This window comes from Lissotriton vulgaris, chromosome 6 (genome assembly GCF_964263255.1).
Source record: "Lissotriton vulgaris chromosome 6, aLisVul1.2, whole genome shotgun sequence".
NCBI lineage: Eukaryota > Metazoa > Chordata > Amphibia > Caudata > Salamandridae > Lissotriton > Lissotriton vulgaris.
The window spans coordinates 1,067,501,401-1,067,573,489 of NC_141694.1; positions in this window are offsets into that span (position 1 = coordinate 1,067,501,401).

Sequence of the window (72,089 nt, forward strand, 5' to 3'; positions counted from 1 at the left end):
ACAGCAGAGCCCAGGAAATACAGAGAGGCTGAGAAGAGACACCCTTGCGATCTGGAGAAAGTGGGGGTCATTGTCCACCTTGACCACCGATTGTGCAAAAACCTGATCCGGTCACAGTGATACCCGGTACTCAGAGCCCCAATGGCTGGACCACAGTGTTTTCACGGTGGTGGTAGAGGGCACATACCAAGGTTCTGCCCACAGAAAGAAGAGCCTATGGAGATTGGTGTGGTACGGAACTACTACTGTCCCCCCCTATCACTGTCGGCTTTCTGTAATCGGACAACCGGTCTCAGCCTTGGTGGATACCGGGTGCCTCCAGAGCGTCCTATGACCCCAAGAACTTAAACAGGGTATAAATCACACTACTGGGATGGTGACCATGCAATGTGTACATGGTGACAAAAAGCATTACCCTACCACAGATGTAAGCCTTTAACACAGTGCTTATCCAGCTTCCTCTCTACGTTTAGGGCTCATCCCACGATTGCCGGAACAAGTAATCAACGCAAATGATTATCCGGACCTGACTCAGTTACTCAAAGAAACGCAGGATGAGGAAGAAAAATAGTGGGATACCGCTCCTTTTTCTCAAGACGAAAACCCGGACTGGGCTCCCTCAAAGGCTAGGAAAAGCCAGAAACAAAGACGAGAAGAGGAGAAGAATCTTGTTCAGGTTTTGCCAGTTCTAAGAGAGGAAACCCTCTGGGAAATAGACAGGAATTTCCATGCTGCTCAAAGAGAAGACCCTGTTCTGCAGGAGGCTTGGAATAGTGCAATAGAGCATGAAGACCCCCTGAATGCAGGTCCCTACTTTTTTTAAAAATAAAGAATGGGTTGTTATACAGTAAGGGGGGCTCCACACAACATCCTCAGCTATTGGTACCCAGGCCCTTTCATGAGAAAGTCCTCTACTTAGCACATAGCCATCTCTTGGGGGGACATTTCAGTAATGAAAAAACAGAGAAAGCTATCTTGGGGAGGTTTTATTGGGCAGGGATATATCAGCAGGTAAAATCGCATTGCAGTGAGTGTCCCATCTACCAAAAAAGCAGTCAAAATAGGCCCTTTCTATGAGTAGGCATGGACATCATTGGTCCCTTGTTACCCTCCCGAAGCGGTTGTCGCTACTTATTAATCCTAGTTAATTACAACACCCTTTTCCCTGAGGCAGTTGCCTTACGTCACCCAAATGCTTCCTATATTGCCAAAGCCATGGTTAACATCTTTTCTCGGGTGTAGTTCCCGAAGGAAATCTTGACAGACCAAGGTACCCCATTTGTCTCCAAATTAATGAGACAAGTATGTGTACAGTTAGGCATCAAACAGATCCATACGGCTGCGTACCACCCACAAACTAATGGGTTGGTAGAACGGTACAACGCAACTTTAAAAAAGTGCCAAGCTCTGGAAACCAGGAGATGGGAGGAGATGCTGCCCCTAGCATTATTCACCATCCGGTGTAAGGTACAGAAAAGTACAGGCTACTCTCCTTTTGAGCTGTTGTACGGCCGACAAACCCGTTCTTTATTAGAGAAGGCTTAAGAAGCATTTTAGAGCGAGAAATACAGAACCAAATCCCTAGTAGAGTATGTGTCAAACCTTCAAATCGATATGGGACAACTTCGGACCATAGTCCGAAACAACATGGAATAGGCACAGACTGCCCAAAAGCCCAATATGACAAGAAAGCCAACGAGAGGTCCTTCAACGTAGGGGATCCGGTACTGCTGATGATGGCATCATCCAATCACAAGATGTTATGCGAGTGGCAGGGCCCCTATACATCGTATGATAAGGTGACTCCTGTCACTTATAGGATTGAACTAGACGCCACTCGGGGTACATCCCAAGTATACCAAATAAATATGCTAAAGAAATGGGAGGATCCGGTTCCGGTGTTAGTGGGGATAACATCTGGACAGACACCACAGTTTGACCAATGTATAGATACAGACCTTTCTCCCCCCTTAAAACAGAACCTGATAGACAAACTCCGCCCATTGAGAGAGGTGTTTTCTCTTTCCCCCGGTAAAACGTCCTTACTGAAACACTCTATAAAAACCCTTCCTGGGAAAAAGGTGCGCTTTAGACCCTACAGGATACCGGAGGCACGTAGACCAACTATCAAAGAGGAGGTTCAACAAATGCTGTGCATGGGCATCATAGAACCCACCCTGAGCGTATGGAGTTCACCTATTGTCTTGGTACCGAAACTCGATGGATCAGTACATTTCTGTATAGACTTCAGAGAAGTCAATAAAATCTCAGAATTCAACTCCTATCTCTACCCAGGGTTGACAAGATGATCGAACGAATGGGAAAGGCAAAGTACATCAACACCCTGGATTTGTGCAAAGGGTATTGGTAAATCCTACTTAGAGACCAGGATAAGGAGAAAACTGCCTTTTCCACGCCGGACGGGCTTTACCAATTTACTGTGTTGCCTTTCGGGCTGCACAGAGCCCCAGCAACATTTCACAGAGCTATGAACCTATTTCTCCAACCACATGAAAAATACTCCGCGGCCTACATAGATGACATCATCATTTATAGTGACACGTGGGACCAACACTTAAAACACCCATACGCAGTGATACAAGCCTTGGGGTTTCACGGTCTAAAGATCAACCCCGCAAAAAGCCACCTAGCTGCACAGATGGTCCGGTATCTGGGGTATTTGTGGGGGAAGGAGTTATTAAACCCAAAAGCAACAAGGTAATGGCTATTTCCCAGATACCTTTTCCCAAGACAAAATGTGATCTCCAAGCCTTTTTGGGTATTCTAGGATATTACCTTAGGTTCATCCCTAACTTTTTCCCAAACAGCTGCCCCTCTGACGGAGTTATTAAAGAAACCGTAAAAACGGAGGCCATATTGCGGCATTCCTCGCATCATCTACTCCAACCCTTTGAGTCATTTAAAATATCCCTAACTTCCAAACACATCCTATTCAGCCCTGACTGTTCACGTCCCTTCATCCTGCAAACCTATGCCTCAGTCACGTGTCTTGGGGCAGTGTTATTTCAAAAGACACTCCAAGAAGAAGAAAAACCCATCTTATTTATAAGCTGTAAACTGTTTCCAAGAGAAAAAAACTATGCTGTCATAGAAAAATAAGCACTTGCCATCAAATGGGCATTACTATTTGTATTACTATTTGGAGGGATGAGAATTTGAATTATTCACTGATCATGCCAGCCTGGAATGGTTAGCCCGTAACAAAGGCAATAACAAGTGGGTATTAAGACGGTTCCTGGCCCTGCAACCCTATCGGTTTCACACCCAACTTTGAAAAGAGATAGATCAAGTCAACGTGGATTTTCAATCCAGATATCCACAGGAAAACAATACTGCTAGAAAGACAGCTATGAAAGGGGAATATGAGATACTCCAACCCGGTCCCCAAAACGTACCTATATGCCCGGATACAGGTCCACGATCCGGCTGTCAAAGGCAGGATGTGACCCAGATACAAAACGAAGAACCCATCCAGTGTCGAAAAACAAACCCTCCTCAGTATCATGTGTCGTCAAATGGGGGGAGGCATTGGTTGAATTCTGCACCAAGAGGTGGCGCTGACCCCGTGAGGACCTTTGGGGGAGAGAGCAACGGGCGGGACAGAGACCACGGGGAGAGAGCCGGAAGCAGGTAGAAGAGACGGAGACAACGCGATCGAAGCCGACCTACCGAGAGAGCCCAAAGAAGGTCCGCAAGAGGAAGTTGAAACCGAGGAAGAAGGCGAGCGTTGGAGGCGAGGAGTGGTGGTGTCCTCCGGAGGATGCAGAAGAGCAGCTGCAACTCAGGAGGTTGCAGCGGAGCGGGTAATTTCTGATGGGACGGGATGGTAGTTGCGTGAGAACAAGCGTGTGGGGCGGAGGGGATTACAAACGGAAGGGGCATTGTTTGTTTATGACCCTCACTATGCATGCTCCGAGAGACCCCTTACATCTCTGATTCACGGCACCAAGTAGAAAGACAAGAATGGGGGACACATAGCACCCGCCGTCAATCACTCTAAAACAATTGGTGTTTCTGATATTAAATGAAGCCGGAGTCATAACCAGCTTAGATCACACACCCCGAAAAAACATTCAATGGTTATTATTTTCTTATTTTCTTTAATTGGAAAACTCCACATTCTTTTCCCTGCTACACCGAACAGGTGAGGGGAAGGTGCACAATTCCCTTTACCTGACAAAAACTCAGTTACTGACTGCTCCTTTCTCTTCTCCTTTCCGAGCCTCCGGGGAAAACCCCTACCCAGAAGAAGAAGGCGGGACGGTGGATGCAAGAACGCTGGAAGGAGGACGAGGGACTTAATTATATCACTGTATCCCACACAACTGAGAACTCCAATAAAAAACATCACCATGAAGAAATATATCCAGCCTGTTTATATGGCCTGCCCTCCCACAACAACCAACTACACACAATTAAAACATTTGGTATTACAACCAGATAGTAGAGACGCAGGTATCAGAGAGCTTACACCAATCAAACAATTTGGAAGACGGGTAAGTGGGTCTCGGGGGTTCATTTCCTTTCTTTAATCTTTATTGTTGTCCACTATGAAGTCTCTGCAGCCTGCCAAGCGGCTTTTTGGGAACAAGACCTAGGCGGAGCTCTCCCAGAGGCGAAGTGGAAAAACCTGTGGAGAGATATTCCCAGATTTAATCACTCAGTTGGTATGAGGGAAGCATATTACAAACTGATCTATGATTGGTACCTTTATCCCACTTAGCTAAAAATAATTTTTTCAGATACTTTGAATCTTTGCTGGAGGGGTTGTACCCTTCTGGGTGACTTCCATCACATTTGGTGGGACTGTCCAATAATCCAACCTTTTTGGTCAGAAATTCTAGCGCAGTTTAAAGATATTCTAGGATACTCTATCCCAAACACTCCAGGTTTCATATCATTGGGGGTGCGCAGTGATTCTCTTAAGCACCAAACAAACCGTGATAGAGTGATAATGTGGATGAGTCTGGGTGCTGCCAAACTCACCCTATTAGGTGCATGGAAGAAAAAGACCCACCATCCCAATCCCAATGGCATGTGCCATTCTGGCAAGCGATCACTATGGAGAGGATGGCGACATCCTCCTGGATAAACATAAAAGATATAGTACACCTGGGGCCCCATGGTGGAGTTTTTGCCAGAGGTCCACCTATAAGGGGTGTGCCACCTGTGTACTAGGGTGCTGCATCGATTTCAGATTTAGTAGATCCCTTCTCCAAGAAGTTGATAGTACACACAAATTTTGCACTACTGCATGATCCGGCTCCTGACTGCAACCTGACCCTCCTGATTCAAAACAGGTATCAGAAAGTCCCTCACTCATTCACCACAGTTACCAAGAATTGTTGGGAGAGGGGGGTATTTGTGGGTTTAAAGGTTATGATCTATGTACTGATTAGAGATGACAATGTACTTATATTGTTTTCAAAGGCAACTAATGACATCATTAATGGAAAATAAGAAACTGTACAGCTCATTTAGTTCTTTTGTGCAATGTAATGATACATAATACCATTGTCATTTATAGTTATTGATCACTGTAAAGCCAATAAAAAAGGTTTGATAAAAATATAATTTTAAACTCAAAAAACCACTGACATTTACCAGTTATAGACAACTGTGTAATTACAACTTGTGTACTTGCCATGCACAGCGATGCCATTAGTGATGTCATTTCAGAAGTCATCAGTGATGTTATCAATGTTATCATAGAACATATGAAGAGCGTTATAATGTGTGAGGTCATGAACAGTGCTCGGCCAGGGTGCAAATTATAGTTACTTCAGTTAACTATAACAGGTGAATTTCTGTGGTTTTCTGAGTTTAAAATTGTATTTTTTAACTGACATTTTGACCTAACAAATTGTCACTTTGACCTTTGTTTTTTTAGGGAATTTGTAGGATTTTTTCAACATGAAGAAAGATATTTTTTCATACCTAACTATCCCAACCCTCTGCACGCATGGCTTTAGGCCGTAAGCGGCAGGGTTTTGGCACAAGCCCACAACTCCCAATTGGCTCCCAACCCGAAGCCCGGCATAGCCTTCAGCAAGTCAAGGAGAGCAAGCCCGAGATGGTATCTGCAACATTTCTCTTGATGTTGCAGTCAGCTAATCAAAGCACTCAGTCTTGCAGGACTGGACTCTGTCCCGCAGTTCTGTCAAATCAGAATGTTTTATATGTAATTTTTACTTCGGTACTCCCTCTGGAGTACAGCATTGCTATATTGTTATACATTTTTAACCTTAATTTCTCTCACACGACTGAATGGATTTTCACAAAATGGCAAATGGCGTGATTTCTGGGTAAAAACTCAGGTTTCTGCACATATGGTGTAATTCCATTCAACTGTTTTGGCTACAGAGTTTTCTATAGGTCCTAGAGTGATTGCATGGAAAAAAGTAGTTTAAGACCCGCCCCTTTTTCTCGCCTCCCTGTATTACAGATCCCTGCAAAACTTTCCAGGAAGGGGCTGAGGCTAATGAACTTTTTTTTACAAAGGTTTTTGAAGATTCGTCTAATGGCACCAATAGCTCTGGAGCCGTTTGATGAATCTCCATGAAACTTTAAAAAAACATGTCACTTTTTGACTACTTTGTGCATGTGAAGTTTTGAGGTGATCTGCCAAGCGGGGACCAAGAAAAAGGGGGTCCTAAAACACATTTTCCCCATTTCGTTTTCCATAGGAAATTTAGACTTATCTGCAGCCCAGACTGCTGAATGGATTTACACCAAAGTTGGCAGAAAGTTAGATCTTGGACCAGAAAACATGATTTTGGTGAGTTTGTCTATTCAGTTGTTTTTGAGCAATTAAGGCTAAAATAATGTACTATATCATACCGTAGAACATCCGCAGAACTGACAGATTTCATGCTGAGATCTGACTAGCGGCCACCACTCCAACCAGAAAGTGGCATTGAACATCTTAGGGATCAGGACTCCGACCCAAGTCCTAAAGCAAATGCCCAAAGAAGACTTGATTGGGTTGGTATACCTTGATCCCCTAAGCCTTTTGTTGGGGTCCCACGGGGAAGAGGAGACGGCGCTGTCTGCCGAGTCTGTTTTTAATTGTAGATCACAGGCAAGAGTCAAGCACCTTCCTGGAGGCCGAGCAGCAATTGAAGGAGCCCATGATCTACAATTAAAAACAGACTCGGCAGACAACTCCGTCTACCAACTACTGCAATTAATTATCACCTGGGACCGAAACCACGCCACAGCCATGATTTTAGTGCTAATATAAATAGTGATTGTTCGTGTTGGATGACATGTGAAGCCCATATCGCTGGAACTGTTGCTCTACAGTCCTCTTCCCGCACCCCCATTAAATTACCAATATATATAGCACTCGTCCTCACAGATCAACACGTGAAGCCTACACTGCCGGAACTTTTGGTCCACATTCCTGCTCCCTCACTCTTATCATAGCTACCTCTAAGTAACGGCTACCATTACCTCAAGGTAGACTCATCCATGCAATCACCAGCTCCTGACCCCGGCTGACATCACCCCTGTTAGCACATCATGTTCAGTGCCGCCGCCAGCTAATAGAGATCTCAAACTGCTCACTAATTGTCCTTAAGATGATCTTAAATCTATAAGATCAAAACGCCGTTCATCCTTACAACAGGAACTCCTTACATTGTATATAATTCTGTGGAGTTCCCCTCTTATTCTGTTGTCAATGCGATGTTATGCTTTTAAATTCACTATCAACTTTGTCACGACACGCCCACTTTTCACTTTATGTGAGCACCTGAAAACATTTGAAAATACTTAAAAATCTGTGTAAAGTAAATTGTCAATTTTTCATGACATATGTTACCCTACTCTTATTTCCCAGTATGACTAATCGCTTTGTTTAAACTTAAAATTGAGTATCCCCTTAGGGGATCTCACCTCTTGCTCTGGACCAACTGTAGCCAACATTAAACGCTTTTTTTTCTAAACATTTGCTAACCCCAGGTTCACATATCGGGGGACCCTTGTTCTCCCATACTGACTAGGTACCCAGAAGCAATACTCCTTAGAACTACCACTGCTCCTGTGGTGGCCAGGGCCCTCCTGGGATTTTTTTTCCAGAGTGGGTTTTCCTAAATAGGTCTTACCTGGCAGAGGTGCAAACTTCATGTCTAGTTATATCACTGCTATGTGGAAGGAGCGTGGAGTAAATTACAAATTTATCACACCCTATCACCCACAATGCAATGGGTTAGTTGAAAGGTTCAACAAAACCCCGAAGGGCATGATCATGGGCCTCCCAGAAAAGCTTAGGTCAAATCGGGATGTCCTGTTGCCCTGCCTTCTCTTTGGCTACAGAGGTTCATCGGAAGGGGGTTGGCTACAGCCCTTTTGAACTTCTGTTTGTACATCCAGTTAGGGGTCCCTTGTGTTTAGTGAAGGAGGGATGGGAGTTACCTCTCAAACCACCGAAACAGGTTATAATAGACTATGTACTTTGTCTCCGCTCTAGAATGGCTGAGTATATGAATATGGCAAGTAAAACCTTGAGGCTAGCCAAGAATTACAGAAAGCTTGGCATGACCAAAAGGCTGTGCTGACTGTCTATCAGCCAGGACAGAAGGTATGGGTGTTGGAGCCTGTGGCTCCAGCAGCTCTCCAGGACAAATGGAGTGGGCCATATACCATTCTTGAGCAAAAGAGAGAAGCCACCTACCTGGTGGTCCTTAGAACTCACAGGAGCCCCCACAAAGGTGCTCCATGTGAAGAGGCTCAACCATATTCTCATGGGTACTGATGATGGACAGGAGGAAGAGAGTGACCAACTCCTTGACCTCCTCTCACAGAATCCTGATGATGACTCAGTTGTTGGTGTTGCCTTGGCAAGCAGCCTCCAGAGCAGCAACAGACTGATTGCAGGAAGGTCCTCAATCAGTACAGGCATATCTTTTCCCTGACTCCTAGTCAGACCACTTGGTGTACCCATGAGGTGGACACAGGTGAAAGTCTGCCTGTAAAAAATAAGATTTACAGGAAACCTGACCATGGCAGGGACTGCATCAGGACTGAGGTCCAAAGGATTCTGGAATTGGGAGTGATTGAACCCTCAGATAACCCTTGGGCTAGTACAGTGGTCCTGGTACCTAAACCTCAATCCCAGTGTGGTAAGAGATACATGAGGTTTTGTGTGGACTACAGGGGGTTCAATGCAGTCACTAGGACTGATTTTCACCCTATTCCTAGGGCTGATGAGCTCATTGATACTTTGGCCTTAGCCAAGTTCTTGAGCACACTTGACCTCGCTGCAGGATATTGGAAAATCAGATTAGCTGATAATGCTAAAGCCAAAACAACATTGTCAACCCCTAGTGGGCAGTATCAATTTATTGTGATGTCCTTTGGCTTGAAGAATGCACCTACCACATTTCAAAGGTTGGTGAACAAAGTTCTCACAGGCCCGGAAGACTACAGTGCAGCTTATCTAGATGATATTGCTGTCTTTAGTTCTACCTGGCAGGATCACCTGTTCCACCCAATAAATGTTCTGGAGGCCCTGCAAAAGGCAGCCAAAACCAAAACAGAGAGGAGCCCTTCAGATACAAAGGGAACTGGGTCAAGTAGCACCAATAACCAAAGAGTGTTCCCTATGTGATTCTTCCTCAATTATCAACACAAATAATAGCTCATACTCATTCATACATTTAAAGCATACAACTAATAAGCCTTTTTTTTAGTAAAAATTGTATCTCCTCCTTTATTTTACAAAACATATTATGTACATTTTTCATAAAAACACTTCATGAATACATTTTAATATCCCATTCATTTAAAAACACATTAGTTCTTATTTATAATTAATTTCTCCTCCAAGCGACAATCCTTTGTTTTAATCCAACTGTAGAAAAAAGTTCAACAACTTTGGAGTACACATCTCACACATTAGTGATTTATATTGATCTTTTTGATGTGTAAATTTACATACATTCCCAAAGAAAAATATCATGAGAAAGTATTTTTAAACATACACACAGATTATCGATCCAAGGAAGAAACAATTAGAAAACTAATATCATTTAAACAATTATCATACTGTTTAAAACCAAATATCGACACAGCGTTTCAGTGGACTGGAGTTAGTTGACACCACCTTCTTCATGAGAGGTTTATGTGTAAAATACAATATAGTTGATTTTAGAGATGCTCACTACTGAAGTTCTTCATGTTTCATAGAAATTCATTCATTATTTGGCAGGGATTTTCCTCCTTTTCAGCTGACAGTCTGAAATCCTTTAGATCTGGATATTATTGCTTAATCCTTAGATCTGTAATATCAATTTGGGCCGTGGCTTTTTCAATGCAATACAGCGGATGGACACAGGACTTCTTATTTTCAATAACCAATAGTCCGTTTATGTATATCTTTGTTATCGATTCGCACAGATAAATACATGTGATTCGGTCAGTCGTTCTTCAGGTATTGAAAAGGCAGGCCTCACTCTCAAGGCCACCAAGTGCCAGATAGAGGAATACGTTTGTGTACCTGGGCCACCTTGTGGTTGGAGGCCAGGTTCAACCATTACAGAGCAAAATCCAGACCATCATGGACTGGGTTGCTCCAACTAACAAGACTCAGGTCAGAACTTTCTTTGGCCTGTCTGGGTATTACAGGAGGGTTGTTAAGGGATATGCATCTATAGTGACCCCCTTAAATGATCTGACCTCCAAAAGAATGCCTAAGAATGTTCAGTGGACAGTTAGCTGTCAGAAGGCATTTGATGACCTGAAGCAGGCCATATGCACTTGCATCTGGGTTTGTTGTAGGGGCTGTGTTATCACAACTGAATGAAGAGGGTCAGGATCAGCCAGTAGCTTTTATATGAGGAAGGCTGACCCCCAGAGAAAACGTTGATCAGCTATTGAGAGGGACGCCTTTGCTGTGGTTTGGGCTCTGAAGAAGCTGAGGCCATACTTGTTTGGCACTCACTTCATTGTTCAGACAGACCATACACCCCTCTTATGGATAAAACTGATGAAGGGTGAAAACCACAAACTTTTGAGGTGGTCCATTTCTCTAAAGGGAATGGACTATACCGTGGAACATAGACCTGGGAGTAACCATGCCAATGAAGATGAAGTCTCCAGATACTTCTACTTAGAAAATGAAGACTCAACTGATCAATGTTAGTCTCATGTCCTTTCATTTGGGGGGGGGGGGGTTCTGTAGGAACGTGGGATCTGCTTCATATGGTTACCCCTACTTTTTGCTTGATATTGCACTGTTTTTGACTAGTCTGACTGGGATCCTGCTAATAAGGACACCAGTCTATCTGCTTTCTCTTTTAAATTGTTACACAGGTACTTTGGTACACTCCAGATTGGATACTGGGGTACCCTTATAAGACCCATGTACCCAGGGCATAGGTACCTCAGAGGCCTCCCATGGGCTGAAGCATGTATTATGGCACCAATGAGAGGCCATGCAAAATGAAACTATAGGTAATATAACCTGTGTAAGATGGTGCTAGCACCACTTACTGTATATATATGTTCACTATATCTATTAGTCACTAGACTTAAAACTTATAAGTCACTCCTATAGGAGGCCTTATCAATCCTGTAGGCAGGGTGCTGGGTTTTATGTGAGAGGGTGCCCCTGCATGAGTAGAGCCCCTCTGAAGCCTTCGGAGACCATTCTCCCGGGTTGTCTGTTACTCAGCCAAACATATAGGTAAAGGTGCATTATAACCTCGCGGTAAATGCTATCTCGAAAACGGCTGTATAGAACATATTGTGTTTGGTATCAAACACCTTGGAATCATAGCAAGTATGATTCCACCCTTCTGCAGCGAGATTCCTGGGGTCACTGGTCTATCCGGTGCCAGCCTTCTCAACCCGGACAGCACAAAATGGATGCTGCCGACCAGAGACACATTTCTGCCCTCCAGCTGCTGAGCCAAGCAGATGAAGGCAGCACAATAGGCACCCTGTCACAGGGAGGTGTGACCACCTCCCAGACAGGATTTAGTGTATTGGGGCTGGGTGGGTGCACTCTGAGAGTGCATAGTCTAACTCAAACCAGTTCTGGGAGCTGTTGACTCCTGTTTTGGTGCTAAACTGGACAAAGGACATGGGTGTAACCACCCCTCTGTCCTGACCCTCCCGTAAGGGGATCTCCCGAATCTGTCCAACCCTCTCATGGGTACAAAAGGGCTTACTTAGCTGTAAGACTTTAGATTACGTGGACAAGAATCTATAAGAAGAAACCACTAACCTTTGTCTGTCTGGACACACTGGACTTTGCTAGACTTTGACTGGGCCCAAATTAATCTCCCTCTCCGTCCAAAGCTTTGTCTGTGCCCTTGCTCCAAACAGGCTCCGTGCAGGACCTGTGGTGCACTAAGGACAACTGAAGAATCTCCCTTGGAGTGAAGGAGTCACTTGCCTGCACCAGCATGCACCTCATTGCATCTGAAAGGTCTACTGATCCCAAGATTCTGCAATACAGGAGGTGGGTTTTTGAAGGTCCCTGATGTCGATCTGCCCTCTCAGCAAGTTTGAGGCCAGTATCCCTCGTGGGGACTGCATAACCCGAACCCCTGTGCACAGTGTCCATTTGCAGTTGCATATGCTTGTTGGCGATTCCGGAGCTTGTACATTGGACTCCGCGTAGTACTGACCCTGAGCAGTATTTTCATCAAAGAACTCTGGCCTCCTCGCACTCAGTGCTCCGTGGGCTTGGATTCCATCTGATCCTTTTATCTTCACGGATGCAGTACTTCTTCACAGCCCTCTATTGAGAACGACAGTGGTTTCCGACACCACTCCAGACCTATGCACCCGGCTCCTCAGGGATAGGTAACTCGGGTATCCACGGGTGGGGTGGCTCTCCAACCTCTTAAGTTCCAAAGGGTTAGCTCGAAGTCCTACTAGAAGGGTCCTTAAACTTTAAAATTGCAAACGCGACTTCCCCATAGAATTGTACAGAGCCCACTGCACCCATCCTCCATGGGTTCCCTATCTACTCACCTTGAGTGGTTCCTTGGGGTGCCAGCAATTCTACGTGCTCCAGACCTTGTCTTGATCCGAGTTGTGGTTGTTATACCACTATTTTAGTATATGGTTTGGTCTCCCTGGGAGCCCACTGTGTATTGTGCTACTTACAACTGTTGATCTTGTATTGTGTGCTTTGTGTTCTATCCTCGTGTAGAGGATACTAGAGAGTGTTATATTAATACATACATATTGTTTATATAACTATTGTGTGGTTCTCCTTACATTTAGTGAATATAGGAGGTGATATTCTGGAAAAACAAGCTGCTTTACATTACATCAAGGTTAAGCCTGGAGGCTGCTCTCCGCAGCTACTACTAGGATAGCTTTCTAAAGGTTATCTTTGATCTCATACATCATAAGGGTCATTTGGACTGGTGCAAGGTGCCCACTTTAATTAGTGGACAGCATATACCAGGCCAACTTCTCACAAATGCTAACAAACTGTTGGTTAAAAGTGCCAGGTGCTGATGCTAGCACATTGTAATTGCAGTCAAGTGCAATGTGCCCTGATGTAAAAACTCCTCAACATGCTAAAGCCAGGTTGTCAAGCCCTGTAGGTCATGCACCTACTTGATTCACCAAACTGTTCGCTTAAGTGCCACCTGCTGATAAGAAAGCACTTTGTGAGCATGTATAGCAATAAAGTAAGTGCAAGGTGACCTGATATAAAATCCTTTCCATGTGCTAGGACCAGGATGTCAGACGCTTTGTAAGCATGCATAGCAATAAAGTGCAAAGTGCCCTGATATAAAAGCGCTTTCTGCGTGCTGCAACCAGATTATGAGACCATATTATCTCTAACTTGAACATTATTATGGTGGTGTGGTGAGTAAGGAGAGAGGTGTGGTTGGCGATAGTTGGGGGTGAGGAAGTGGCTTGGGGAGTTGAGGAATGTGGGACATTCTGAACCATTGGAAGGCCTACTTAGGTACACTGGACTAGGCATGGTCCAACACATGATGGGGAGGGGGTAAAATTACCTAAGCCTTAAGATTTGGCCTGGGGCACAAGATCAAAAGGGGAATCATACAGAACTTTCTGCACATACAAGACCCGGACCTGAACTTCTTATAAGAGTCTCATCTAGTGGGTAATTTGTGAGGTCCTGGGGAGAGGTGGGTACGGAGTTCTTGTGCACCTGAATTTTACTTCAGGCTCCAATAGGGTGGGAATCCCATTGGCCATGGCATGGTACTGGATTAATCCAGGAGGATGTTGAGCGCCCATCCAGTGGAGGACTGGATCAGAGATACAAGACAGTGGTGACATGGTACATTTCTATGTGCATGCATTGCAAAAACTGTAGGCCTTTCCTATTAATGGTGATTATAGGGACAAATGATGTAGGCCTCACTGTGTTGATTTTGGAGGTCATGTGTTTGCAAGTAGACCTAGTTAGAGATCTTGTGGTTTTCAATGTTGGGCCTGGAGGTGTGCAGTGCGTTACCAGGTACCTTGTAGAAAATGTAAGCAGGTGTGGTTCCTCTCTGTGGTAAATCTTTAGTTTAGGTGATTAGTACTCTGGTTATCCACAAGGCCCACTTCAGGAGAGACTTGATAATGTTGTTCCCACCAAAAACTTGGGTTCTATTATCTATACTGATTTGTCAGTTGTGTGTCAGTGTGTGTGTGTGTGTGTGTGTATATATATATACATATACACATATATTCAGCTTCACTGTCAAAAATGACCGAACCAGCACTCTTGTTAGGTTAAATCCAACTCAGGATTTATTACGCAAAGATAGTAACAAACAGACACGTTTCAGCCTTCGCATTCGTCAGTGACAGCTGGCGTCTACGAGGCAGAAGTTGATATTGGCAAATTATTTCAACAAAACAAACAAAGGACTAGTAATTCAGTCTTGGTCGCCATATTAGAGTGGCTAAATCATAATAAAGGAGTGCATTTGGCTTGTTTCTTTAGTTCAATACATATGATTCAATATTTACACGAATTGGCATATTTACAAGACGACTAAAAAACGTTAGGCAAAGTAATTCATTCAACATTTGCGTAAAAACCCTGTATGGGTTAAATTAAGTTGCCTCAAAATGTATAATAACGCCTTGTGCATTTAATTGTATATACAATTCTTTCGCCATATCGAGACGTGTAATAACCTAACTGGATTGCCAATTGCTTCAATGGTCCTTTTCTAAATTCTCCATGATCCAATATATACATATTTACATAGGTTTGTTAATCAGGCCCTGGATGGGCTGGTGTTGGATTACACAGTGAGAAACCTTCTGTGTCCAAATAAAGCATCCCCACAAACCTATTCATCATTCATATGTTCTTTAATCTAGGTTCCCTTTCTATTTGTTTTAATGGTAACTATATTAATTCATATGGTTATTGGTCATCATTTCTCCCATGACATATGTGCTGTTCATGAAGGATTTTAATTGGGCTATAAGGGAGTTACGAGCTCTTCCCCTGCATTTAAACCCTTTGGTGACTTTGTCTGCAGTTCAATGATATATCTGGACTCAAGACGTCGTAATCTTTTCTCCTTGTCACCTCCCTTGATGTCAAATGGGATACAGTCTAGACAAAAGAAGGTTAGAAGATTTCTATCGCTATTGTGATGGTTGGCAAAGTGCCGGGCCACCGGGTAATTTTCATCTCTGTTTGCAATGGCCCTTTGATGTTCCAGTATACGTTTCTTAACCGCATTGACTGTACTCCCTATATAGCGATAGCCACAAGGGCATTCCAAACAATACACTACATGGGTTGTAGAGCAAGTCATACATTTTGAGATCTTGGAACGGGACTTTTTATATGGAATCTGAAATGTCAAAACCCTCTTGCTAGAACCGCATGCCTTACACTTCCCGTATGGATACGAGCCCTGTAAAGTCTGCAGTCCTGTAGTGGACCTTTCCTTTGCAAGATGACTTTGCACAAGTTTATCTTTCAATGATCTAGTTTTTCTAAAGGTTATTAGAGGGTAATCTGGAAGTTCTTTTCCTATGATATTATCTGATTTCAAGATTTTCCAGTTCCTACGCATTATCGCTCTTACTTTGCTTGCTGCAGAGGAATAGTTGGTAATCAATCTTAGATCACCTGTCCCTTCTTTAGATGTTCCACCTCGTGTATCTCTCAGCAGTGTTTGTCTGTCTGCTATTTCCACTTTCTTTTTTGCCTGTTGCAATAATTTCTGTGGATAACCTCTTGATCTAAAGCGCTTGATGCTGTTATTCACTGCCTCATCATAGTCCTCCTTTCTAGAACTGTTTCATTTTATTCGTAATAGTTCCCCATAGGGAATACTATTTATGAGGGTTATAGGGTGGCTACTATGTCCGTGAAGGACTGAGTTACCCGCTGTGCTTTTCCTGCACAAAGCAGTTTGAATCTCTCCAGACTCTACAAAGACTCTAAGGTCCAAAAAGTTAACTTCCTTCTTACTCATCTCATGGGTGAATGTTAAATTTAAATCATTAACATTGAGGGCCAACATATACGCTTCTGCTGAGGTCGGAGATCCCTTCCAGATGACAAAGAGATCATTGATGTATCTCCTCCAGCAGGTCACCCTGTCCACCTATTCCCCCTTGTCATGGGCCCAGGCCACCTGCTTCTCCCACCAGCCTACGAACAAGTTTGCGTAACTGGGGGCGAAGCAGATGCCCATCGCCGTACCTCTGATCTGCTGGTACCGTTGGCCTTGGAAAATAAAAATGTTGTTGTTCAGACAAAATGAAATAAATTCCATTATCATTTCACTGTGTTCCAGATATCTGTCCGGACGGTGTCCAGGAAAAGTTCTCACTGCTTTTGTTCCATCAACATGTCTGATGCTTGTATTCAAGTTGGAAATGTCAAGCATTATCATGATGAAGTAATTTTCCCAGCCAACATCCTGTATTTGCTTGAGAAAGTCTTTAGTGTCTCTCGTATAGGAGCTCAATTGTGTTACCCAGGGAGCCAAAAAATGATCAATGAATTTAGACATATTTTCAGTTAGCCCCCCAATTGACGACACAATTGGTCTTCCTGGTGGTCTAGCAGCGTCTTTATAAACCTTCGGCAGATGGTAAAATGTAGGTATTCTTGGTTGTTTGTTTTGTAGAAATAGAAATTTTTCCCTGGACAGAATCCCTCTTCCATACCATTTATGGATTAGATCGTCGTATTCTTGGATGCTGGATTTATACTCTTCCTCCGTTGTTGATACATAATTATCTTTGTCCTGTAATTGGCAAAGTGCCTCCCTGCAGTAGTTGTTCCGGGTTTGTACAACGACATTCCCGCCTTTGTCGGACTGCTTTATTATAATGAAATCATCTTGTTCCAAACTCTGGATTGCTTTTATTTGGTTAGATGATATGTTCCATTTAGTTTTGCCTTTTAAATTATCCTCTTGTTTTGATAAATTCTGGAGTTCTCGGATCACTGTTTCGGAAAAAATGTCAATTGCATCAACTGGGGACTGGGGGCAGAAGCGTGATGGTGGTTTGAATGTGCTTTGTTCCCCTATTTGGGTTATCCCTAGTTCAGCTGCTCTTCTTGTGTTGTCTATTTGTGATGGTTGTTGGGTACTATTCTCATCTCTGAGTTCCTCTAGCATCGCCAGAGTTTCTAGGTACCAGATGTTGATGTCCGTCGGTTCTTGTACCACAGTGTGTCTACTTGCCGCACCCCTTGGTGTTTATCCTCCTTGAATTCTCTCTTTGAAAAATGTCAACAGCTTTACTTTTCGAATAAATTTAAATAAACCAATTCGAGTTTGGGTATACTCGTAGCAGCTAGTAGGGCAAAATGTTAGACCTAGTTTAAGGACATTTTGTTCACCAGTTGTCAAACCCTTGTGGAAAGGTTTATGATTGTTAAATCCTCAATTAATTCTTGTTGGTTCGTACTCTCCGGTTCCTGAGTTGTCTTGTTCCACTTCCTATGCCTTCTCCCCCCCTCCTTGTGATGCGTTTGTGTTTACTGGTTGCTCCGGAGGGCCGCCTTTCCCTCCCCTCAGCCATGATTGACAAATTAGATCGAACTCCTCGCGAAATGAAGGCTGCAGTCCTAGTCCTTATATTTTGCTTATATTTTCCTCCTTCGATTGCTCTGCACTTGTGACCTCAGGCTCCGAGGTGTCTCTGACCTCCACTGCCTTCTGCGTTCTTGTTCTCAAGTTGCTACGTGGAGCGTCGTACTTCCTTGCGAACGTGAGTATTCTCCCCTGTTCGTAGTCGCGAGCGTCATGTTCGAACTTCTGTTGTTTCCATTGTTGGATATTTTTTTCACATATATATACTGAGAACGCTGAGGAGAGACTGAGAACGCTGAGACCGCGGCGTGCCCAACAAAACTTCAGCAAAAACAATACAACATCTCAAAAAGCAGGAAACGAAAAAACAGGAGATGGGGGAAATGCAAGACAGCAAAAAGAAATTACAAAGAAACAAAAATACAGAAGGAATTACAAACGATAATGGCCACACAAACGGAGGAAAAAGATAAAAACACAGTCATAAATCTAACAGATATGGCCTTAACAAGTACAGAAGAAGAGACTTTATCATTAGGATTATCCTTTTGTAAACGCACGAACTTCAACTACACCCAAACAAGGATAGACTTACATCAGTTTATACGAAAACTGAAATTGAAAAAACATTTCTTTAATTACAAAGAGATAAACAACGGAGAAAAAGAACTAAAGGAAGACACGAACTGGCGAATTGACGATATGACATTCATCAGGGAAATGGCGGATCTGGACAATAATGAAAATAGTGGTATGATGGACACACAAGAAGCGGCAGACCATGCAGGAGTTTACATTGCAGGTACATCTAAAACGCAATTCAAACCTAGATCCACATTCTGCCCAATCATGCCTAAAGACTGCATCGATATCTTTTCAGACAAAGTCATACGTGATTTAAAATCTCTGTCGTGGACAAGCAGCAACGACTTTTTCAAAACACATGCAAATGAGAGATCAACATATGACAATGTCATGGCTAAAATCAAAGAAAGAAGTGATGTGGTTGTACGTTGGTCCGACAAAGGAGGGAATGTGGTCCTTTGGCCTCTGGAAATGTATAATTCTGAAGCACTACTTCAGTTATCAGACAGAGAATGTTACCATAGGATCAGTGAGACCAACATCTCCAGCATACAAGAGAGGTACCATAAGAGTTTATACGACTGGAAAAGTGCTGGAACAATTTCAAAGAATGAATTTGATTTTTTTAAAAATAACTATCCAGTAACTCCAAACTTATACCTCATCCCTAAGGTGCACAAAAATCCAGCCTGCCCCCCAGGAAGACCCATAATCTCTGCCATAGGTGGACTGTTCGAAAATACCAGCCGGTTCGTGGACTCTTTCCTACAACCCATTGTAAAAACACTACCCTCCTATACAAAACACAGTGGGGATTTTCTTAGAAAAATCTTTGATATAAGATGGGAAACACATTTTTGTGTTCATGACTTTGGATGTACAAAGCCTCTATACGAGTATAAGGCACAGAGATGGTTTGAATGCAATTAAGCATTTTTTAGGCAGCAGAAGCATTGATTTGTACCAACATACACAGATGCTGCTCCAAATGACCGAGTGGTGTTTGGAGAACAACACCTTTGCCTTTAACAAGCTACTCTATAAACAAACACAGGGGACTGCCATGGGTACTTGCTTCGCCCCCAGCTATGCTAATTTGCATATGGGCTGGTGGGAGGAGCAAGTACTCATGAAGACACACACTGTAGAAATATCAGAAAATGTGGCGCATTATAGTCGCTATATTGACGACATTTTTACAATTTGGAAAGGGAGTGAGGAAAGTGCAAGGGAGTTTGCAGAGCAACTCAACCAAAACAGCCTAAATCTCAAGTTTACCTGCGAAACCAGCAGGAGCAGGATACATTTCTTAGATCTAGAGTTATTTGTGGCAGAAGGTAAAATTCAGACTAACACCTATCGCAAACCCACCTCAGGAAACACCATCCTGCACGCCTCCAGTTTTCATCCCCCAAATTTAATTGACAGTATCCCCTATGCTGAGTGTCTTAGAATGAGACGAAACTGCAGCACAAACACAAGCTACAAACATTCTAAGGCAAATTTGTTTGGGAGATTGCGCCTCAGAGGCTATCCTGAACATACATTAAAGACAGCGGAACAGAAATGTGATGCTAAGGATAGAAAGGATCTACTATCCTCTCCCAAAGCAGGAACACCAAAGTCAAAATAAAACACAGGGACCCCACGCCTAATCACAGGGTACAATGCCTATCAGAAGCAACTTAGAAACATCATTTATAGGCATTGGCCCATAGTCAGAAACGACCCAGTGATAGGGAAGGATTGCAACAAAATCCCCCAGTTTACTTTTCGAAAATCAAAAAGTATCAAGGAAGAATTGGTAGCGAATGTCCCTGTCCTAAAGAAAAAAGAATCACCATGGTTGAAAACAAAGAATGGCTTCTATAAGTGCACTAAGTGCAAAGCATGCCAGTATGGAGTAAATGTCACCAAAGTTGATGTCCCATACAGGAAAAAACCACTGGAAATACGTGCAAACTACACATGCAAGACGGAATTCGCAGTTTACGTCTTGCAATGTAGCTGCAATAAAAGATACGTGGGCAGCACTATTCATCCTGCCCACGTGAGGGTGTTGCAACACTTAAGGGCTATTACAAACAATGATCCCTCATATCCATGGCGAGGCAGATCAATGCTAAACATGGGGGAAAAGCGGAGAACATCAAGTACTTTGTTATCGACCATGTAAAGAAAAACATCAGAGGGGGAATAGACAACTAGCCCGCCGGAGATTAGAGTCACGGTACATCATTCTCCTAGATACCAAGGCCCCACAGGGATTGAATGCAGATGAGGCACTGAGTGTGCACTTATAGCAAGTATAATTCATTTAATCTAAATAGACTTCTGAACAATCCCGAACCCACTCTTCCGTATGAGAAAGTAAAATTTAGTATCACTATTACTTTCGGCATAAGCTGCAAGTAACACACTTAAACAAAAAACATGATCAAAGTGATTTATTAGTGGCTTCATAATGGTAAGGCTGGTGTAATCATTGCTTTCCAGCGACGGCTCGTGGAGGGAGTTACGGTGGGGCAGGAGGGTGGGGAGGGGGAGGGGCAGGGTGGAGGTTGCTAAAAACCGGCATATGGATAATTGCAGGTAAGTAAACAATTTAATTATTGCAAATTATCGCAAAATGCAATGCAGTGCGAGCTACGAAATTCGTTTTATTAAGTAAATTGTTTACTTACCTGCAATTATCCATATGCCGGTTTTTAGCAACCTCCACCCTGCCCCTCCCCCTCCCCACCCTCCTGCCCCACCGTAACTCCCTCCACGAGCCGTCGCTGTTGCTTTCATGCAAAGATACCTAGTAGAATAACTGTAAATTAGGTAAAACCAATCTCATTAGGTCTAAAACTGCAAATTGGATAGTCACTTAATTGCCCACATGGGCTATATCTAAGAACAATCCACAACAAGGAGGACCTTTAAATTATTAGAAAAGGTGGTTAAACGGGCACTAGACCCTCAAGCCAATTCTCAACTCCAGCACAAGACACTGAGAGTATCGCAGTAACAATTGTACAAACCTAATGGTTTAAGATGTATCCATGTACAGAACCAAACTAGACAATAAGTTTTTACATACATGAACAATTTGTTAGCAATGATGATGCGCACATCGCGCTGAGCCATCCCGAACTTAAAGGTGGCAGCTACAAATGTTGACAAACACTGAATTCGGCAAATGAAATCAAAACATTGTGACAATGTAATTAACAATCGTTGCAAATGTGTATTTTATGTCAACTTTGCTTTACAATTATTTAGCATTCATAGAATATAATATGTACAGCGCGTTTACTAAAACTAAGACAATGTTGTAACTTTTCCGTGGCCATGGAGCAATGGTTGCTATGACAACAATGAAGCCACCCCGTACACCAATGAGCACTCAGTATGTTTAAAATGTATTCACTCACTAAAATTCTCTGTTGTGAGCAAGACGGTTTCATCCGTCGAAACGCGTCAAACTTTGCACTTGGTGAAATAAAACTTGTTTCTGAAACAAGACCCCACGGAGTCAGCGCCTGTTTACGATGTGTAGACAACAGGATTGGTGAAAAAAAAAAATAATAATATATATAAAATAAAATAAAATATAGATATATATATATATATATATATATATATATATATATATATATATATATATATATATATATATATATATATATATATATATATATATATCCTACTGGCGGTCGCCAGTAGGTAACATTCTCCAAGAAGATGGCCTGCTCCGCTCCGCTCCTTCCCTGAAAGTTTGGGGGTGATACGTGAAGCGGGGGTTGAGAAAAAAGGGGTTTCCCAAAACGTGTTTTCCCCATGCAGTTTTCCATAGGGACCTTTAAGACGGGCTACAGCCCGAACTGCTGAACGGAATTACACCAAATTTGGCAAAAAGGTAGAGTTTGGTTTGCAGAATACACTTTTCTTTAAATGGTGTAAATCCGCTCAGTAGTTCCTGAGGAAATCAAAAGCATAGATATATCTACAGTACAGTACAGTACGCGTACCTTCCCGAGCACGAGCTTTATGATCATTGGCTGTCAACACTCCAAACCAGGAAGTGTTGGCAGCCATCTTGTGCCTCAGTAGAACAGAGGCACAAGAAAGCAGTGAAAGAAACCCAGCAAAACACGCAAAGGGGGCAGGGTAGAAACACCCTGACCTCCTAGGTCTGCTTAGGGGGTCCCACAAGGACCCCCAAGGCAAAAAAATATATATTTTTTTTAAATCGCGGGATACGCGTACGGTATGCGTTTCCCGGGGAAAAAAAATCGAAGTTTGATTTTTTTAATTAGCCCCTGGGGGGCCAAATCCCGGGAGCAATATTGTTCATTATAATGGGGGGCCCCCCAGCCCCGGGAACCGCCACCCCTGGGGCTTGAATGGTATGTATGCGGGGGGCTCATGGCCCCCCACAGCCCCAGGGACTGCCACCCCTGGGGCTTCTTTTTTTTAATAATAATGGGGGCCCAGAGGGGCCCCCAGCCCCAGTGACCACCACCCCCCGGGCTTTAATATTATGTATGCGGGGGATAAGAGCCGCCCGTCAGCCCTGGCGACTGCCACCCCCGGGGCTTCTTTTAAAAAAAAAAACCTCTGTGGGGGGCTCAAACCACCCCACGCGCCCTGGGGACCGCCACCTCCACAGGGCTCTAATATTTAAAGTGGGGGGGTCCATGACGGACCCCCAGCCTCAGGGACTACCACCCCCTGGGGCTTTATAAATGATGGGAGGGGGCCGCGTGGCCCCCCTCCTCGAGCCTGTGGTGGCCCAGGGGACCGCCAACCCCCAGGGCTGGCTCCTGCAGTGTCCCGGGGTGCCCACCCCTGGGACACTGCTGTTTGCTATAGTAGGGTGGGAGCCTCGCGGCTCCCGCCCTACCATAGCAAACTGCTTTGCTTTTTGAAAGAGAGAACAGGAAACCTGCTCTCTCTTTCAAAAACCAAAGCTGATTGCTTTTCTGCATGGGGAGCAGCATGTTAGCTGCTCCCCATGCAGAAAAGCAATGCTGGCTCCTGCAGGATGTGGGGAGCCGGCAGGGACCGCGGGGGGCTTGGGGACCCCCCACGGTCCCGAATGAAGAGGGCCAGGCCCCAGGGGATGGGGTCCTGGGGCCAGAAGTGGACCGGGAGGGGGGCCACGCGGCCCCCCCTTCCCAAATAATAATAAAAAAAGTTTTTAAAAAAGGGGATGCAGGCCGGCCCCGGGGCCTTCAGTGGCCTGAGGAGGGGGGCTATGCAGAACCCTCCTCAAATTTTTGTTTTAAAATGTGCCATTCCCTGGGGGATGGGGTCCCTGGGGCCAGGATTAGCCATGGGAGGGGGGCCACGTGGCCCCCTTCCAGTAAAAATAAATAAATAAATTGGGGGTAAGGCCCTGGGGGATGGGGTCCCCAGGGCCCAAAAAAAAGAAAAAGAAGGGGGCTACACAGCCACCCTTCTTAAAAACAAAAAAAAACAGGATTGGGAGGAGTCCACGCCCCCTCCCTTCACCACTCTGCAAACGCGCCCCCTGGCATGTTTGCAGAGGGGGAAGTTATTCGCCTTGAATACTGGGGGTCCTTGGGGCCAAGTAGCCCACCAGGAACCTCAAGTATGCACCAGGGGGCTGAGTTGCAGAGAGATGTAAAAAATTGGGCGTGGCCTCATTACACATCTCTGCAACGCAGCCCCCTGGCACATACTGGAGGTTCCTGGTGGGCTAGTTGGCCCCCAGTGACCCCCAGTATTCAAGGGGATTTAGTTCCTCCTCTGGAAACGCACCAGGGGGCTGCCTTGCAGAGAGGTATAATGAGGCCACACCCCATTTTACACCTCTCTGCAACGCAGCCCCCTGGCTCATACTGGAGGTTCCTGGTGGCCTAGTTGTCCCTCAGGGACCCCAGTATTCAAGGGGATACAGTTCCCCCTCTGAAAATGCACCAGGGGGCTGCGATGCAGGGAGGAGTAATGAGGCCATGCCCCTTTTTACACCTCTCTGCAACGCATCCCCCTGGCGCATACTGGAGGTTCCTGGTGGGCTAGTTGGCCCCCAAGGACCCCCAGTATTCAAGGGGATTTAGTTCCCCCTCTGGAAACGTGCCAGGGGGCTGCGTTGCAGAGAGGTGTAATGAGGCCCACCCCTTTTTACAACTCTCTGCAACGCAGCCCCCTGGCGCATACTGGAGGTTCCTGGTGGGCTAGTTGGCCCTCAGGGACCCCCAGTATTCAAGGGGATAAAGTTCCCCCTCTGGAAACGCACCAGGGGGCTGCATTGCAGAGAGGTGTAATGAGGCCATGCCCCTTTTTACACCTCTGTGCAACGCATCCCCCTGGCACATACTGGAGGGTCCTGGTGGGCTAGTTGGCCCCCAGGTACCCCCAGTATGCAAGGGGATTTAGTTCCCCCTCTTGAAACACCCCAGGGGGCTGCGTTGCAGAGAGGTGTTATGAGGCCACGGCCCTTTTTACACCTTTCGGCAACGCATCCCCCTGGCACACACTGGAGGTTCCTGCTGGGCTAGTTGGCCCCCAGGGACCCCAGTATTCAAAGGGATTTAGTTCCCACTCTGGAAACGCGCCAGGAGGCTGCGTTGCAGAGAGGTGTAACGAGGCCACGCCCCTTTTTACGCCTCTCTGTAACGCAGCCCCCTGGCACATACTGGAGGTTCCTGGTGGGCTAGTTGGCCCCCAGGGACCCCCAGTATGCAAGGGAACTTAATCCCCCAACTTAGAACACGCTACTGGGCGTGTTTGCACAGTGGTGTAGGTAGGGGGCGGGGCTTGAGGTGATATGTGTGCAAACATGCCCTGTGGCGCGTTTTAAGTTGGGAATTAATTCCTCTTCAATCCAGAGGTCCCCAAGGGGCCAACTAGCCCAACAGGTACCTCCAGTAAATGCCACGGAGCTGCATTGCAGAGTGTTGTAAAAAGGGGGCATGGTCTCTGAACACCTCTCTGCAACGCAGCTCCCTGGCACATACTGGAGGTACCTGGTGGGCTAGTTGGCCCACAGGGGACCTCAGGATTGAAGAGGAATTAATTCCTCAACTTAAAACGCACCACAGGGCCTGTTTGCACACATGTCACCTCAGGCCCCGCCCCCTTCCTTCACTATTGAGCAAAATATTCCTCTAAAATCAGCCAAACTACAAATTCCAATTTACTCACCTGTTATCACGAGAGACTTCAGTGCTGCATCTTTGAGCCCAGTATGAACCCTGAAAAGTAAATCTATGCTTACTCACCAGTAACTTGTATTTCCTTCCATAGGAATCTATTGTGTGGTTTTCACCTGAAAAGTTTCCTTGTCTATTTTTGAAACGTACAAATATTCCTCTAAAATCAGCCGAACTACGAATTCCGATTTACTCAACTGTTATTAGGAGAGTTCTCAGTGCTGCATCTTTCAGCCCACTACTGAACCTGAAAAGTAATTCTAACCATACTTACAGTAACTTGAATTTCCTTTCATAGGCTAACAATGACTGATTTCACTTGAAAATTCTTCTAAGTGTGGAGTTTTGGAACTTTAAAAAAATTCCTCTAAAATCAGCCGAACTACGAATTCTGATTTACTCACCTGTTATCAGGAGAGACCTCTGTGCTGCATCTTTCAGCCCACTACTGATCCTGAAAAGTAATTCTAACCATACTTCCAGTAACTTGAATTTCCTTCCATAGGCTAACATTGACTGGTTTCACTTGGAAATTCTTCTAAGTGTGGACTTTTTGGAACTTTAAAAAATTCCTCTAAAATCAGCCGAACTACGAATACCGATTGACTCACCTGTTATCAGGAGAGACCTCAGTGCTGCATCTGCGCCATTCTGACCATTGCTGCCTGGTATCGTAGCACTACACTGCTCATTGCTGCCTGCGATCGTAGCGCTTTACCGCCCACTGATTTGATTTCCTCGCATTTGCTCGCATTGCCTGTTGCTGCCTGGTACTGCATTATTGCCTGACTCGCCTGATTACCACTGCCCATTCCACAGCGTCACTCCGACTATGCCCCAATATCGTACTGCTTAACTTTGTTTACGTCTCCATTTTGTTGTTGAGCCAGTCCCTACACCCCGCCCCCGCCTCCCATGTGAGAGCCCCTCCCTCCGCCCCCTCTTCTATCCACATATGCCAGATGTCTTCTCGCGCAGCGTTGACGCGCAGCGGTCGCGCCAAAGGTGCGCCAAAGGTAAGCCCGTCTGCGCCAAGCCCGCGCCCAGCGCCAGACCCCCTGGCCCCCGTCCCATCCACCTCACCCGCATTACATACGCCGCCTCCACCCTCTTAGCCCTTAACCCCGGTCAACTTCCCAACTGCGCCCAAGCCGCCCCTGGACACACCCATGGACCCTTCACATGCAACTCCTGCAAGTTTGACAGCACCAAGACCAACTCCTCATCCACTAACACCAAACAGAGACCTGACACCAACCACCTGAAGTGCATCCTGCTCAACACCCGCTCGGTCCACAGACACGCCATTGACCTCTGGAATCTACTAGACACCATTTCTCCGGACGTCGCCTTTCTAACAGAAACATGGATGAACGCCTCCTCAGCCCCAGACATCACCATTGCCATCCCAGAAGGCTATAAGATCATCCGTAAGGACCGCACCATCCAAACAGGAGGAGGCATCGCTATCGTCCATAAAAATTCCATCCGCATCTCCACCAGCTCAGACGTCAACCTTGCTAGCGCCGAACACCTTTACTTCCAGATCCACACCGACCCCAAGACCACACTCAGAGGCACCCTCCTCTACAGACCACCAGGACCCCGTGCACAATTCAGTGATGACATCACTGACTTTATCACCCCTCACGCCCTCCCCTCCGAGGACTACATTTTATTGGGAGACCTCAATTTTCATCTGGAAAAAAGCAACGACAGCAACACCGCCACCCTTCTGGACAATCTCGCCAACATCAGACTCAAACAACTTGTTAATACCCCCACTCACTACGCAGGTCACACACTCGACCCTATCTTCACTTCCAGCAAACATATCTCCTTCAGTCACACCACAGCTCTCCACTGGACAGACCACAGCTGCGTCCACTTTATCTACAAAAAGATCACAACCCACAACCACCCTCAACCTACTCTGCGAAGAAACTGGAACAAAATCACCATCGACCAGATCTCCTCATCGCTTCTTCAAATCGCCCCTGCCCACTCTTCGAACCCCAACCAAGCAGCCATTAACCTCACTCATGGCTAACCAACAGCGCCGACAACCTAGCACCTTTGAAAAAACGTCAAATCAAACTAGGCTGCAAAAACGCCCCCTGGTTCAACGATGATCTTAAGAAATCCAAGAAACTCTGTCGCTCCCTTGAGAAGACATGGAAAAAAGACCCAAACACCAGCACCAGGGATGCCTTCAAAAACGCCACCCGCATACACCACCAACTAATCCGAACTGCTAAGAAAGCCGCATTCAAAGACCGACTAGACAACAACGCCCACAACAGCAAGGAATTATTCAACATCGTCAAAGAGTTTACCAACCCCTCTGCCAACTCCAACGACATCACTCCCTCTCAAGCCCTCTGCGACTCCCTAGCTTCGTTCTTCCACGACAAAATCGCAGACATCGACAACAGCTTCGTCAACCAACCCGGAGACCAACCCACCCAACCTTCTGCCGTTCCTTCACCCCCCTTGAACATCCTTAATGACTGGAACCCAATCTCCACTGAGGACACCATCCGCCTGATGAACTCCATCCATTCAGGATCCCCCACAGACCCATGCCCTCATCACATCTTCAACAAAGCAGATTCCATCATAGCACCACATCTCGGAGACGTCATCAACTGCTCCCTCAACTCCGCCACCTTCCCGGAAAGCTGGAAACACGCCGAACTCAGCGCCCTTCTGAAAAAACCCACAGCGGACCCCACCGAACTCAAAAACTACCGCCCCATCTCGCTCCTTCCATAACCGGCCAAAGTCATCGAGAAAGCTGTCAACAACCAGCTCGCCGCCTTCCTCGAAACCAACAAATCCCTCGGCTCCTCACAGTCCGGCTTCCGAGCCAAACACAGCACTGAGACCGCACTCAGCAACAGACGACATTCGAACTCTACTAGACAATGGAGACACAGTTGCCCTCATCCTCCTCGACCTCTCCGCAGCCTTCGACACAGTCTGTCATAGCACCCTCCTACAACGCCTCAGAAACATCGGAATCCAAGGAAAAGCACTGGAATGGATCACATCGTTCCTTGCCGGAAGAACACAGAGAGTCCGCCTCCCACCATTCAAGTCAGAGGCCTCTGAAGTCATTTGCGGCGTGCCACAAGGATCCTCACTCAGTCCCACCCTCTTCAAAGTATACATGAGCCCCCTCGCGGCCATCGCACGCCAACACAACCTCAACATCATCTCCTACGCTGATGACACTCAACTGATCCTCTCACTCACCAAAGACCCTAACACCGCCAAAGCCAACCTACATGAAGGAATGAAAGAAGTAGCCGAGTGGATGAAGCACAGCCGTCTGAAACTGAATTCCGACAAAACAGAAGTCCTTATCTTAGGTACCTCCCCCTCTGCCTGGGACGACTCTTGGTGGCCAGAGTCCCTTGGAAAAGCACCCATCCCGACAGACCACGCACGGAACCTGGGCGTCATTCTGGACTCCTCACTCCTGATGACCAGACAAGTCAACGACGTTTCTTCATCTTGCTTCAACATTCTTCGCATGCTCAAAAAAACATTTCGCTGGATCCCCACCGAAACTAGAAAAACGGTCACCCACGCACTGGTTACAAGCCGACTGGACTACGGAAACACCCTATACGCCGGTACCACCGCAAAACTTCAGAAAAAACTCCAACGCATCCAGAACGCTTCAGCCAGACTCATACTAGACATCCCGCGTAATGACCACATTTCTGGTCACCTGAAAAACCTCCACCGTCAATAAGAGGATAACATTCCGCCTCCTAACCCACGCACACAAAGCACTTTACGAACTTGGACCTGAATGCCTCAACACACGACTCTCCTTCTACTCCCCCTCCCGCCAGCTACGCTCCTCCAACCAAGCCCTTGCTGCTGTACCTCGCATCAACAAAACCACCATGGGAGGAAGATCCTTCTCCTACCTGGCGGCTAAAACCTGGAACTCACTTCCCATTCACCTTCGCCTCACTCAGAACCACCTAGCCTTCAGAAAGCAACCTAAAACCTGGATATTCGACAAGTAACTGCCCACCCTTCCCCAAGCGCCTTGAGACCCTCTGTGTATGTAGCGCGCTATATAAATTAATTGAATTGAATTGAATAATTGAATCTTTCAGTCAACTACTGATCCTGAAAAGTAATTCTAACCATACTTACCAGTAAGTTGAATTTCCTTCCATAAGATATCTTTGCCTGCTATATAAAATGTATATAAATTAAAAAATATATCAAACAAAAAATTATTACAATTTCAATATTTTTAAAAACATTTTTTTTATTTATATTACAAATATGTAATGTCATTTAAAAAATAAAATATCTAAAAATAAATACTTTAAACAAATGTAGTAAATCAGTATAAAAATATATAACAATTAATACATTGAAAAATTATCATTTACAAAACCTTTGAAATTCACTGAAAAAAACATAGGTTTCAGCCACGTTATAGTTAGGAATTAGCATTTAAAAAAGCTTAGAAATTCACTGAAAAACCATAGGTTTCAGCCACGTTATAGTTTGGAATTAGCATTTAAAAAACCTTAGAAATTCACTAAAAAAAACATAGGTTTCACACATGTTATAGTGAGCTGGCCATTTCACTCACACAAAACCATTGAAATTCCCCTGTTATAGTTAGTTCAGCTAACTATAACTCGCGCGCCCTCAATGCACTGCTGATGACGCCACATATTACATCACTCATGACATGGTCAGTGACATCACTCATGACATCACTGGTTTTGTATGAGTAAAATGACCAGCTAACTATAACTGGTGTGAAACCTATGGTTTTTTCAGTGAATTTCAAAGGTTTTTAAAATGCTAATTCCTAACTATAACGTGTGTGAAACCTATGGTTTTTTCAGTGAATTTGCAAGGCTGATCAGTGATGTCTTCAGTGATTTCACTGACCATGTTATGAATGATGTAATATGTGACATCATCACCAGTGGATTGCGTGCCCTAGAGTTACAGTTAGTACAACTAACTATAACGGAGGAATTTCAATGGTTTTGTATGAGTGAAAAGTCCAGCTAACTATAACACCCCTGAAACCTATGTTTTTTTCAGTGAATTGCTAATGTTTTTTAAATGATGATTCTTAGCTATTAGATGCCTGAAACGTATGTTTTTTTCATTGAATTTCAAAGGTTTTTTAAATGACAATTCCTAATTATAATGACCACTTCCTATTATTTTCAACAAGAAACCAAATCTGCAATGCTACTAAAAAAACAAGCAATAGTTTCACTTACCACTAACAAATTAACATCAACATTTAACTAGTGTAAGAACGTCGACTATGTACTGCGTGAATTACATCCAACTCATACCCATATTTAAAGAGAAATAAGTGATAGAGGTACTAATTATATACTTCCGACACCCAACAAAATCACAATACCCAGCGTCACCACCACTACAACCACCCCTCCTCACCCCTCTCCCTCTACTACCTCAGAGGCTGCGCAAAACAGGACAACATACCTTCCCAAGATAATATATCCCCTCAACAGCACACTAGCTCAATGTTCAGGGATGTGGTAACCAACAATGTATAAGGGAAGGAACTCGCACTTCAACAATAATTCACACAATGCCAAAACTACCAGTGAAATGCTATACACAACTCACTATAGAAACTAAAAACGTTTCCATGTGTAGATATACCATTGATACGTGTGTACTGCATAGTGGATGCAACCATATTATCTCAGACTCTGGGGAATATCTCAGTCATGTTGCTGTGTTGTCTCCCCCCCTTGAAGCAGAGGTGGAGTGGCCTGATCCAACGTACACAACTCCAGCATAAAAGTATAAATAATTAGCCTACGCCTTGGGCGTGGTTCACTTCTGCAAAGAGAAAAGACTCGGCCGCAGCGAAGGTCCTCACCCTGCCACGTTACTGCCGCCATGACCACGTGCCTCCTTGATACAGGCCGATTGCGAACTCAGCGCAACAGCACCACAGACTTATGTCTGTAGCGACTACTGCCTTCGATCTACATTGCGGACAGCAGGGTTCACAACTTGAATTCAGCTTTGGATCTACACTACGCACAGCATTGAAGTTATCCTTCATTTATGTAAGGCAGAGACAATTCTACTCTATGTCCTCAGACTTTGTTAAAATAAGTGATACAAATTATTTGTCGGTATCTGTAGTGACTCCTGCCTTCGATCTACAGTTCGGTCAGTAAAGTTCACAACTTGATACCAGTAGCGCTTATGCACTATAGACAACATTGAAATTAGTCTAGATTTATTTAAAGCAAAGACGATTGTACTATGTCCTCAGATTTTGTTAAAGTATGAACAGTAGGAAATTAAGCCTTAATTTATTTAATGCAGAGACAATTCTACTATATGTCTTCAGATTTTGTTTAAATAAGTGACAAAAAACATTCCTCCAGGTCTGTGTCAACTGCTGCCTTTGATCTATACTGCAGACAGCAGGGTTCACAACTTCAATTCAGCTTTACATCTACACTACGGACAGAATTCATTTTAGCCTTCATTTATGTAAGACAGAGACAATTTTGTTAAATGATGCAACAAAAAACCTTCCTCAATATCTGTACCGAGTACTGATTTCAAATGTACACTGTGATCAGCAGAGTTTACTACTTGATACCATTTCATCAGTTCTGTATGCAACAGTCAATGTATGGAGTACATTACAGATAATGCAGTGCAGCCTAAGATCTACACTGCAAACAACAGGGTTCACAACTTCAATTCAGCTTTCCATCAAAACTACGGACAGCATTCAAGTTATCCTTGATTTATGTAAGGCAGACACAATTTTGTAAAAGGATGCCACAAAAACATTGCTCAATAGCTATACTAACTACTGCCTTCAAATGTACACTGCGATTAACAGAGTTTACCACTTGATACTTGTGACGCATCAGCACTACATACAACATTAAATTAATTCTCGATTTATTTTAGGCAGAGACAATTGTACTGTGTCCTCAGATTTTGTTAACTGTGACAAAAAAGCATTCATTGATGTTTGTGTCGAGTATTGCCTTCGATCTATACTGCGGACAGCAGGGTTCACAACTTGAATTCAACTTTGCATCTACACTACGGACAGTAGGGAATTCATCCTTGATTTACTTAATGCAGAGACAATTATACTGTATATGTTCAACTTTTGTTAAAATAAGAGACAAAAATCATTCGTCCATATCTGTGCTCAGTACTGCCTTCGATCTACAGTGCGGACAGCAGGGTTCACAACTTCAATTCAGCTTTGAATCTATACTACGGTAGAGATCATTGTACTTTATGTCCTCAGATTTTGTTAAAGGATATGACAAAAAGAATTTCTTGATGTTCGTGATGACTACTGCTTTCGATCTACATTGTGAGGGCTCACGATTCAGGTGGAATGGCGTTTGCATATGACACATTCCAGTAGGCAAGAGACATTGTACCAGTGTGACCCAAATCATCGCAGGGTACGCACACTCTAAGTTCTTCAGGTACCACTAACTCACTGCATCACTGGTCATCTCCCTATGGCCTTATTAAGACAGAATTCACTAGGCAAAAAACATTACTCCCAGTTCGGCTGGCCCACAGCATGCATCATTGCTGGCTGCGTAGACGCTGAGAGCCACACCTACCACTAACTCCATTCAGCTCAATCAATGCCACATGGCTGAGGACCCTTCCAGACGACAGCCTCCGGTCTATACTGCGGACAGTAGGATTCACAATTCTAGATTAGTACCAATGCAAATTGTGTAAGAGACTATAATCGGTTAAGGAAACCAAATGCTCCCAATCTGCAACATAGCGACCAGACATACGTTCCCATTTTGAGAAAGTTAGAATGCACTGCGTGAAGTGTAATAATTTAATTTGTTATGGGGAGCAATCAGTAGACCTTGCAGAACAATTGATAACCATCGATGGTAGGTTTTTTCCCCCTCAAAGTACATACAATCCAGTATGCAACATTCAATGCTTTGAGTACAACCCGTTCAGACCACGCATCATCGCAGGGTGAGCACATGCTAAACACCAGACGTACCACTAACTCAGTACACCATAAATAATCACCAGAGGCTTTATTAAGGGAAAATTTTGTAGTCAAAAAACATTACCCCCAGTGTGGCCTGTCCGGACCACACATCATCGCAGGTTACGTACACGCTCAGTCCCAAAGGTACTACTAACTCAGTGCACTATAATTCATCGCCATGTGACAGTATTAAACGCAGAATTCAACTGACTCTTCATTCATTATTTGCAGAGTGCAGTACCAAACTAAATAAAATGTCTAACAAACCCTATACTTGACCCCGTCTTCTCCTCCAGCAAGCACATCTCCTTCAGCCACTCAACCGGACTACACTGGACATACCACAGCTCCGTCCACTTCTACTTCAGGAGAACCACGACCCACCACCACCCGCAACAGGTTCCCCGCAGAAGCTGGAGCAAGATCACCTCTGACCAGCTCGCCTCCTCCCTCAGCCGGAATCCACCCACCAACACGACGGACCCCGACGAAGCAGCCCGCAACCTCACACAGTGGCTCACTGACTGCGCCGACGAACTCGCACCACTGAAGAACCCTCCCAACAGACCCGGCAGCAGGAAAGCCTCTTGGTTTACCAACGACCTCAAAAACTCCAAGAAAACCTGCTGCACCCTCGAGAAAGCATGGCGCCACGACCAGACAGCAGAACACATGACCGTCCTCAAGAACGCCACCCGCAAACACCACCAGCTAATCCGCACCACCAAGAAGACAGCATTCAAAGAATGACTGGACAACAACACCCACAACAGCAAGGAGCTCTTCAGCATTGTTAAGGAGCTCTCCAACCCCATCGCCTGCAACACCGACATCACTCCCTCGCAAGACCTCTGCGACTCTCTCGCCTCATTCTTCCACCGCAAGATCGCCGACATACACAACAGCTTCGCCGCACAAACCACGCACCCAACCACCGAACCAACGACCCCAACCACCACCCTCTGCACCTGGACCCTGGTGAGCACCGAAGACACCACCCGCCTGATAAACACCATCCACTCCGGCTCCCCCACCGACCCCTGCCCACACCACATCTTCAACAAGGCCGACGCCATCATCGCACCCCAACTCCGGAACGTCATCAACAGCTCCTTCGCATCCGCCACCTTCCCGGAGAGCTGGAAACATGCTGAGCTGAGCGCCCTCCTGAAGAAGCCCACCGCGGACCCCACGGACTTCAAGAACTTCCGCCCCATCTCTCTCCTCCCGTTTCCAGCCAAAGTCATTGAGAAGACCGTCAACAGACAACTCTCCGCCTTCCTCGAAACCAACGGATCCCTCGACCCCTCACAGTCCGGCTTCCGAGCAAACCACAGCACCGAGACCGCCCTCATCGCAGCCACCGATGACATCAGGTCCCTGCTCGACAACGGGGAAACAGCCGCCCTCATCCTCCTAGACCTCTCAGCAGCCTTCGACACCGTATGCCACCGTACCCTGATACAACGCCTCAGCAACACCGGAATCCAAGGAGCGGCCCTGGAGTGGATCATCTCAATCCTCGAAGGAAGAACCCAGAGAGTACAGTTCCGCCAGTTCTGCTCCGTGGCCACAGAAGTCATCTGTGGCGTCCCGCAAGGATCCTCTCTCAGCCCCACCCTCTTTGATGTCTACATGAGCCCCCTCACAGCCATCGCCCGCCAACACAACCTCAACATCATCTCCTACGCCGACGACACCCAGCTGATCCTCTCCCTCACCAACGACCCCGCCACCGCCAAAGCCAACCTCCAGGAAGAAATAAAAGACGTCGCAGAATGGATAAAGATCAGCCGTTTGAACCTGAACTCAGACAAAATGGAAGTCCTCATCCTCGGAGCATCTCCCTCTGCCTGGGACGACTCCTGGTGGCCCCCTGCCCTGGGCATCGCACCCAAACCAACGGACCACGCACGCAACCTGGGCTTCATCCTGGACTCCTCCCTTGCGATGACCAAGCAAGTGAACGCCGTCTCATCATCCTGCTTCAACACCCTGCGAATGCTCCGTAAGATCTTCCGCTGGATCCCCACCGAAACCAGGAAGACGGTCACCCAGGCCCTCATCACCAGCCGTCTGGACTAGGGGAACACCCTCTATGCTGGAACCACAGCCACACTCCAGAACAGGCTCCAGCGCATTCAGAACACCTCAGCAAGACTCATCCTGGACATCCCTCGCCGCAGCCACATCTCTCCCCTCCTGAAAGACCTGCACTGGCTCCCCGTCAACAAGAGGATCCCGTTCAGACTCCTCACCCACGTACACAAGGCTCTCCACGACATGGGCCCGAAGTACCTCAACAGCCGCCTCACATTCTACACACCCATCCGCCAGCTCCGATCCGCCAGCCTCGCCCTTGCCTCCGTCCCACGTTTTCAAAAATCCACCATCGGAGGAAGGTCCTTCTCCTACCAGGAGGCCAAGACATGGAACTCCCTCCCCACTCACCTGCGGCTGACCCTGGACCATCTCTCCTCCAGGAAGCAACTCAAGACCTGGCTGTTCGAGCAGTAGCGACCCCCCCCCCCAGCACCTTGAGACCCTTACAGGTGAGTAGCGCGCGTTATAAATTCCACTGATTGATTGATTGATTGATATACAATATCCCTTTAGTAGCCTTCCTTCAAAAACTTCTTTTATATCGGTTCTAAGTTTAGTTGAAATACAAAGTTCACACTGCAAGTGCAAAAGGCACACTTAATGGCTGTCTACACTGCGGACAGCACAGGTCACAACTTGAACTATAATGTCCCTGAAACATACACATTTCGACAATGTATTCCATACATGTTTCATCTTTTATTTCAATCGTGATTACAGATTATGCAGTCCAGTAGGCAACACGCTGACTACCAGACGTACCACTAACTCAGTGCACCATAAATATTTGCCATGTGGCCTTATTAAGGCAAAATTCAGTAGCCAAAAGACATTCTTAGCAGTGCGGTCTGCCTAAACCACACATCATTGCAGGTTCCACTCAATCCGACCCTGCCTTAGTGCACCACAACTCATGAACCCTTCATGATAGAATCTTCTGTGTATTATTTTACATGTAGTGCTCCTACTTTTGTACAGCAGAAGTCAAACCAGTTACGATTGAATATCTATGTATGATATCATGATTACTATTCTACTTGTTACTAACAGCAACGTAATAAAATGGAGTTGTACACACTTCAACTATCTATTTGTGTCTGTGTATTTATTATGTTTGTAAAATGCTGCTCCTACGCCCTACCACATTATATTGTGATATAAATAGCGTATACAACCATCTTACCTCTGACAGTAAGTGTGGGCTATTCCTCCTTTTTTCATTTTTTTTAGCAAATTTATATAGCGCAAAATCAACCCAAAACGATATCAGCCATTTACATGAGCACCATATTTACAGTACATGTTCAGGCATGCGTACATTATGTCATTAGTCTACAATAACAGGATGTGGACGCAACACCGAGCCTCGAACACTGATTTCCAGCACCAAGTTCAACAGTATATCTGAATGCCCACATACGTATATATATATATATTATCTGCCTTTCATGTGCCAAAAGCTGCAACTTAAACCTTTCACAGCCCTGTATTACTACAGCTACAACACTCCACTGAATGTACAACAAACTTCATAATCGCAGAAATACGTCATGTCCACCATCTTTTATGTATGCAACTATGAATGAGTATAGAGTCAGTGATACCCCATACCTTCCATGTTGGCCATGTTGAGGAACTTTATAGATATATTGACACATTTGCGTTTAAGACTCGGGTGACATCAGCACTACAAGACGGACACCCAAATCACTTGAATTCTCATATAGCTCACAACTGAACCATGCCCATAGCTCCGGAATCACGGTTCAGAGCCTTGCGCAGCACTGGCATACGTCAGGCCAGCCCACTCCACTTACGGTTCCAGGAAAAAACAAAAATGCAACATTGCCCAGATTTCCATTGTACTGATTTCTTAGTTCCAGGAATAGTTGTCGGCACACACACACCCCCTCATGACTTGTATACACCCACACTACACCCATCTGGAAAGTGCATCACTTCACACGTGACCCTACCAATAAAATAGTCGGGCGCACGTGCTCTACGCCATTTTAGAGATGCTCCCATCGCAAGCGCTGTGATGATCCATCCTACTGGTTCGGACGCCTCATGTAGGCTCAAACTACTGAGTAGAGGGGCCCACCACTACGTGCATGGCTCTTTGGTCACGGAGTTAGTGGTACCGCAAGGACTGAGCGGGTGAGGAACCTGCGATGAAATAGGTGCAGGAGTATGTCCTTTCCCATAACGATATCAAGACTCGGCACCATATGTCAAACTTCTTGGTGGCAGAGAGGGGCTGCATGATGTAGAAGGTGTCCTGTCCATGAAAAGGTGAGCAATGAGGCCTGGGTGCACATCGGAGGGAGTCGATGGGGTGCAGCACACTGGATACAAAAAGGCGACGCAGCGATTTAGGCGTACAAAGTCCTATATACCGTATCTTATTACATTTATATATTTTTTTCCAATAGCAGGAACGTTTTTATAATTGGTCAAATGTCCGACGCTCGTGATGATCGAAACCAAGCGTATAACTTCGCACCACTTGCTTTTACAACCGGATAAAAACATTACTAGTACAGTAATTTTTCAAAAAATCGAAGCCTATTAAACAAGTAGGAACTGTACAAATAGTTGTTTTTAAATGCGGGAGAGAAGGTGTGTGAAAGGGCGATGTAATTCTACTCCACATTAAGATAGTAACAATTACCAATCATAACATCTTTCTTTTACTATCTTTTAGATGTAGAGCTTCAGGGTGCATTATGTCCCGGCACGTGGTGAAAAACACACCGGTGACAGAAAGATGAGCTACGAATATTCTTTTCAGTCACTCTCTCACTTCCTCTCTCCTTTTATAAAGAAATGACACACAATGTTAACTTCCTTTTTATCTTACAGGTTGTGTTTTAGAAAGTGGCGTCCCCCCCAAACAGCTCCAAAGCTCAACGTTTGTGCATTCTGCGATGATGCGTGGCCATCGTAACAACATCTGAGAAGGCTGCTTCGACACGTGGTGCACCCTCTTTGAATCACGCCAATGACACAAGGTGAGCAAAGAAGCTTGTTTCCAAAACAATGACAAGTCATCTGTGGACTGAGAAAGTGGGTAGTGTGCAGCAGCTTCACTGCGTAGGAATGTGCAATTATCTCCAAGCAGTGAGAATAGATAGGTTACAACAGTCTAAGGGGAAGATTTACAAGCCCCTTGCACCACTTTTGTGTCACTTTTAACATGGGAAAAGTGGCGCAAGGAGTTTGTAAATCTGAGTGCGCAAGAAAAAACACTCACCTCCGGACTCTGGGAGTCAATGGGGTGCAACAGTCTAGGTAAGCAATATTGAGAACTCACCACTAGGCAGTGGGAGTGCATGGGATATAGTATTTTGAAAGAAATACAGTGCACAGACACCTCCTTACAGTGGAAGTTGATGAAATACAGTATCCTGTCTTTACAAAGACATAAAGTAAAAATATACTTGTGCAGTTGTATATACTCTGCTATTACTAACTCAATACTATCTTTCAGATCACTACAACGGAGGCAAAAAGGTGAGCTACGAAGATTTTCTCCAGTATTAACTGATCCATCTATAACTTTCTCTCTCTCACAGTTTTAATGTTTTTTTTCTCTCTTTCTTTCTCTCACTCTCTCTCACATCGTTTCTCTTTCTCTTTTAAAGTTATGGACGCTGCTGTCTACTCTGCCGATAAAAAAATCAAGGCTGAATGTAATACAGTCTGCAGTGTACAACCAAAGCTGGTTTGAAGTTGTGAACTCTGTTCGACACAGTGTTTACAGAAGGTAAGCAGGGCGGCCTAGATACACAATACCTCTGAATAAATGTGTTAAAAATAAAGGGACTGATTTACAAGGCCCTTGCCTCACTTTTGCGTCACTTTTAACATGGAAACGTAACGCAAAATTGGTGCAAGAGGCTTGTAAATAAGCCCCAAAGAATATTGTCCTACATAATGACTTGATCTCTCACTTAATTCTATCTCATCTCTGAATCATTTAAAAGACCTGTTGGTCCATACTGTAAATCTGACGCAGTAGGCACTCCCGTACAGACACCTCTTGAACGCGGGCCTATAAGAGAGGTGGAATGTATAAGGCACACTGCAGACGTGTAAATTAACAAATATTGCCAAGTATAACCTTAACTTGTAATCTTTGACATCCTTCAATCACATCGATCTAATTTTAAACACTTATTTTCATTTTTGTTTTGCAGTTTACCTACCCTACTTCTATTGGAGTCCATATCACATTTTGTTCATTATATTGTTTAGTTAATGTTATGTTTCTAGTTATTTATTATATTGTTATCTTAAAGTTACGTTTCTATTTATTTATTGTTGTTTTAATAAAAGTTAAATAAAAAAGTATATACGTCTTCTTTTTCTGACAACATTTCACTAATATTCAGTGTGATAATCATACAGTTAGAAAACATTTAAAAATAGAAATGATATTTATAACTAGAAGTATAATACTGAGGCTAACTCTTTACCAGCTCTTTTTTACCAGAGTCTATAGCTACGACTAACAGTTCCTATGGAAAACATTTAAAACTCCAGCACAGTAACTGTTTAGATTAGCAACATTGTGTGGGGAACTTCTAACCTCTGTGCTCACTTAAGTATTCCATGGACTGGTACTATGGTAACAGGCAGTAAGCAGTTTGGGGGTAGGGTTGAAGGTACTGACTGTACAGAAACCGTTATATTTACACAGGATCTTCTACATAACAGAAAGGAAAGCAAAGTAAGACAGAAAACTGTGTAGCAGATTTACAAGCCCCTTGCTCCACTTTCGCGTCACTTTTCCCATTTTAAAAATGATGCAATAGTAACGCAATGAACTTGTAAATCTCCCCCTATGCACATTACGAGCAAAAGAAGTACACAACTCTTTAAATTCTTTATTGATCACAATCAAACAGTGTTGCTTTACGATTCACAATGACTTCAATAAATACTAAGTGCCTATTTAAATGGGAGACAGGATTGCCGACATTACAAAGGGGCATATTTACAAAGACAGCGTTAAAATTGTCGCCGCTTTAACGGCAGCAAACTAAAACAAAAACGGCGAAAATGGAATTCAAAATCCTTTGTTATCTAACTAGAAGATTTTTTCAACATTGCTGTTTGCTATGCAAGAGTGAGAGCCAGCCCCCGGGGCTATAAAAAAATGGTTGGGAGGGCTCCAAGGTCCCCCCTGCATAATTAGAGGTGAGAGGACCTCAACGCCCCCCCAAGCCCCGGGGACTACCACCCCGGGGCTTTGTGTATTGTGGGAGATGGGCTGCATCGCCCCCTCATGGAGCCGCTGAGGGCCCTGGGGACCGCCACCCACCAGGGCCAGCTCCTACAGTGTCCCAGGTGCCTATCTCCGAGACACTGCTGTTTGCTATGAGAGGGCGGGAGTGTCGCGGCTCCCGCTCTCCCATTGCTAACTTGGGGGCAGATTTACAAGCTACTTGCAACACTTTTGCATCCTTTTTAACATTGGAAAAATGACGCAAAAGTAGCGCAAGGGACTTGTAAATCTGCCCCTTGGTTTGGATTTTGAAAGAGAGAGCAGAGAAATCTGTTCTCTCTTTAAAAATCCAAACCAGATTGCTTTTCCACATGCATGTAAGCAGCTCCCCATGTGGAAAAGCAATGCCGGCTCCCGAAGGACGTGGGGAACTGGCTGGACCGTGGGGGCATTGGGGCTTCCCACACGGTCCACAATGTACTTTATAAGCCCCAGGGGATGGGGTCACCGAGGATATTAGAAATTACTGATCGGGGCTATTTATTTCCGGTAAAATTAGAAGCCGCGCACCCAGCTTGGCGCTCAGTGCGGCCCCCTGGTGTGCACGCGTTGGATGCACGACTCATAATCTGTAGGGTGTGCGACTCCAGCCCTTTGGGTATACAACTTCTACGCGTTTGGGAGCCGGAATTGCTTTACCACATGGGGAGCTTCTAACATGCAGCTCCCATGTGGAAAAGCAATCTGGTTTGGATTTTGAAAGAGAGAAGAGATTTCCCTGCTCTTTCTTCCAAAATCCAAACCAAGTTTGCTATGGAAGGGCTGGAGCCGCGAGACTCACGCCCCCTCATAGCAAACAGCAGTGTCCCGGGGGTAGGCACCCAGGACACTGCAGGAGCCCTCGAGGGCTCCAAGAGGGGGGCCACGCAGCCCCCCTCCCACAATACAGAAAACCCCACAGTGTGGTGGTCCCTGGGGCTTGGGGGGTTTGTTGAGGCCCCCACCACTAATTTTGCAGGGTGGCATTGGAGCCCCCCAACCAATTCTTTTGTAGACCTGGCGGGTGGCAGTCCCCGGGGCTAGGGGGCTACTCTGGGCCCATCATAAATTTTAAAAATTTGCCCCCCGGATTTGACTACCCCGGGGGCTCATCATAAAAGAAGCCCTGTTATATTTATTTTGTTTTTTACGGCAGAATCCGGGCACCCTGCGCGTACCTGCCGGGCTTAAAAAAAAATTAAAATTAGAATTTTGAGCCCTAGGTGTCCCCTAAATAGGTCTAGAGGATCAGGATATTTCTACCCGGCCCCCTTTATACGTTTCGCACACTTGTTTGACTGACTTCTTCAGCCCTGCTTCTACCGAGGTACAAAATGGCTGCCAACGGTTCCTGGTTTTGAATGTTGACAGCCACTTGATAGCCAATTAGCATTCAGCGCGTGATCGGAAGGGTGCGCTTATGGTGCGCTGATCCACCGTGGTCATAGATATATAAATTATTTTAACTGTCATTTTTCTCAAGAACTACTGAACAGATTGACACCATTGAAGCAAAAGGCATGAGTGTGAACTGAGGACTACCTCTTTGCCAAATTTGGTGTAAATCCGTTCAGCAGTTCGGGCTGTAGCTACGTCAAAAGGTCCTATGGAAAATTGCATGTTGAAAACATGTTTTGGGACCCCATTTTTTCTCAGCCCCCGCTACATGAATCATCCCGAAGCTTTCAGGATAGGAGCGGACCAGAGCTGATAATTAGTTTGGAAAATTTCGCGAAGATTCATCAACTGGCGCCAAAGTTATTCTAAATAGAATGTTGCGGATTTCCTATGAAAAATAGGTCCTTACTATAACTACCTATTGGCGACCGCCAATAGGTAATATATATATATATATATATATATATATATATATATATATATATATATATTCACTGAAAAAAACATAGGTTTCAGGGGTGTTATAGTTAGCTGGACATTTCACTCGTATAAAACCATTGAAATTCCACAGTTATAGTTAGTTGTCATGAATGATGTAATATGTGACATCATCAGCAGTGGATTGCGGGCGTGCAAGTTATAATTAGTACAACTAACTATAACAGGGGAATTTCAATGGTTTTATATGAGTGAAATGTTCAGCTAACTATAACACCCCTGAAACCTATGTTTTTTTCAGTGAATTACAAAGGTTTTTTAAATGCTAATTCCTAAGTATAACATGTCTGAAACCTATGGTTTTTTCAGTGAATTTCAAAGATTTTTTAAATGCTAATTTGTAAATATTTTTATTGTTTTTTTTATATTTTCTAACTACATTTTTTTAATCTTTTTATTTTTAGATGTTATTTTTTAAATTACATTACACATTTTTTTATTACTTTTTTTACATAAAAATATATTTTTTTCATTATGTTATATTGTTTAGAGTATACTTAAATTATTTTTACTAATTTTATCTTTTTTTGCAATTGTGTAGCCTACGAACACCCTACTAATTTACTGCGCGAAACGTGTCCGCCATTTTAGGGTCGCTGTCTAGGATCCGCGAAGGGTGTGCGACGGGTACATCAATAACACTGATACAGTAAGGGTCCCAGGGTATATTTATGAACCTCACATGAACACAGCCCCCAACAAAATACTACTATAACAACGAGTGTCCATGGGTCTCATATCTATGAAATATTCAAACTGTGTGTGACTTCAAAAATAACTGATACTAATATAAAAAGATATCTCTCAAGTATGAAAGATACCCATCAGTAGCTGTCCGGTACCGCCCTTGTCATCATCTGGGTCTCCTCACACCAAGGGGATAAAAGTGAGATGTAAGGTGTTATAAACATAGTGATGCAAGGATGTAGTATGCGGTATCGGCAGTCAGTTAGTATTGACTGATTTGCAGTGCGTGAGAAAAGAAATATAAGTGATATAAAATTGGAGAGGTTAGAGGCAAAACAACTTTAATAGTACCTCTCACACTTCCAATAGATAAAAATAGTGCAGAAAAATGGGATGCAGTTTAAACAAATAGCTGCTACCTTATTATGAGAGTCGACATGTTTCAGCAGAAAAAGGACGTGATCGTCCACTGCTTTCTTCAGGACCTAGTTTTCGCTACTGCAATATGTGAAAATAGTGAAATGAAGAGGTTAACTTATCACCATGTCACCTGCTATTCCGGGACATCCGTTATGTTCCTCCTGTTTTACTGTAACATAGAAAAGAAAAACATATTTTAAAGACACACACAGTGCAAACACATCAAGTTTAGTGTTAAAAGTAAATACTAGGAAGTGTTAAACATATTCCTTATTCTCTCCGGGACAATTAACCTGTCGAATTGGTGAACTCTGATCACTGCTTATCTATTTAGCAGGAGTATGTGGCATTGTCTCACCTGGCTGCGGCTCAGGTAGGGGAAGCACCGCTCTAGTAAAACAAAATGCAGGGTGATTTAATCCCTGACTTCTCCTCCTCTTCAAAACAGCATTTAGTAAGCATAACAGACGACTTCTCCAGATACACATCAGAGTTGTCACAAAGACTCTCCTAAGTCACACTATCTCTCAGTTTAATCGGTATAGCTGTTCATCATAACAAGTCATCAATAAGGGATGGCAACTAAAACCATCCTCTCTCATAGTACTGTCCACTGCCGTAATGATCTCTTTTGTCCCATAATATTGCGCTGTTTTGAGAAAGCACGTCTAACCATATCCAGCTTTTACCCGTGTAAGTTATTATATCGTATCGTACCGCTGGCAAGGAATAAGTGCCCGGTAACTGTTTTATCTCCAAACATCAATATACACACATACAGGCAAAACGGGGACCAGAGAAGCGTGCCTCGTACTAAGTTAGCGGTGGAATTGGAGTAAAATTAATGTTAAAAACGTTCCGCCAAGCATGCCACGGAGCTGTCGATTTAACTGACCTGTCCGTTGGTACTCCGATCCTCCCTCAGAGCCATCTGGGGAGGTAAATAAACAAACTTAAGCGCCATATTTATGTTTGTCAAGAGAGCACTCAATCTAGTATGTTGTTAACGCCGGTCACGTGACGGCGTAAAAGAACCAAAGGATCACGGGAGATGTAGTCATATTCTTAACTTCGTGGGCAACTCTCCACGAGTTCATTGTAGTCACTAATATGCGTGGGTGTGCACAATAGTTCCGTATAAGCGTGAGAGAACTAGAATTGTAGTCATGTTACTGACGTTATGTATGTCAATTTGTACAAACAAATAAGGTAACGTCCTGTATTGCGACATCTAAATATTGTCAACAGCTGAATATACAGTACAGGTTTATCGAGCCAGGCGCTTTACAATCGTTCATTGAATTTAAAATGTACATAGTCAAAATCAGGCACCACATTCAAGTATAGTCAGAATAGCACTCTAAACAGAACGCTGTCTACGTCAGTGACATGCCAGCGTGAAAAAAACGGAGGATCACAGGAATTGTAGTCCTAGTCTCTTTCTTCAATGGAACCCAACACCGGTCTCGTGTGGTAGCTTCCTTTACATCAAAACTATTGTCATAACCATAACCAGTAAAGGTAAATCCTGTTCCAGCAGTAATACGGTGATATAATTAATTGAATGTCAATGGTTATTTATCATAGACATAGTCATACTGAAAAAAGGATTGACTAATCAATGGCAGTCTAACCATAACCAGTAAAGGTAAATCCTGTTCAAGCAGTAATACGGTGATATAGTTCAGTGAATGTCAATAGTTATTTATCATAGACATAGTCATACTGAAAAAAGGATCGACTAATCAATGGCAGTCTGATGTATTATATCGCTCATTACTGATAATAGTATAATTTTATTGAAATGGTGCCAAGTTAAGGATCTCTGAGGTACCCTCAACAATGATGGTCACAGTTGTGTACGGTAACTATTAGGGTCTAATGTTTGTGCTGAAGACATCTATATCTAGCCGCATGTCTATCATCACAATCACAAGGACATCCATGGGATGTCCTCATTTAGACCTTCCTTATCAGTATTAAGTCTATTAAGTTGACGGGTACAACTTTTCCCATGCGGTTGCTATGCGACTTGTGCTCGACGCCTTGCGCATACGGGAGATGTACGTATAACGCAACATGACGGACGCGAGGTAGCGCGTGACGTCATATACAAATGAGACGCAGTGTGTGCGCGACCTCTGAGATTTTTTCAATGTTGAAAAACGTATTTATATATATTTCATATGAATATTATTACAAGAGATTATCTGAGGTTATTATTTTAATAATTTTCTTTAACTTTCTTAAAAAGTACATCACTGTTATCCTATGGCAGGAAATTCACTTAGCAGGTAAATAGTGTTATCGTTACCTTTTCTTACTCAGTGGTGGATCCTGGATACAGTACTGCTGCATCTCCTCTAAACAGTTGAAAGAATGCAAATTACCAAAGACACGCAGAAGGCCACGTCTTTTAAAAAAAAATATATCGCTAGAATGCGTGGATCATACGCGCGCCCTGCGATTTTTCCCAAAAAAAGAAAAAAAAGTAGGGGCCTGGGGAGACCTTGTGGGACCCCCTGAGGAGACCTAGAGGATCAGGGTGTGTCTACCCTCCCCCTTTTCATGTTTTGAACACACATTTCACACGCTTCTTCAGCCTCCCTTGTAGCGAGACATAAATGGCTGTCAACAGTTTCTAGTTTCGAATTTTGACAACCACTTGACAGCCAATTAGCCTTCAGCTCGTGATCGGAAGGGTGCGCTTATGGTACGATGACAATAAGCGGAGTATACATATTCATATTTTTTATGGGAAGTGGGCCGTGTGGCCCCCCTCCCGTGCCCAATTCCGGGCATCAGGGTTCCCATCCCCCGGGGCACGGCTAATTATATATTATTATTTTATGGAGGAGGGCTGCAAAGCCCCCCTCCTGAAGCCACTTCAAGACCACGGGACATCCGAACTCCATCTATGTATGTACCCCGTAGGAGTTGCCTTCACTTTGCGCATGCATGTTTGCGGTAGAGCATGTGTGTTAATGTTATGCATGCGCACAATACGTCCCACCGTCTGGCTATGTACTTCTAACGTATTTCTTTTTATTTGTGCATGCTCAATTACAGCATGCCCAATCACAGCTCTCACACCCAGTGACATCATGCTCAACCAATCATCCTTTTGCAAAGCATTTATAAGTTGCCAACCTTCTTGAACTTTTCCTATTCGGCAGTCACAGCCATTGAGAGTGTTCGTATCCACTTCTTTGTAGGTAAGAACTTTTTTTAAGGGTAATTAAATTAATTAATCTGAACACTCTTTAAATACCTCGTACATGCAAATTCATGTTTGATTTGGCAAAGCTGTTTTTAAGCACTCTTTCCTGCTTTTTTATATTGTTAGAGTTGAATTCGTAACTTTTGTTTCTGTGCAAATCACTTAATCCTGGTGCGTTCGTTTAATTTGCCAAGCGCCACGTGGCTGCTCCTACAGCAGTGTGCTACAGGCTGTTCAAATGAATACGATGTCGTTTTTCTTGTGTGAGTAGTGCATCACGTGCCCCATGCATTGCAAAATTAATGTTTTCGGCAAAAGTATATTTTAGCACGGTTTCCAGCTCTTATAACTTAAATATTTTGCCTTGGTAGGCGATGTTTCTGAGCAAATCACTTAATGCTGCCGCATATAATTTTTTAAGTAGTGCGTCACGTGCTGCTTCCTCCCCATGCACTGCACATGTAATTGATTGGTCAATGTTGTATTGTAGCACGCTCGCCATGTTTTTGAATAACCTTAAACTTAATTTGTCCCCTGTTCTATCTCATTATACAGATATCTCAACCATGAGACGTACTGGTCGCCACAAGCTGTCCTGCCCATACACTATACCACGTGGTGGTGAACAACTCGACACACCAGATCCACTGACTGCTCTCCATATGTTATCAGCCAAAAATTGCAATGTAAATAAAGTGAGTGACCAATTGCGGCCTAACATTTGTATAAGGTAATGCTATTTCCTATTTTGCTTGCCAATTATAACCTCTGATAATTGCTTTTTATCCCCAATCCTATTGAGAACAAATGTTTTGATGTACATTTAAATTAATCTTGGACATATGTACAACATATACATTTTTAACTCTTTTTTCAGTTTGCAGAATGTTTGTTGTCGAGGTTGAAGAAAACTATATCCTCCTGTTCTAGCTGATTACACCAATGTCTCAAATATGGCATTTACTAGTTGTCCGAAGCCATGCACATAGACACATTTTTTTAACGGACAACGTTAAGGTAAATACTCACAATACGACTACTCGACTAAGTTAAAAAGTAACGGATATAAGTACTTGAGGGGTTTTCGGTGGCTGATAATCTCAAATTCACACTTCTACGAATGAGTCTGATACAGGGTGGATCTCTGTATAACTAATGGATGATTAGGTTTTAGGATGGCATACAGAGCTCCCAACCTTCTTACTTTTTTTCTTATAGGGTTTCAATTTGGGGACGAATATTAGGCTGTGCAGTAGAGGTTGACGGTGTTGCTCCACTGGTTCTTGGGCCTCCTCATGAAGCAGGAGGAGCCTCTCTCAATCTCCTTAACTCTTCCCTTGCAAAGTTGACCGGATTCTTAGTCTGCAAGTGCTTCCACATACTTGCAGTTCCACACCAGTCCTCTTTATTGGGGTCTCCTCTTGAAAGCAGTCTTGCATATGCAGCAAGTAACTTATCTTGCATTCACCTTTTTTTAAGACTTGTGAAAATATATTTCAAAACATTCAATAAATACGGTGTTACTATGCATTGTGTCAAATGCTTTATTAAAAATATGCAGAAAATGTTCCCTTTAATTGTTGCTAACGTCTTTACAAAATAATTTGAAAGGAGAAAGTAGGAGATGAATAACAGAGGTAGGATGTATATCTCAAACTGCAAACATTGATAAAAATGGGGGACCAAAGTCTGCATGTACAATGCCAGTGGAAACGTTTCAGGCACACTGCAAAGATTTAAAAAATATATAAATATCGTCAAGTGTTACTTTGACTTGTAATGTTTGACCTCATTTAGTCACATCCATCTAATTTTAAACACTAATTTTCTTTTTTGTTTTGCAGATTAAATACAATACTTCTTTTGGACTCCATATTATATGTTGTGTATTATATTGTTTTGAAAGTTATAGTTATAGTTATTTATTGTATTGTTATCTTTTAATTATAGTTCCAGTTATTGTTTTAATAAAAGTTAATTTAAAAAGTACATGCGTCTGTTTTTTTTTGGGGGGTAGCAGTCAGCAATAGAAATTATATTTATAATTTGAAGTATAATTCTGAGGCTAACTCATTAGCAACATAGTGTGGTGAACTTTTAACCTCTGTGCTCACGTAAGTGTTCCATGAACTGTTACTATGGTAACAGGCAGTAAGCCGTTTGGGTGTAGGGTTAATAGTTACTGGCTGTACAAAAACCGTTATATTTATCAAGGATCTTCGACATCACAGAAAGGAAAGCAAAGTAAAACAAAACACTGTGTACCAGATTTACAACCCCCTTGCACCACTTTGCGTTCAACCCCCCTACAACATTACAAGTATGTGGGCCTCAACAACCCCCCTCAAGCCCCGGGAACCACCACCCCCTGAAATTTGTATATTATGGGATGCAAACTATGTGGCCTATGTTTATATTTATTCACACGCCACCTTGCGTGATACACCACTAGGATACAGGAGGCCTTCAGCCCCAGGAGCTGCAGCGTCAACCTGACCGAGACCCGGGATAAAAGCTAAAAGATCAGAATCAGAGCCTAAATATCCCGAACCCACTGTTCGGAGTGAAAACCCCAAAACTGCGCCGAGTCCAAAACTGCTCCGATGAAGAGGAGCTTCCGAGAGGGGCACAGGTGCGACTTCAGCACATTGATGGACAACCCCAGCAGGTGCAAGAGGTCGACCGTAGCTTGGAGGTGGGAGACGACTGTCTGGGGCGAGCCCGCCTTCAACAACCAGTCGTCAAGATACGGGAAGACTGGAACACCTGATCTGCACAGGTAAGTGAATAAACATGTGAATAAATCTTTCTACTTTTCTACGAGACTATAGAATATTGCCCATATACCACAACAATCTTCGTTTCAATATGCATGGCATCTATTAAAGAGATAGTGTACATTTTACAGATGAAGGAAACCGAGTCTTCCTCATGAACTTTAGACTCTGCATCGGTACTTACTTGTAATTATTAAAATCTCTCAATAAACACAAGGGCTCTTTCTAGAACCACCCAACATCTATACACATAAGCTTGATATATATCTCAAAAAGACATGCTTCGTTTTTTTCAGCAACCAAATGCAAGGATCCTACGCTCATCTCGCGACTTTTGTTTGTAAAAAAATGTTCTTACTTTTTTTGCCCTACAGGTCCCTATGTCACCCCCCTATGTCACCCCCTGCACAGGCCTAGGGGGTCAGGGTGTGTCTAACCTGCTCCTGTTCACGTTTTGCCAACACATGTCACAGACTTCTTCACCCTCGCTTCTACCGAGGTACAAAATGGCTGCTAACAGTTCCTGGTTTCGAATGTTTACAACCGCTTGACAGCCAATTACAATTCAGCGCGTGATCGGAACTGTGCACTTATCCTACAAGGCCAATCCTTGCATAATCCGCGGATCCTCCGCGCCCATAGATATATAAATGACTTTAACCATAATTTTCAAAGAAACTACTGAACAGATTGACACCAGATATGCCAAAGGCACAAGTCGGAACTGAGGACTAACTCTCTGCAAAATTTGGTGTAATTCCGTTCAGCCGTTCGAGCTGTAGCCGTGGCCAAAGGTCCGATGGAAAATTGCATGGCGAAAACACATTTTGAGACCCCCCCTTTATTCTCGGCCCAATCACCTTCAGGGAAGGAGCGGAACTGAGCTGGCCAAAAGTTTGAAAAATGTCAAGAAGATTCATCAATTCACGCCAAAGTTATTGGCAATAGAATGTTGCGGTTTTCCTATGGATAATAGGTCCTAACTATAACTATCTACTGGCGACCAGAACCGGAGAATGCTGTGTGTGTATTTAACGAGGAGCATGACCCACTCACGTGCCCAGCCTACAACAGGAATGCCACTGGTACGAAAATATGAGCGCGTGTGGAAGGGATTTGAGATGGATGACATCCCTCTTCGATCGTGCTGGCAAATGGGGTTTTTTCAGGCCATGTGTAGATTAACAGCACTACACAAAAGAAACCAACTCACCTGACTGTTCGCTACTTTAAAACCCCACTTTAAAATCAGTGCCATTACCAAGTAAGAACTTATTTTGAATTATCGTGACAAAATAATGAGGACTTCCAGACCGACCACTTGAATGGGTTCTAAATGCACTGCGGGACTTGTATTTTTTATACTCAGTCATGTGACCAAGTACTTTTTAAGCACGCACGAATGCACTTAGTAATTGCTATGACTCACTTCCACCTGTGATCAAGGCTTTCAGTGCCAAAACGTTAGGGAAATGGAAGTATGCTGTGCGGCTTGACTCTGAAATAAAGCCTCGTCTCCAGCATTGGGCCTCAATTCTTCTGTGCATTTGGTGGTGCTTTGATGGGTTGCTTTGTGCCCATTGCCCCGAGGCCGCCCTGAAGGGTTGGGGGCTTAAGAACTGGAGAATGCTGTGTGTGTATTTAACGAGGAGCATGACCCACTCACGCTCCCAGCCTTCAACAGGAATGCCACTGGTGCGAAAATAGGAGCTTGTGTAGAAGGGTTCGAGATAGATGACATCCCTCTTCGATCGTGCTGGCAAATGTTTTTTTTTTCAGGCCATGTGTAGATTAACAGCACTACGCAAAAGAAACCAACTCACCTGACTGTTTGCTACTTTAAAACCCAACTTCAAAATCAGAACCATTACCAAGTAAGAAATTTTTTGAATTATCGTGAAAAAATAATGAGGACTTCCAGACCGACCACTTGAATGGATTCTAAATGCACTGTGGGGCTTGTACTTTTTATACTCAGTCTTGTGACCAAGTACTTTTTAAGCACGCACGAATACACTTTGTAATTGCTATGACTCACTTCCACCTGTGATCAAGGCTTTCAGTGCCAAAACGTTAGGGAAATGGAAGTATGCTGTGCGGCTGGACTCTGAAATAAAGCCTCATCTCCAGTATTGGGCCTCGATTTTTCTGTGCATTTGGTGGTGCTTTGATAGGCTGCTCCGTGCCCATTGCCTCGAGGCTGCCCTGAAGGGTTGGGGGCTCCAGAACCCGAGAATGCAGTGTGTGTATTTAACGAGGAGCATGATCACTCACGCGCCCAGCCTACAACAGGAAGGCCACTGGTGTGAAAATATGAGCGCGTGTGGAAGGGATTCAAGATGGATGACACCCCTCTTTGATTGTGCTGGCAAATAGGTTTTTTTTCAGGCCATGTGTAGATTAACAGCACTACGCAAAAGAAATCAACTCACCTGACTGTTCGCTACTTTCAAACCCCACTTCAAAATCAGTGCCATTACCAAGTAAGAACTTTTTTTGAATTATCGTGAAAAAGTAATGAGGACTTCCAGACCGACCACTTGAATGGATTCTAAATGCACTGTGGGACTTGTATGTTTTATACTCAGCCATGTGACCAAGTACTTTTTAAGTACGCACAAATGCACTTTGTAATTGCTATGACTCACTTCTACCTGTGATCAAGGCTTTCAGTGCCGAAACGTTAGGGAAAAGGAAGTATGCTGTGCGGATGGACTCTGAAATAAAGCCTCATCTCCAGTATTGGGCCTCGATATTTCTGTGCATTTGGTGGTGCTTTGATGGCCTGCTCCATGCCCATTGCCTCGAGGCCGCCCTGAAGGGTTGGGTTTCCAGAACCGGAGAATGCTGTGTGTGCAACGGAATTACTGACAAGACTCAAAGCATGGGGATACTCAGGAAAAGTACTTGAGGCCGCTATGAATAAAGCCAAATCAAGATCAAGGGATGACTTGTTGCCCAACAGCACTATAGACAACACAGAGCCTAGGGAACAGGTGGTTCAGGTTGAGGGGCTTGTAGAAAATCAAGAGCCCAGACTCATTACTGCATACAGTGATGAGGAATGCAAAATCAGATCTATAGTGAAAAAGAATTGGGCTACAGTGCTTACCTTCAAACCCCACCATGACATTTAGTAGAGCTAGGAATATGGGTTCGATTTTAGATCAAAGCAGTCCGGAAATCAAACAAAACTCCACATGGTTAAAACCTACCCCAACCAAACCAAAAGGTTTATGAAGACGTAACATCATAGCTTTGATCTAGATTGCTATTTCACAATTGTTGTGCTGTAAATTTGAATTTAAGATAGATAAGTATTTGCAAAAAGACCAAAAGTAATACGTCGTATATCTGATATATCAAAGCAATGCCTTTTTTTAATATCACTAATGCAACATGTATTTAGTATGTATGAATCGTTATATATGAGATTTTAACAATATGAAATGTTGATTCTCTGATGTTTTATCTGTATTTATACATTCATGTATTAGCATACTAATGTACTATATTCTCAATTCTAAGATCATATCAGCACGGTTTTGCACAATTATATATTATTATTACTGCTACGCACTATTTTGCACATTCTTAAGAGCCCGAAAGACAACACCTATACTGATTCCAGTCACGTTAGATATAATCCAGTATGAATAATCTCGCATTAGAATTAAAAAGATGTGATGTTCTCACCATGTACCTCAACCCCCTGTTTATATTAGTTCTTAGGGTCCTATCTTGGTGTAGAACATTCCCGGTTTCTAATGCATGAAATGTATTTAAACAGTGATTTATGTTACATAGTAACCAGTTATAATGGATTGCCTTACTTTTTTAACATAACAACACATGGAAAGACACATTCCCAAGTCTGTTGTTTAGTCCCATTATCAGGTGACTGTATCATGTGACGAGGGCGGGTGTGTAGCAGCATTTAAAAATAACCAGCAAGCACACAGTCTCTATGTGAACAAGGGCTTGCGAGCCCAAAACGCGTCATCAGATAATGCTGGATTAACGGGTTTAAATAAACATCTTGCCTGTATGCAGTGGTCCGTCTCTCCTTCTTCGCCGCATTTCAAGTAGCAGGAGTTGTGAATATATATAGATATATTCACTGAAAAAAACATAGGTTTCACACCAGTTATAGTTAGGAATTAGCATTTAAAAAACCTATTACATTCACTGAAAAAACCATAGGTTTCACACCAGTTATAGTTAGCAGGAAGTTTTACTCGCATAAAACCATTGAAATTCCCACTTTATAGTTAGTTGGACTCACTATAACTTGCGCGTGCAATGCACTGCTGATGACGTCACATATTACATCACTCATGACGTGGTCAGTGACATCACTCATGACATCACTGATGACACCATCCTTGTGACAGAGTGACAGACCTCCTTTCAGTGTAATGTAACCCTGGAAACACATATTCAAAAATAGAAACTAACATTTTCAAAAAATAGAGATACCCATACCAGTTACAACAACCAATTCAGTAAAACCACCATCTATATACACATCCACTCATTCACCAACAGTTATATATAGTCACTCATACATATATTCACTCATCATATGTAGTGAAACACCTATACATCCTGTTACACACCGACAGTCATCCAAAAGTTACTCACACACATAATCACACATGCAAATAAACTATTGATCATCCATTTATTTGCATATACAGCTATACACACACTACCACCTTACTTCTAAGGAAACTTACACATACTTACTCTCTTAAACAATCACTTATAGAAACACATACTTATTTAAACAAGAATCCTTTCAATCTCTCACTCTCACATATACTCACTTATATACATCAATACTCACATATACTAGATTAAAACATATGTAGTTACTAATAAAGACACTAGTGAGACAGTCATTTACTCACTAACACACACATATACACACTCATCCACCCATACAGTCCTGCACATATGCTGTCTTCAAAACACATACAAACAGTGAGTCAGTCATTGATGCATCTATGTGCTAAGTAACACCCCCACCAAACCATACAGACACTCATACTGATACTAAAAAAAACATCTGTGCCTTATTCTTGTGTTTTCATACTTTAAAACTTTGTACCTTTTAAAATATCAGACCCCTTAGAATATTACCGCTCATCACGTGGGCGCCATACTGGAGGTAGGAAGGGTGGCGCTTTAGTAGCTGGACGCCCCCGCCCTCCCAGGCTTCATAAACAGCGCGAGATCGCTCGCGCGTTGACTACAGCTAGTCTTTCTCACCCCTGAGGCGGAAGCCGGGGGTTCTGCATAATCATTTTTAAAACGTGTGCCTTATTCTTGTGTTTTCATACTTTAAAACTTTGTACCTTTTCAAATATCAGACCCCTTAGAATATTACCGCTCATCACGTGGGCGCCATACTGGAGGTAGGAAGGGTGGCGCTCTAGTAGCTGGACGCCTCCCACCCTCCTCAAAACTGGATAAAAACAGACGCCCATTCCGTCCGCGCAGCGGGCGGGCGCAGCGGGCGCGCCGGCGGCGCGCCGGAGGCGCGCCAGAGGCAAGCCCGTCTGCGCCCGTCCGCGCCAGTCCCGCGCCTAGTGCCATACCCCCTGCCCCGTTTAGTACCGAAAGGATTACTTACACGCCTGCTCAAATACATATGTGGAAGGCAGGACATATGACATCATGTGCTAAGCACAATCCCGAGAATCTACACGAACAAACCGAAATTGGGTGTAGGGACTGTAAATCCTCTGTACCGCTAATCAATAATAAATCCAGCCAATGGACCAATGGTGCCAATAAACCCAATAATATATCCATCTTCCTCATTAACGCTCGCTCCCTGGCCTGTCACAGGCAAGATATAGCTGATTTAATAGTGGACCAGGCAATAGACATCCTTTTTGTAACGGAAACATGGATGGACGATTCATCCGAACCCGATTTACAGGTAGCAGTGCCAGACGGCTACAAGGTGTTTAGGAGGGATAGGCAGGGGGGAAAAAGAGGAGGAGGCTTGGCAATTATTAGCCGAGACATCTTCCCAGTTAGAATCTCTCCCGTGCCATCGCTAGCCTGCGAGGCGTTACACTTCACTATATACCTAAACCCCTCACACAACCTCAAAGGAGTTCTCATATATAGACCTCCTGGTCCTCGCGCAGAGTTTCTTTCCTCTTTCACTTCTTGGATGGAACCATTAGCCATTGAGGATTACTTTACTGTGTTGGGGGACCTAAATTTTCATTTAGATAAGACAGAGGATGTTGACACTCAAGCCCTTCTAGCTGAATGTCACACTTTGGGTCTAAACCAACACATAAAGGCACCCACCCACGAAGCTGGACATACTCTGGATGCTATATTCTCTAACATCAATGAGTTGGAGGTTTTCAATATATTACCATTGACATGGACAGATCACCATGCCATAGGGTGTCGCCTACCGAGCAAACGAATCAATCCTGCTAAACAGGCTTCCTCCCAGAACAAATTTAGAGTGTGGAAGGACATCAACTATGATACCTTCAGGAAGTCTTTGACCAATACTCGCCCGGAAATCCAGCCCAATCCTACTGAAGCAGTAGATCAGTTTCTCAACTGGGTAGGCAATGCAGTGGAAAAGCACGCCCCACTAAAAACTATTTCAAAAAATAGACAAGTGCCTTCTGCACCGTGGTATTCAGAGATCCTTAGAAAACAAAAAGAGATCTGTAGACATGAGGAAAGAACATGGCGAAAAACTTATGACAACATGAGTAAAACCAATTATAAAAAGGAACTAGCCATTTACAAAAACATGATTCAGGAGGAAAAAAAGAAATATTTCGAGCAACAAATTGAAAAGTCGAAAAATTCAAGCCGACAACTGTTTGAAGTAGTTAAGACCTTGTCAGGAAAAGTGCTAGACTTGAGTCCTCCCCAAACACAGGAATTTTGTAACAATTTGGCAAGCTTCTTCTACTCAAAAGTTAATGACATCTATTCTGAATTTTCGGTGACCGCACATAATACCAATAAGCAACTAAAACAACCAAAAAAAATCCCGGATTGCTCATTTGCTAAATTCAGGGATGTGACGAAGGAAGAGATAATAGATATCATGAGACAGGTAAAAACCGGCTCTCCCTTAGATCCTTGCCCCCCTAAAATTCTTTCTCCAATAAGTGACTTGGCTAGTGAAATTATCACTCCTATCTGTAACGCCATGTTCCATTCTGGCATCTTCCCAGACAAGTTAAAAAATACACTACTGAAACCCCTCCTCAAAAAGAGCGGATTAGAGAAAACAATCCTTAAAAATTACAGACCCATTGCTAGCCTGCCTTTTCTGGCCAAAATTGTGGAAAGAGATATGAACAGCCAATTGGCCGAGTATATTGAACAGAACAATCTCCTGGATGAATCCCAGTTCGGATTTCGCAAACTTCATGGAACCGAAACCGCTCTCATAAAGGCTGCCGATGATATCAGAACCATCAGAGACCAAGGAGGAACAGCGATATTGGTCCTATTGGATCTATCGGCAGCCTTCGACACGGTCAATCATACGGTTCTGATTGACCGTGTCGAAGAGATGGGTATCTGCTCACTGGCCAAAGAGCTCTTAGCCTCTTTCCTGTCGAACAGGACGCAGGCAGTGACTTTGGGCGTATTCCAATCCACCGAGCTCGCCCTCCCATGTGGCGTCCCGCAGGGCTCATCCCTAAGTCCGACACTTTTTAACATCTATGTGTCGGACTTAGCTAGGGTAATTAAGAACTACCGGATGAGCCTTACATCTTACGCCGACGACACCCAACTGGTGATCGCGATCAAGAATGACGGTGAAGAAGTATCTGCCAGCTTCCAGGAAGGTATGATAGCTATTAAGGATTGGATGGCCGAGAACTGCTTGCGCCTCAATTCAGATAAAACGGAGGTAATGATCTTCGGAAAATTATCCCCACACTGGTCCAATAAATGGTGGCCAACTTCGCTTGGAGCCCCCCCAGAGCCGGTACACAAAGTTAGGAATCTGGGAATTGTCTTTGACGACAACCTCAGTTTCGCTAACCATGCCAACCAGGTAGCGTCCTCTGCTTTCTACAAGCTTAGGATTATCAGAAAAATCCTGACATTTCTACCCGAAAGTACAAGGAAAACGGTGGTGACTTCCTTAGTGCCTTCGTCCATTGACTACTGTAATGGACTCTTTCTAAACGCGCAGGTAAAGGTGGTGGCCAAACTGCAGCTGATTCAAAATGCTGCGGCGAGGCTGCTAGCAGGCATCCCCAGATTTCACTCTACCAAACAGGCAATAAGAAACCTCCACTGGTTAACGGTGAGGAATCGCATCAGATTCAAGAACTTGTGTCTCACCTATAAAGCCCTCAAGGGTCAGGGCCCAGCGTTTCTTAAACAGAAACTATGTCACTATCTCCCAAAAAGATCTCTTCGATCGGAACAGAGACTTCTTCTGGTTGTGCCACGAACTAGGACTGTTAAATGGGGCGATCGATGCTTCATCAACTCTGCAGCCAAACTCTGGAACACGCTTCCAATGGAACTAAAATCGGCTCCATCGTTAATTCAATTCAGAAAACTTGTAAAAACATGGCTATTTGACTAATAACCGTCCAGGATAGCTTTTCTCAAAGTAGACACCATGATTAACATGAGGTCGCTAGCTTAGGTCGCAGCGCCGAGACACCCACGGGTATATGTGCGCTTTAGAAATGTTTAAAATAAATAAATAAATAAATCTAATAACCCATATACACACACACATGTAGCTACTCACCAACCCATGCAGCCACTTATACACAAAGTGAAACACTGATACAAACATTTAAATATTTAAACAATACTCGCTAATATATGGATTCACTAAGATACACTTAATAAGCGAGTTAACAATTCAATTTTTTTTTTTTAAAACATCCATTAAGACACTTATTTAAACATGTATTTTTCCATCGACCTTTACATATACATATATAAAACATATTTATTTTTCAGAAAGACACACATTCACTGGATGGTGTCATCAGTGATGTCATGAGTGATGTCACTGACCGTGTCATGAGTGATGTAATATGTGACGTCATCAGCAGTGCATTGCACGCGCAAGTTATAGTGAGTCCAACTAACTATAACGTGGGAATTTAAATGGTTTTATGCGAGTATAACTTCCTGGTGTGAAACCTATGGTTTTTTCAGTGAATTTGATAGTTTTTTTAAATGCTAATTCCTAACTATAACTGGTGTGAAACCTATGGTTTTTTCAGTGAATTTCATAGGTTTTTTAAATGCTAATTCCTACTTATATATAGGGCCTCAAACCTCTGAAATGTAATATTTTTTATAATGAATCCTATATTGTATATTTATATAATACTATATATTTTTTTGCCCTGGAGCGCTCCCGGTGCGCGCCCTGGTGTGCGCACCGGAAAGCGCAGTTTTTCGGCACGCCCCGGGGCGCGCACCGATTAGCGTCCCGTTAGCGCTATTGCCGCATACGAAAACATCATCGTGACGTATCGCGTAGCCGCGTCCGCGTGATACGCATGGCGTAAGCGCACCCGGAAGCACTCGAGCGAATACGATCGCGCAATGTAAACATCCGACGCGCTTACGCGACGCGACCCGGGGAGCACACCCGGGCGCAGCGCGTAAGCGCGTCGGGTCATGTGACCTGAAAATAACACTTTTTATTGGTGCAGAACAGTTTAGGTTTCCAAATGATGAAAGCCCGGGTCATGTGACCTGAAAATAACACTTTTCATTGGTTCAGGACAGTTTTTTTTTTACAAATGATGAAACACCCCACCTTTTTTCCTTATTCTGACATCTTTGAGAAATATTTTGTACTTTAAAATGGCTACAGTAGCAGCAGCAGCTGGAGCATCTGCACCACCACCACCACCAAGAGGACCACCACAACATTACATTGGTGGTCAAGAAGAGGAAGAGGAGGAGGAGGAGGGGAGAAGGTGGCTGCCAAAAGACAATACCCCATACAAGCCAAGGCCACACATTGTATGGGAGTTTTTTTCTATCCCAGAGGGCAAGAAGAAAGTCAATGCGCCCAAGGTGACTTGCCTAATCTGTGGCATGGAACTTTCAAGGGGGAACCCGAACAAAAAATATTCTTTTGGTAATAATACCATGATTAGACACATGCAGCGCAAGCATCCAAACAACTATTCTGCTGCAGAGATGAGAGAACTGGCCAGTAACCCTCCCCAATCTTCAACCACCACCTCCAAAAGAAAGCAACCCACTCCATCGGGACCGGAGACAAGGGAGACAATCCCTTGCATACAACCACGGTTTGGGGAATACAGAATTACATGTATTTTTTGTGGTAAGACCATCTCTTATGGTGAACAGAGCATCAAGCTCATCATCCTTGCTGGTGACAACCACAATTGCCCCAAAAAACCCTAATTTTTTCCTTTTTTTTTTGTTGCTCCAGTTGAGCCATTTTCAATTCCTTGTTTTTTGTTTCTCCTCATAAAAATAACAAAAAAAATATAAAATAGTTCATAAAAGCCAGAAAAAGTACAAAATGTTCAAAAAACATTAAAAAAATATAAAACAACAAAAAGAAGAAAAAAACAGTTCTTTTTAGAACTACCTCCAATTTATAAAAAAAGGCTACATTTTTTAAAAACTCTGTCATTCTTTTTTCCCCATGGTACGCTCCCCGGTCCGCTCCCCAGTGCGCGTACCGGGCGCTCCCCCCGCGAAAATCAAATTTTTTTTTTTTTTTGCCCAGCGGGGCCCTTTTATAGCCCCCACATCAAACCTAGGGGTTCAGGGGGGGTCTACTCTGCCCCCTTATGGTAATTTCCCCCTTTGTTTTTTGCCACCTCTTGTGTCTCGATCCTACCGAGACACAAGATGGCGGCCGCTCCGGACTGTTTGGAATGTTGAAAGATACCCGAGAGCCAATCAGCTTTCCGCGCGCGAACTCGTGTAGTGCGCTGGTTAGCGCCCCGGTGCGCGTACCGGGGCGCGGCCATAGATATATATATTTTTTGGAACCTACATTACTCATAATCCACTGGAGCACATATCTTGAGACATAGCAAAGGCACATCGGGCTACCAGTCCCTACAATTTTGCCAAGTTTGGTGGAAATCCATTCAGCCGTTCGGGCTAAAAGTGAGGTCGACCGCCTTATGGAAATTAACATAGGGAAAACACGTTTTGGGACCCCCTTTTTATCTCGGCCCCCGCTTGACAAATCCCCCCCAAACTTTCAGGGAAGGACCGGAGCGCCGCGAGGCAAATTTGAGGAAATTTTCAGGCAGGTTCCTCAACCGGCGCCAAAGTTATTCCCAATAGAATGTTGCAATTTCCCTATTGAAAATAATCCTAACTATAACTACCTACTGGCGACAGCCAGTAGGTAATATATGTGTATATATATATATATATATATATATATATATATATATATATATATATATATATATATATATATACAGAATTTGTCTCCAAATGAAGACAAAGCCAACTGTGGGTTATAAACCTTTTATTCGAGAACTGCACACGGGCTCCGTTTTCTTGATGACAGTAAATAACATCAGCCAAATGCGTTTCGGGCACTCCACTGCCCTTGTTCACTGGCCTTGCACATCGAAAGAGCAGCAGCTGGCACCGTGGAATCCCTGCTTTGATTTAATAAAGCCCCGCCTATTAAGGCGCGCCCCAGAGGGCGTGTGCACTGTTGCACCGTGGTCTTTGCAGTCCACGAGTGATAATAGTCCCAAGTGGGTACCACTGCACTCCGTGTCTTAGTGCCTAATCTTACCCCAGTGGGTTACTGGCATCTGGAAAAACTGGATCCCTGCCCATACAGATGTCCTCAAACCGGGCCCACCGTTCCATCAACAGCATCACGGGTTGCAAGATGCTATGGACCCGCTGAATCAGCGGTGGATGCGACTTTGCGGCTGAGGCAGCCGCTCAAATCCAAACACAGAAGTTACCTCCAAATGAAGACGAAGCCAACGGTGGGTTATAAACCTTTTATGTCTGCTTCTCAAATTTCATATTTCACAATACTAATTCACCACTAATCCTTTATGGGTTCCAGAGTAGTGAGCTACTCGCTGAAAAAAGCACTACAACACCTCATTTGGGGTAGCAAGCACTATCTAAATGCAAACCTTTTTTCCCCTCTTCTATCTCTCCGCTATCCTTCTCAATTGAAATAACTGAATAATATCCACCACTCAAATTACTTATATATTTCACTATACTAATTCACCACTAATCCTTTATGGATTCCAGAGTAGCATACTACTCGCCCAAAAAGCACTTCAACACCCCATCCGGGGTAGCAAGTGCTATATAAATGCCAACCTTTTTCCCTCCACTATCCCTCCGCTATCCTTCTAAATCCAAATAACTGATTAATATCCACCACTCAAATTACTTTCACATTTCACTATACTAATACACCACTAATCCTTATGGGTTCCGGCCGAAAAAGCGCTTCAACACACCATCCGGGTAACAAGTGCTATATAATTGCAAACATTTTTCCCTCTTCTATCCCTCCATTATCCTTCTTAATCCAAATAACTGACTAACCTATCCATCACTTGAATTACTTCCATATTTCACTATACTAATTCAACACTAATCCTTTATGGTTTCCAGAGTAGCATGCTGATCGCAGAGAAAGCAATTCGAGGGCTCGTCAGGGGTAGTAAGCGCTATATAATTGCAATCACAATACATATCAAAACGTAGACTACATAGCGTGTTGTGCTGTTTATGTTATTCTGAATATGTAATCGGGGCTATTGTTGTATTTGAACAAGTTTGTGTCTCCAGTAATTCTGCACAGTGTTAGTCCACATTTGTGGAAATTCTTTGTATGTGGTGTTAACTAATTCTCTTGTTGTTTGTTACCCGGATAAATGGGGCTAATAAGGCCTCTAAGTGTTTTGCCTTTCTGAAAGGTAATATTCGGATTTATGGCAATCTTAGTTTCCTCCTTCAGTAGCTGCCAATCTCTATTGAGCACCCTATTGACATCACTTATGTTCTTGACATATGTGATAATCTGTCTGATAGTGTCTGTGTACATGCAATCTCTGACCCTGCATTCTCTAAGGGGTATATTTAGTAGGGGATTGCGCCACCAGAAAGTTACTTTTTTTTTTATGTTCCAGTGGCGCAATGCCCTGCACCATATTTAGCAAAGTGGCATTAAGTCCCTTTTTGTGACTTAATGCCACTTTGGAAATGTAGTACCCTTACACGCATGTATCCGTGTGAAAGGGGCGTGCAATCGGTGTTGCTGTGGGTGTTCCACTGCAACACCTATTGTTTTTCATACCAATGTTCCTTCACCAATACTGATAGCCCTGTATGACTGTGCCAATGTGTCCATATCATTGGTATGGGGTCAGTGCCTCATGTCAGTATCCCTGCATCTGTGCCCCTCATCAGTATTCGTGTGCAAGTCATGGTGTCCCGATGTGTGCCTCCCCTGGTAGTTTCCTTGTGTCAAATTTGGGGCTCAAGTGCTTGCAACCCAGTGTCAATGCCTCCATGTTGGTGCCCAGTGTTGTGCCATCTTCTAGTGTTAGTACCCATGTGTTATAGCACTCTGCATCAGTGTCCCAGGGACGGTGCCCTTGTGTCAGTGTCTCAGTGTTACTATTTGGGGACTTGTTGGTGTTACTAGGTCAGTGTTAATATATATCTGTCTCAGTTCTGTTTCCCCATGTCAGAGCTCTAGGATCAAAGTCAGAGCCCCTATTTCTCTATCTTCCCACTGATGTCAGTGTTCCAGCTCCAATGTCCCCACCTCAGTTCTGTATGTCATTGTTTATGTGCCAATGGCAGCAGCCAGTGTCAGTGTCTCATGCCCAGTGTTTATGTTCTCCATCAATGTGACTGTGACCGTGTGACCATTGTTTATGCTACTGTCCAAGTATTGGTATCAATTCTTGTGTCTATATGTCAGTGTCCTTATGACAGTATCCCAATGTCAGTGAACCATGTTAGCAACAGGTCAGCACCCCAGTGTTGTGTCCCTCTAGTCAGTGCCCTTACCTTAGTGTCCCTGTGCCATTGCACTGTCCTGGTGTTGTGGCAAGCACCAATATTTTAGTGTGGGTATCCTAGTTCCCCTTTGTAATCCCCCAGTGTCACTGTACCTTGCCATTTTCCCATCATCAATGCTTGAGCCCCCTGCTAGTGTTCCAGTGTCACTGTTTCCAAGTTAAAATTCCCATGTAAGTGTTGGGGCTACTTTGTTTTTAGGTCTCGACCTACAGCATTGCTTTAGCAATGCATGTTTGTGTCGAGATTATAGTGAGGCTTTCAAAAGTCTACCCAAACTGCTGCGGATTGGGTACAGTTCATGTGAACCAGGCGCATGCACAAAGCACACCACAAGCCTCGGCATCAGACTTCAAAGGGATCCGCTCCCCCGCCCCCGCATCAGACTTCAAAGGAATGCGCTCCCCCGCCCCGCCACAGCAATGCAGAGAGCTTCATCACACTCTGCTAACGAGTCTTCCTTCTCCCACATGTGACCCTACTTGCACCCTCTCGGATCCATCTTCGTTCTTTTCTGCTTTTCCCTGTTTCCGCCACACACTCCACTCCTTTGTGTCTCCTTTCTGGCCTCTTTACTACTTATCTTTTCATCCTTTCTCCTTTAATCCCTTTTCTACCTTCTCACAACCCCTTCGAGCACTGTTATCTTAACATTTGTGTTTCTCTATCTCTTATAATGTCTGCCCTGCCACCATTTACTTCGGACCCTCACCCTCACACACTCACACCCTCTCACCCTCACACACCCTCACACACCCTCACTCACCCTCACACTGTCACCCTCACACACATTCACTCACCCTCACACCCTCACCCACACACCCCCTCGCCCTCACCCTCACACACCCTCATCCTCACCCCATCACCCTCACCCTCACAACCCTTTCACCCTCACTCTACCTCACACCTCCACCCTCACACACCCTCACCCTCACACACCCCCACCCTCACACAACCTCACACACCCTCACAACCTCACCCGCACACCCCCTCACTGCCACACCCTCACTCACCCTCACAAACCCTCACACACCCTCACCCTCACACACCCTCACACACACTCACACCCCTCACCCTCACACCACCTCACACTCACATCCCCTCACACCCCCTCACCCTCGCCCTCGCCCTCACACCCCCTCACCCTCACACCCTCTCACCCTCACACACCCTCTCACCCACCCTCACACCTCCTCATCCTCACACTCCCTCACCCATCACACCCTCTCCCTCACACACCCTCTCACCCTCACACACCCTCACACACCCTCACCCCTCACACCCCCACACCCCTCACCCTCACACACCCCCTCACACCCCCTCACTCTCATACACCCTCGCCCCCACACACCCTCACCTTCACACACCCTCACATACCCTCACCCTCACACCCCCTCACCCTCACCCCCTCACCCTCAAACCCCCTCACACCCTCACCCTCACACACACCCTCACACACCCTCTCGCCCTCACACCCCCTCACCCTCACACACCCTCACCCTCACACCCCCTCACCCTCACACACCCTCACCCTCACCCCCCCTCACCTTTGCACCCTCACCCTCACACACCCTCACCCCGTTACCCTCACCCCTGTCACCCTCGCCCGTCATCCTCACTCTCACCCCCACACACACCCTCACCCTCACACCCCCTCACCCTCACACCCCCTCACCCCCTCACCATCACACACACCCTCACACCCCCTCCTACTCCATCGCCCTCACACCCCCTCACCCTCACACCCCCTCACCCTTACACCCCTAACCCTCACACCCTCACCCTCACACCCACTCACCCTCACAGCCCCTCACCCTCACATCACATCACCTCACCCTCACACCCCCTTACCCTCACACCTCCTCACCCTCACACCCCCTCACCTTCACACCCCTCCTCCTCACACCCCCTCACCCTCACACATCATCACTCACCCTCACACCCTCACACCCCCTCACCCTCACAACCATCTCACCCTCACACACCCTCACTCATCCTCACACACCCTCAACCTCACACTCCCTCACACCCTCCCCCTCACACACACCCTCACACCCCCTCTCACCCTCACACCCCCTCACACCCCCTCATCTTCACACCCCCTCACCCTCACACCCCCTCATACCCCCTCACCCTCACACACCCTCATCCTCACCCCTGACACCCTCACCCTCATCACCCTCACCCTCACACCCTCTCACCCTCACACACTCACTCTCACACACACCCTCACACACCCTCACACCACCTCAACCTCACCCCCTCACCCTCACCCCCTCACACCCCACACCCCTCACCTTCATACCCTCACCCTCACACCCCAACCCTCAGACACCCTCATCCTCACACACCCTCACTTGTCCTCTCACCCTCACACACCCTCTCACCCTCACATACCCTCACCCTCACCCTTACACACCCCCACACACACCCTCTCACCCTCACACCCCCTCACCCTCACACCCCCTCACCCTCACACCCTCTCACCCTTACACACCCTCACCCTCACACCTCCTCACCCTCACCCTCACACCCCCTCACCCCCATCACCCTCACCCCCGTCACCCTCACCCCTGTCACCCTCACACCCTCATACCCTCACCCTCACACCCCTCACCCTCACCCTCACACCTCCTCACCCTCACACCCCCCAACTTCACACCCCTACACCCTCATACCCCCTCACACCCCCTCACCCTCACACACCCTCACCCTCACACACTCTCACACCCCCTCACCCTCACACCCCCTCACTCACCCTCACCCCCTCACACCCCCTCACTCACCCTCACCCCCTCACACCCCCCCATCCTCACAACCCTCTCACCCTCACACACCCTCACACACCCTCCACCTCACCCCCCATCACCCTCACATACCCTCACACCCCCTCACCCTCACACACCCTCACACCCTCTCACCCTCACACACCCTCACTCACCCTCACACCCTCATCCTCACTCTCACACCCTCTCCCTCACACACTCTCACCCTCACACCCTCACAACCCCTCACCCTCACACATCCTCACTGACCCTCACACCCTCACCCTCACAACCCTCTCACCCTCACACACCCTCACCCTCACACACCCTCACATCCCCTCACCCTCACACCCCCTAAACCTCACTCCCCCTCCCCCTCACATGCCCTCACCCTCACACCCCCTCGCCCTCACACACCCTCACCCTCACACACCCTCACCCTCACCCCTCCTCACATCCCCTCACCCTCACCCCCCCTCGCCCCCCTCACCCTCACACACCCTCACACACCCTCACTCACCCTCACACCCTCATCCTCACCCTCACCCTCACACCCTCACACCCTCACCCTCACACCCCCTCACCCATCCTCACACATCCTCCCTGTCCCTCACACCCTCACCCTCAGAACCCTCTCACCCTCACACACCCTCACACTCACACACCCTCACCCTCACACACCCTCACACCCCTCACCCTCACACCCCCTCACTCACCCTCACACACCCTCATCAGCATAGCATAACACAGCATAGCATAACATAACAAAACACAGCATAGCATAGCATAACAAAAAAAGCACAGGATAGCAAAACATAGCATAGCATAACAAAACAAAGCATAGGATAGCAAAACAAAACATAGCATAGCAAAACACAACAAAGTATAGCATAGCATAACAAAACACAACACAACATAGCATAGCATAACAAAACATAGCATAACAAAACAAAGCCTAGCATACCATAACAAAGCATAGCAAAATAAAGCATAGCATCGTATAACAAAACATAGCATAGCATAACAAAACACAACAAAACATAGCAGAACAAAACATAGCATAACATAACAAAACATAACATAACATAACAAAACAAAGCATAGCATAACAAAACAGCAGAAGACAACAAAACATAGCATAGCATAACAAAACACAGCAAAACATAGCATACATAACAAAACATAGCATAGCAAAGCATATCGAAACATAGCATAGCATAACAAAACACAACAAAACATAGCATAGCACAACAAAACACAACATAGCATAGCATAACAAAACTAAGCTTAGCATAACATAGCATAACAAAACATAGCAAAACAAAGCATAGCATAGCATAACAAAACATAGCATAACAAAACATAGCATGGCACAACATAGCATAGCATAATAAAACACAACAAAATATAGCATAGCATAACAAAACAGCATAGCATCGCAAAACACAACAAAACATAGCATAGCATAACAAAACACAACAAAACCTAGCATAGCATAACAAAACAAAGCATAGGATAGCGAAACAAAACATAGCATAGTATAACAAAACCTAGCATAACATAACAAAACATAGCATAACAAAACACAGCAAAACATAGCATAACAAAACATAGCAAAACACAACCAAACATAGCATAGCTTAACAAAACACACCAAATCATAGCATAGCAAAACAAAACATATAATAGCATAGCAATACATAGCATAACATACCAAACACAACAAAACATAGCATAGCAAAACAAAGCATAGCATAATAAAACACAACAAAACATAGCATATCATAGCAAAACATAGCATAGCATAACAAAGCATAGCATAGCAAAACATAGCATAGCATAACAAAACATAGCATATTATAGCATAACAAAACACAGCATAGCATAGCATAGCATAACAAATCAAAACATAGGATAGCAAAACATAGCATAGCATAACAAAACAAAACATAGGATAGCAAAACAAAACATAGCATAGCATACAGCGTCACTTAGCACCACCACAGCATCACTCAGGGGCACCAGAACATCACTATGCGCTACCACAGCATCACTGTACGCCACAGCATCACCGGTTCGCCATCACAACATCACTCAGCGCCACCACAGCATCAATCTGTGCAACCATTCAACAACAACCGGTTCAAATTTGTTCTCTCAATGTTTCAAGCTTTATTACAAATGTAACAAAAAGATGTTAATATTTTACTTCTGTTCTTGGATTTTCGGCACAATAAAATACACTGAACATAATCTTCACAAATGTTATTTACAAAAGTTTAAGCTATTGCCATTATAAATTACAATAACTTTTATTTAAGTATTAATTATTTAAAAAAAACTTAAAAGCCATTGTTTTTTGTAATCTCAGTACATGTAAGTCACGTAAATACAACACATATTGCATTATAAATGCTATAGGTGTCACATTTGCGAAAGTTATAACTATTAGCATTGTAAATGACAAAGCTATTCATTTCGCTATTTTCAAAAACAAAACATAAATAAAAAATGTGTCATTTACAATACCAATAGCTCAAACTTTCCTAATGTGAGACCTATTGCATTGCAAATGCTTGTTGTATCAATGTTGCCATGTAATTTTACGGTGCCTTTGTGTTATTCTTCCGGTGTCAGTGTTGGTGCACCAGTGTCAGTGATCTAGTGTTCATAATTGAGACCCATATCAATGTTCCAGTTGCACTATCCTTTTGTCAAATTCTCCTGGTCACTGTTGATGTCCCTGTGTCAGTGTACCAGTGTGCGTGTTCCAGTGGCAGGATTGCAGTATCAGTGTCTCCATGTCAATGTCTTACCGCCTGATTCATCATGCTCCCGTTTTGCGAGGCCCTAATAGCGATTCATAGCGAATCGCTATTAAGGACTCGCAAAACGGTAATCATGTAGGAATATGCAAAAAAAATGCGATTCCTTACAATTCCTTATTTGCGATTAGCTAATTGCTAATCGCAAATAAGGAATAACTCGCCATTCATTCCTATGGGCCAAAAGGCCCATAGGAAAGAATGGGGAGTATTCCTTATTTGCGATTAGCAATTAGCTAATCGCAAATAAGATTGCGGTTTGAAGGGTGCCAGGGGTGTCCACAGGACACCCTGTAGCACCCCTCAAATGACATTTCACACAGGTGTTGCACACACACATGTCCAAAGGACATGTGTGTGTGTAACATGCAACTCAGAAAAATGCTTTTAAATGCATTTTTCTGAGTTTTCGCAATTTACCGCGAGGTCTGACCTCGCGGTAAATTGCGCCTAGAAATTGCGATTTCGCAAATTTAAATAGGATGTTGAATAGCATATAAGGAATCTCAAATAGAGATTCCTTAAATGTCATTCCTCGCAAAATTGCGAGATCGCAATTAGCGGTTTTTACATTTGGGATGCTGAATCCCAAATGCAAAAATCGCTCTCGCAAAGGGCCGGATTCTCAGAATCCGGCCCCTTGCGAGCGCAATTTAGGGTCATGAATCGGGCTGTAAGTGTCAGCACCCCTCTCAGAATCTGCATGTCAGTACACTAATATCTCCTCCCCCCAGCCACTGACCCTTTGCTGTGTTACTGTACTGGTATTGTGACCTAGTGTCATATCCGTTTTGTCCTGGAGTCCCAGTGTCAGTGTTTCAGTGAAATACCCCTATACCACTGTCACAGAATTAGTGATTGTGCCCCTCATCTGCGCTGCTGTGCCACTGTTCTCATGTCAGTATTGTTCTTTTGTTTCAGTGTCCCCCGTGCCAATGACTTAGAGTCAGTGTTGATTTATCTTTGTCATTATACTAATGGCAATGCCTATTTGTCATTACCCCTGTGTTAGTGTCTCATCGTTAGTAGCCTAGTATTAGCCTACTTTTGCCACTCTACCTGTCAGTGACCCCATGGCAATGTCGCTACTCCTGTGGCAGTGAGTCAGTTACCTTGTCAATTAGACCTGTGTCATTGTTGTTAACCTTGTGTCTATTTTCTGGTGTCAGTGTGAGAACCCCCCAATGTCGGTTTACTCGTCTTAGAGTCCCACATAATGTCATTGTTCACTTATAAACAGCTTATTCCATCCAGCGTCAGCATCGAAACACTAAGTGGATGGAAGAGCATTGAGCACTGAAGATAAAGAAGGACATTTCTGGTGACCTACAAACATGGATCACAAGTGATGAATATTTCAGGAAGGATAGCTTCAAAAAAGCTGTGAGCAGATTTGATAAATTGTAGTGCAATGCAGCACAGCAACCAAAGTTGCTGTTCTGTATTGTGCAGAGGGTAGAAAGCAGCGCAGGGCCATATTTACTAAGAATGGCCTTCTGCTGCTGTCTTCCCATCACCTGGCACACAACCAGGCTGCCATGCACCATACACATACCTTTTCACCATGGTGCAAATGTGTTTGTGATATCTAGCTTAGAGTTTGTACTAGAAGCATATGCTTCCAATGCATAATCATATGCCTAGACAATTTTCATCATATTCCACACATCTGACATGTGTTGTGCAGCACACATGCACACATGCAACATGTGAAATGTTAGGAGAAATAAGATCATTTATCCAACTATGTGCCTTCTTCAAGGAGGCATTAATATTTTGATTCAAGCCTGTCTGGCTATCTTACTACATTGGACTTTGCATAAAAACATGTGTGTTCGTGCTGTGATGTCCAAATACCCCCCATGTAACTACTCCTTGATGCACAGTGGTGCAAAGTAGCGCAAGGCACAATATGCTTCATGAAAAGGACACATTTCTGGTGAAAGGTGCTTTTTGTACTGGAAAGTAAATCCCTTTCCCAGACTTTTTGGTGGCACAAAGTCTTAGTAAATCTGCCCTAATGTTTTTTAAACAATCAATCATTCAATCAATCAAGATTTATAAGGTGCAGCTAATAATCTGCAAGGGTATCTAGGTGCAGAGAACCTTGCTGCTTTAAGAGTGTGTCAGTTGAACAGCCAGGTCTTGAGTCCTTTCCTGAATTCCAGATGAGAGGATGAGGTTCTGAGGTGAC